The sequence below is a fragment of the Schistocerca americana genome, chromosome 6 (genome assembly GCF_021461395.2).
Source record: "Schistocerca americana isolate TAMUIC-IGC-003095 chromosome 6, iqSchAmer2.1, whole genome shotgun sequence".
In the NCBI taxonomy this organism is placed as follows: Eukaryota; Metazoa; Arthropoda; class Insecta; order Orthoptera; family Acrididae; genus Schistocerca; species Schistocerca americana.
The window spans coordinates 325,121,247-325,193,335 of record NC_060124.1 but is presented as its reverse complement, the minus strand read 5'-3'; positions in this window follow the sequence as shown (position 1 = coordinate 325,193,335).

The window sequence follows — 72,089 nt, the reverse complement described above, 5'->3', positions numbered from 1 at the left end:
TTCTTTGACCGTGACTGTCGCAGAAAATATGTAAAGGTTTTTCAAATTACCACTAACAAAAGAAAATGGCTCTGAGCACTATGGGACTTAACATCTATGGTCATCAGTCACCTAGAACATAGAACTACTTAAACCTAACTAACCTAAGGACATCACACAAAACCCAGCCATCACGTTACCGCTAACAGTCACAAACGTTGTTAACTGTTGTGTTATTTATTTATTTTGCTACATGTTTGGAGGGAGTACCTCATCTTCAGGCTAACTGGCATTACAAAAACAATTTCACGGTAATATTATACTGATGTTACATAGTCTTCTCATAAATTCTGTGGTTATCCTGTGGATAAAGAGAAAACTCAGTAAGAGGTGATGTCATTTTGGGAGCTGGACTGATGTTTGCATGAAAATGTTTTCTAACAGTCACTCACTTTGTTCTTCTGGCGTGGCAGTCTCGTTGTGATGAGCTGAGGTATTTCCATTTCTGTGGCCCTCTCGGCTTTCTTGATCACTGTTCACAAATTTTCACTAACGTAACAGTAACTTGGAAACAAGATCACAAAAAACAAATCTGTAGTGCAGTAGACAAGATGGCGTTCATAACACAGCTGGTTTCGACTTGGCTATCGATCCGTCGATCTGTGTGGTGTCATATGTTTACATGCATTGTGCATGTCTTGTTATCGTATTACAGACATAGGTTGACAAAACACATTACAAATTGAGCACCTGTTACAATATTATTGTACAAATCATGATATACACTATTTCTTTTACACATTTCTAAGCTATATATGGGGCTACATAACATGACAGTCGTTTGACTCCAGCCCCAGCAATAACTTAGAAACGTATAAAACAGGTAGTTTATATCACTATTTGTACAATAATATTGTAACAGGTGCTCAATTTGTAAAGTGTTTTGTCAACGTATGTCTGTAATACGATAATAAGACGTGCACAATGCATGTAAACATCTGACCCCACAAAGATCGACAGACGATAGTCAAATCGAAACCAGATGTATTTTGACCACCATCTTGTCTACTGCACTACAGATTTCTTTTTTGTGATCTTGTTTCCAAGTTACTGTTACGTTAGTGAAAATTTGTGAACAGTGATCAAGAAAGCCAAGAGGGCCAAGGAAATGGAAATACTTCAGCTCACCACAACGAGACTGCCACGCCAGAAGAACAAAGTAAGTGACTGTTAGAAAACATTTTCACGCAAACATCAGTCCAGCTCCCAAAATGACATCACCTCTTACTGAGTTTTCTCTTTATCCAAAGGATAACCACAGCATTTATGAGAAGACTATGTAACATCAGTATAATATTACCGTGAAATTGTTTTTGTAATGCCAGTTAGCCTCAAGATGAGGTATTCCCTCCAAACATGTAGCAATATAAATAAATAACATAATAGTTAACAAAGTTTGTGACTGTTAGCGGTAATTTAAAAAACCTTTACATATTTTCTGAGACAGCCACGGTCAAAAAATAGTAAAATTTATTTCGAAAACACCGAAAATCGTTTATTCCAGAAACCCGTTATATTGAGCTGTTTTAACTGTCAGGGTTAACTGGAAACGATAACCAGTTCTTTCAGTGATAACAGCCATTCGTAATTTATGGCCGTGTACGGATATTTCGTTATACAGGCGAACGGCTTGAGCAAACACGCACTGCATCTCCATTGCCCTTTGAAACTTCAGTTTTACCTTAGGGAAGAAGAAGAAGCCACATTGAGCTACGACTTGGTGGATATGGTATTTGGGGAACAACTTTAATCCTGTATTCAAAATGGTTCAAATGGCTCTGAGCACTATGGGACCTAACATCTGAGGTCATCAGTCCCCTAGAACTTAGAGCTACTTAAACCTAACTAACCTAAGGACATCACACACATCCATGCCTCAGGCAGGATTCGAACCTGCGCCCGTGGCGGTCGCTCTGTTCCAGACTGAAGCGCCCATAACCGCACGACCACTTCGATCGGCAATCTTGTATTGAGTCAGAAATTCATGATTAATGTGAACAGATCGTACACTGTCGTAGTGTCTACAGTCTTTTGTACGGAACTTCGTCAAAGTCTTGCTTTCTTTAATATTCTCCTTCGAATAACGTGGAGAAATTCATTGACAGTCTGACCAAGAGGGACGAATTCTTAAGCGACAATCCCTTTAGATAATAATAATAGTAATAATAATAATAATAGTAGTAATAATAATAATAATAATAGCAATATTGATAATGTACTATAACTTTTGGCCTGGCTCTTGTCGACAAAGAAATACCGTGAAATACCGGTTATTGAGAACCAAAGTACCGGTGTAGGTTTTGGCCAGGTGCAATAAGAGACGTGATTCGTCCTATCAGGTCGCACGTTTCCTTTGATCCACGGCTCGTTCTCGATGATCCCGTGTCCATTGCAGTCGTAATATTGACGGTATCGTTGGTTCAACTTGGGAAGACGTAGGAGTCTTCCGCTGTGGAGCAGTATGTTCAACCATGTGCGCCGAAGAGTCTCCAACGAAACACATGTGCATGCACCATCGTTATACTCTCTCTTGAGATCACTACCTATCCTGCTTCTCGGAGTTGGATAGCATCCGACCACCACGTTCCGTGATAAGGCCTGGATGTGAAACACGTCATCGCCTATGCGTCTTTCTATCTTTTCCATAGGTGGCCATGTCAGTTGCACGCGAACTGCCGACCAGATTTGTGTTTCTGTGATGTTATTTTGCATCGTCAGGGGCACAACTATCAGCTCTTTGTCGTATATCAGTGGATTTATCCATCTCCGGCCTATGTCGTTGATAGAATGATTGCCCATCTGTCTCTGTTCCGCTTATATACTTTCTTGTAATTGTGGAAGGAAGACAGGAAACATCAACCTCAGACGACAGTGTCCAGGCAACCGACGAACTGATTGACAGCAGTCCCAGATTTTCCGACAATGAAGACGTTCACACAGTGGTTCTCGAATGGTTCCGTGACCAAGAGGCGGATTTATGTCGTCGAGGAAATGAACTTTCCGACCGGTGTTTACAGAGAAATAGTGACCATGTTGAGAAACAGCGTCATATATCTGTCTGAGACTGAAGTGTAATGTAGCATTCAATAAAAATTATTTCATACGTATGTAGATGGTATTATATATATATATATATATATATATATATATATATATATATATATATAGTTAAGGATCACCGACCATTTGACCATTTTCTTCTGTGCGGATGCACAAACAGTGCCCGAAATCTTACGGGAATCGGCGGTAAAGCCGCGAGTAATGAGTAAGATGGGCAGGGGCACTATGAATATAGTGCGGGACAATAAGTTGCGAATGTGGGTCACAAAGGAGCGTGCCAGAGATGAGGCCGCGCAGTCGCACTATCCTCTATGTGCTCGATGGCTCAAATGGGTAGAGCGTCTGCCATGTAAGCAGGAGATCCCGGTTTCGAGTCCCGGTCGGGGCACACACTTTCAATTGTCGCCGTTGACTTATATTAACGCCTGTATGCAGCTAAGGGTATTCATTTCATTGTAAAAATTACTTCACCTACCATAACAGTGTGTAATTCGTCTCGTGAAGAAATATAAAAGAATGAAGAGGGACTAACGTGGCTTAGTAATTACTCTGTATACACGGAAGCAGTAATCATATGTATAAACTATCCATTCAGTTTGCAAATTGTATTAATATTTCGTTTTCGTATGTAGGACCAAAGCCTATTTAAAATTTTTCAACTCAGTATCTATACAGGTTTTTACCAAAATCGCACATTGAATAAATAACATTCTACCTTTCATCAGATGACGTGAAAAGTTTAGGCAGTGGTTTGCAAAGAAAAACGTCAGCAGCATGCTAAAATTATACAATTAACTGTGTTAATAATGGTCGTGATGATAATGAAAAGGTGACGTTTTTTTGATATATAAGACCTAAACAATTACAAGAAGTCCATTATAACGGCACTATTTGGTGGCAATGCGAATAAAGGGTGTAACGTCAATACTAAAATTAATCAAACTTTTCCCTTCGTCCAGAGACAGACTTTCACAATTGGAGGATATACGGTGTGATCAGAAACATCCTTAAAACTTTGCAAGGGTGTGCCAGCCGAAGTGGCCGTGCGGTTAAAGGCGCTGCAGTCTGGAACCGCAAGACCGCTACGGTCGCAGGTTCGAACCTTGCCTCGGGCATGGATGTGTGTGATGTCCTTAGGTTAGTTAGGTTTAAGTAGTTCTAAGTTCTAGGGGACTAATGACCTCAGCAGTTGAGTCCCATAGTGCTCAGAACCATTTGAACCATTTGCACCATTTGCAAGGGTGTTGCAGGGAAGATAGTTCTGAGTAACAACTGTTAAGAAAAAAATTCGAGACTGTGCATCGTTTGCGAGTTAATTAGCACTGAAGTTAGTTAATCAGGCCTGTTGCGATCACAATTTTAAGCGACTCGCAAATGCAGTTAGCATTAGTTGATCGCTTAGAGTAGATGACAACGGACGAAATTGCTCAGTCTTTGGCTGGGGTTCGATTCTTACTGCTGTCCCGTGTCCAGTTTCTTAATCGCTTTCTTTTCTGGTTTAGGAAACAAAACGAAGAACACCTTGAGGCACATGGTGTCTGGCGGGCTGCAAGGATTTTCGTGCGCAGCGGGCTGATACAGTAACTGCAATACCAGTCAACTCGGAAACGGGGCCACGTACCGATTCTTTCTGAACATTTATTTCACAGAACTACCTATCCTGCAACAGTCTTACAAGCTTTTCTCACTGTCTCTGATCACACTGTATAGACATGTTTCATGTAATCACTGTTCGAATTACAACGTTCTTCATTTCTTTACTCGATGTTCAGTTTTACCTGTCTCCTTCTTGGCATTCTTCTGGGTTAGGTATTCGAGCGAACTGCACGAGATCCGCCACTGCTGTTTATAACTATTTTACTGTGCATGAATTTAGACTGTTGCTATAGAACATGAGCAGGTGCATAGGCACTGATGATTCGAGCCACATGCCAGAAAGTAGTAAAAAATAAATTACTTTTCTTGAGTAATTCAATTGTAGGGTCTGAATGCACTCATTATACTTGTCTTCATAAATATTAAAGACGGAAATCGTACGTGAGTTCTGCGTATAGGTACTGCTATGAGAGAGAGACATCCAGAAAGCTAATAGAGTCGAAATGCAAACCTCGACGAAGTCAAGGGAGCCTTAATAGCAGTCTTCGCTAATATTTCTGTTAGAGATCATTACGCCATATTCAAATATTTTAAGCACTGTTTGAAATAATTTTAAGTTATTACATCGTTTACTATCATAATTATGTTCGGCCATGTGGCTACGTTTGTGAACCGTGACTGTGTGGGATAATTATTTATTTGTAATCTCTATTACCAGTTACCAAAAAAAATAAATATAAATGTCGTGTGACTAGAGCCTCCCGTCCAATAGACCGTTCGCCGGGTGCAAGTCTTTCGATTTGACGCCACTTCGGTGACATGCGCGTCGATGGGGATGGAACGATGGTTATTATGACAACACAACACTCAGTCCCTGAGCGGGGAGAATCTCCGACCCAGCCGGGAATCGAACCTGGGCCCTTAGGACTGACATTCTGTCGTGCTGATCACTCACATACCGGGGGAGCACACAAGTCACTTTTATTTGTTTTATGTTTATCTAACATTATACAACGCGTTTCGTACATATTCTGTTTATCATCAGGCATTTATACATACATACAGAGAAATGTTACTTAAAAACAAATTGTCTTAAACTAAATTAACTGTTGTGTACATTGTTCCGCGTAGTCAGCGCGTACACAACTTTCCCACTAGAGCGCGCACCGCTAAGCACAACAGCGCAGGCGCAGCGCTCGTCCGTCTCCGCACTACGAGATGGCGCTGTCATAGAGACGGACCAAATTCTGCTTCCGCCGCTCCGCGTATTAATATGTAATGCAGCCATTGAAATTGCTGCTAACGTAGAACCTTTTCTCCTCGCGGATCACACTCGCGCAGTGATACCTGAACGCGCGAGGTATTATAACGAGTGTACAGACCTCCAATGAGTCAGTCTGCTTTTGTCTGCAACATTCTGCATTGCTCTGCACCAGTCTGTACCAGTCTGCAATTGTATGTACCGGTCTATAGCCATGTTTCAGTCTGCACCTAATAAGATTATCATATTCCTGTACATAGCCATGAAGATAAATGTATAGACACTTTGTCAAGTATCAGAGATAGGTGAGAATAAGATTAAAGCACCAAGACCAAAGGGACTTGAGATTGTCAATTGTAAACAGCATCCAGAATCAAGTTACATAATATATATCTTTTTTATTATTTTAATAAATATGTGTGAAAATTAATCAACTTGTGTTTAAAGTTGGTCAATCTGCTACTCTAAGCGTGCAAGTGGCATTTCTATCGTCTGACCTAACGTCTGGCGGTAGCGTTCTCGCTTCCCACGCCCGGGTTCCCGGGTTCGATTCCCGGCGGGGTCAGGGATTTTCTCTGCCTCGTGATGGCTGGGTGTTGTGTGCTGTCCTTAGGTTAGTTAGGTTTAAGTAGTTCTAAGTTCTAGGGGACTGATGACCATAGATGTTAAGTCTCATAGTGCTCAGAGCCATTTGAACCATTTTGAACCTAACGTCTGAAGATAAACACGCCACAATAAATCCACGAGACATATTGCTGACACTCGCCTACTTCATTAGAGCGACAAGTAAAATAATCTGATGGTGTGTGTACCGAAGGTCTTACAGTACGCACACCACATTAACCTAGAGCTTTTTGTCCATTGTTCGTTATTGTAGTGGCTGATGTGGGAGGGAGACAGTGGATGGCCAGAAATCAGGTACTGCCTGATGCAAATGATGCAAAACTATTGGCATCCTGTACAGGCTGTGATGTCACACATAACCCATACCAAGAAAAACCAGCAGAAGGCATCACTGACTTCGATCTCTGGCCATCTACTGCCCACCTCCCTCCCCCCCACCCACCAAAATGCCACACCAGCCACTACAGTAACGCATAATGGACTAAAGCTCTAGGTCAATTTAGCTTAAGACTATTTTTTAAGTAATACTTCTCTGTATGTATGAGTTAACGCCTGATGAACAGAGCATGTTCGAAATGCGCAGTATTGTGTTAGATTAAACATAAAACAAAAGTGAGTGGTAGCAGAAATTACAAATAAGTAATTATTTATTATGCCATCGCCAACTGCAGCTCTTGTTGGCATGATTTATTTTTCATATTTTACCTTTACCTTTATTTTATTTGTTTTCACTATACACACAGTTAGTTAGAAGTAATAGTAATAATAATAACAATTACATTATCAATGATGGTAACAATAACTGATTAATTGTAAAAATAGATAACACTAATGGTAACAGGAAGGGGAAGGAAAGGACAATGAAAATTGACCTAATATTGTCTCCAAGGAAAGAAAGATGTAGATACGTTGTTTCAATAAGAAGGCTTTTGGGGCTATGGGGAACGTCTCGTTTTTAAAGGGGTAAAGGGTGCTTTCAAATTCATGGGATTATCAGCGCTACACATTTTCCTCATTTTGTTTTTCAAGCCGCCGTAAAATTCTAAGATATAAAAAATAATCATTTCCGTAAGCCTCTTGTCGCCTGCATTTACACTGCTCCTACATTTCCTTATAATTTGTTTCCTCATTAATATTTATATTCAAAGCGTTTTTTTTTTCCTTCTTATTGCGAAAAGGCACCGAATAATGCAACAGCTTGTGACTTTCCATAAAATGGCGCACTGCGGCTAGCTGACTGCGTCGCTCGGAGACTTGACCTTGGCCAGTGTTTGCGTGTGCGTGCGGCGGCGCTTGCGTGCGATTATGCGACGCCGCAGCTTTGCGGCCGTCGGTGGGGCGAGAGGCCCGCAGTTTCATTACCCTCCGTGGGCGGCGCTGAGGTGCCACCTTAATGAACGCTGCCGCGCAAACCGTTGTCGCCTGGTGTGTTCCCGAACACAAGCAGGTGAGCGATCGACTGCCACGTCGGTTCTAGGGTGCAGTGCACACAGAAGGGGAGTAGCATACAGCGGACACGTGGCGGAATCGTGGCACTGTTTCAGGTTACACCCATATTAGGAAATGGATTATCGCACACAGTGGTGGCGTGGCTGCAACACGAACGTCCGTCGTCTGGCCTTACATGGAAACCACCAATGTTCGTCATCACAGTTTCCGTCTAAATTTATGACGTGTGCAGGGGTTGGTCGGAAGCGAAACTGACGGACATTGGAGTCTCAGATGCTAAAGCGTTTAGAAAAAGAAAATAACAGACACTACTGGCCATTAAAATTGGTACACCAAGAAGAAATGCAGATGATACATGGGCATTCATTGGACAAATATATTATACTAGAACTGACATGTGGTTACGTTTTCAAGAAATTTGGGTGCATAGATCGTGAGAAATCAGTACCCTGAACAACCACGTCTGGCCGTAATAACGGCCTTGATACGTCTGGGCATTCAGTCAAACAGAGCTTGGCTGGCGTGTACACGTACAGCTGCCCATGCAGCTTCAACACGATATCACAGTTCAACTAGAGTAGTGACTTGCGTATTGTGACGAGCCAGTTGCTCGGCCACCATGGACCAGACGTTTTTAATTGGTGAGAGATCTGGAGAATGTGCTGGCCAGGGCAGTAGTCGAACATTCTCTGAATCCAGAAAGGCCCATACAGGACCTGCAACATGCAGTCGTGCATTATCCTGCTGAAATGTTGGGTTTCGCAGGGATCGAATGAAGGGTAGAGCCACTCATCTGAAGTGTAACGTCCACTGGTAAAAGTGCCGTCAATGCGAACAAGAGGTGACCGAGACGTGTAACCAATGGCACCCATACCATCACGCCGGGTGATACGCCAGTATGGCGATGACGGATACACGCTTGCAATGTGCGCTCACCGCGATGTCGCCAAACAATGATGCGACCAACATGATGCTGTAAACAGAACCTGGATTACTCCGAAAAAATGACGTTTTGCCATTCGTGCACCCAGGTTCGTCGTTGAGTAGACCATCGCAGGCGCTCCTGTCTGTGATGCAGCGTCAAGGGTAACCGCAGCCATGGTCTCCGATCTAATAGTCCATGCTGCTGCTAGCGACGTCGAACTGTTCGTGCAGATGGTTGTTGTCTTGCAAACGACCCCACCTATTGACTCAGGGATCGAGACATGGCTGCACGATCCTTTACAGCCATGCGGATAAGATGCTTGTCATCTCGACTGCTAGTTATACGAGGCCGTTGGGATCCAGCACGGCGTTCCGTATTACCCTCCTGAACGCACCGATTCCATATTTCCTAACAGTCATTGGATGTCGACCAACGCGAGCAGCAATGTCGGGATATGATAAACTGCAATCGCGATACGCTACAATCCACCATTTATCAAAGTCGGAAACGTGATAGTAAGCATTTCTCCTCCTTACACGAGGCATCACTACAACGTTTCACAGGGCAACGCCGGACTACTGCTGTTTGTGTATGAGAATTCAGTTGGAAACTTTCCTCATGTCAGCGCGTTGCGGGTGTCCCCACCGGCGCCAACATTGTGTAAATGCTCTGAAAAGCTAATCATTTGCATATAACAGCATCTTCTTTCTGTCGGTTAAATTTCGCGTCTGTAGCACGTCATCTTCGTGGTGTAGCAATTTTAATGGCCAGTAGTGTACTTAGTGTAGGTCAGCCCTGGCCATTCACGTCAGCGAAATTGACAGGCAGCGGGTGGCGATGGGGAAATAGTACAGAACGGTAATTCTAAGATCATAGGTTCGAGTCCCTTAGGGAAATTTTTTTAGTTTTCAATTTTCAGGCTGCACTGCAAATAAAAGATATAATGATGTATGTAATAATATTTTCATAAAATTCATGAAAAGGAAGTTAAAGGAAAATTTGGGGTACCAATATATTTCCCGGAAAGAATTATAAAGAGGGATGTTCAATAATAAAGCAATACAAAATTTTTCTGAAATCAGTTTGTTTTTATTCAGAATTCCAATTCACCACATTATTCCCCCCTGTTTTGGCTACAAAACCGTATTTCTCAACGTAATCTGCGGCCAATGAAATATTCTTTCGCCATTTTACTGGAAGGGCCTGTCTGCCCGCATGTCCCCACTCTACTTGGCGACGTCGGAGCCAACGTCTTGTTACACCATTTATCTCCCTATCATCCACGTACTTACTTCCTGAGAAATCATCATTCACTTGAACAGGCAGATGGGTGTGAAAAGTTCCAAGATGTGGGCTGTAGGGTTGATGAGGAAGAACAGTCCAAAGAAGTTTTGTTCCAATGGTTCAAATGGCTCTGAGCACTATGGGGCTTAACATCTGAGGTCATCATTCAACTAGAACTACTCAGGTTGGTTGGGTTGGTCAGATATTTTCGAGGGAAGACAACAAACAACGAGGTCATTGGTCTCATCGGACAAGGGAAGGACAGCGAAGGAAGTCGGCCGTGTCCTTTCAAAGGAATCATGACGTCATTTGCCCCGCGCGATTTAGCGAAATCACGGAAAACCTAAATCAGGATGGTCGGACGCGTGATTGAACTGTCGTCCTCCAGAATGCGAGTCCAGTATGTTAACGACTGCGCCACCTCGCTCGGTGGAACTGCTTAAACCTAACTAACCTAAGGACGTCACACACATCCATGCCCGAGGCAGGATTCGAACCTGCGACCTTAGCAGTCGCGCGGCTACGGACTGAAGAAAATGGCTCTGAGCACTATGGGGCTTAACATCTATGGTCATCAGTCCCCTAGAACGTAGAACTACTTAAACCTAACTAACCTAACGATATGACACAACACCCAGTCATCACGAGGCAGAGAAAATCCCTGACCCCGCCGGGAATCGAACCCGGGAACCCGGGCGCGGAAAGCGAGAACGCTACCACACGACCACGAGCTGCGGACCCGGACTGAAGAGCCTAGAACAGCTCGGCCATAGCGGCCGGCTATGAAGTTTTATGAGCTCCTCATAGATGCGCAGTCATGTGAGGCATTGCATTCTTACAGAGAATTTCTTTTGCATTTTTGTGGCGATGGATGCGCTGACGTCGTTTTCCCAGTTTCATGAGGATAGCAGAATACACTTCAGAGTTAAAAGTTGCTCCGTGAGGGACGACACGAAACAGTAAAGCCCCTTCAGAGGCCCATAGATTGTCATCATGTCTTTACAGGGGGAATTGTGGTTTTGAACTTTGTCTTTTGAGGAGAGGTGATGTGCCGCTACTCCATTGATTTGGCTTTTGTTTCTGGCTCGAAGTGATGAATCCACATTTCAACGCCTGTGACAGTGTTCGATAAAAGATTTTCATGATTAGCCGCGTATCGAGCAAGCTATTTCACATGTATAGTAAACAGATCATAGAGTTACTAATTATTTCGCGGAGGTAAATGATAGTAGTAGCGAAAAATTCTTTCTTTAGCTGACAACGCTGTCGAAAAATTCTCCAACTCATCGTTTACTTCTCAGGACGGTGTTCCAGTCCAAACGATCAAGCTTATTATAGACCTACTGCTGCTCATAATAACTACTGCTCCTTAGACCTTGAAACTCTTGTCTGGACAACACAACAGAAACACTCGTTCCCATCAGAATACAAGTACTTGAGATCCGACGGGTAAGAAGACAAGCTGGGTACATTCTATCTGACAGGAGCTTGAATGTAGACACCTTAAAGGAACTGAAAGCGAAAAACATAAATGAGCAGATTAAAAAATACAGAATCAACTGGAAGGATTATGTCACAAGAATGGAAGTCGATACATTACCAAAATTGTTGACAGTTATTTCCCAGCGGGCAGAAGATATCTAGGAAGACTGACGAAAATTTAACAGTTTCAACCAAGAGGGCGTAAAAGCCAAATGCCTAATGTATGCAGAGAGAAGAAGAGATATCATATTAAAAATATTATGATTTTTTAAGTACCATTTATTTTGATAAGTTTTGTAGTTACATATAGCTCTTGTCTGTTATCAGAAGACTCCTGAAGGCAATAAGCTATTGACGTTAAATGAATAAATAAAGAATTGAACATAATATACATGTTGTCCCAGGGTGAATGCTCAATGTTCAGGAGTATGACAAGAACGATCGTTTCAAGCCAAATACACTCATGCTCATAAATTAAGGATAATCCTGATACATGGTGAAACAACGCTCTGGTGGGCGGTTTGCGCCTTTAAATCACCTCGGGGTCTGACCATGCGGTGCATTTGACAGCGGTCGTCGCACTGTGGCGCTTGCAACAGTCCGCATACGCAGAGGTGTAGTGGAGCACGTCAGAGTACGGTGCAGCGAGTAAGTGTGCAGACGTTTTCAGACGAGCTAATGGTGAGTGTGTGTTAAAAATCACTCAAAGGACACATATTGATACGTTATGAGGGGTAGAATATTAGGGCGACTGGAGGCTGGTCAAACACAGCAGGTCGTAGCAAGGGCCCTCCAGTGCCACAAAGCGTGATCTCACGATCATGGCAACGATTCCAGCAGAGAGGAAACGTGTCCAGGCGCTACAGTACGGGACGTCCACAGTGTACAACACCACAAGAAGACCGATATCTCACCATCAGTTCCCGCAGACGGCCACGCAGTATTGCAGGTAGGCTTGCTCAGGACCTTAGCGCAGCCACTGGTACAGTTGTCTCCAGACACACAGTCTACAGACGACTGATCAGACATGGTTTATTCATCCGGAGACCTGCAAGGTGCATTCCACTTACCCCTGATCACAGGAGAGCCCGTAAAGCCTGCTGTCAAGAACACAGTACATGGTCATTGGAACAATAGTCCCAGGTTATGTTCACGGACGATTCCAGGTATAGTCTGAACAGTGTTTCTCTCCGGGTTTTCATCTGGCGCGAACCGGGAACGAGATACCAACCCCTTAATGTCCTTGAAAGGGACTTTTATGGAGGTATTGGTTTGATGCTGTGGGGTGGGATTATGATTGGTGCACGTAAGCCCCTGTATGTCTTTGACAGAAGAACTGTAACAGGTCAGGTGTATCGGAACGTCATTTTGCACCGGTGTGTCCGCCTTTACAGGGGTGGAGTGTGACCCCCTTCTTCCTGATGGATGATATGGCACCACCCCACCGAGCTGCCATCGTGGAAGAGTACCTTGATACAGAAGATATCAGGCGAATGGAGTGGCCCGCCTGTTCTCCAGACCTAAACTCCATCGAGTACGTCTGGGATGATCTCGGTCGACGTATCGCTGCGCGTCTTCAAACCCCTACGACACTTTAGGAGACCCGACAGGCACTGGGCAAGAATGGGAGGCTATACCTCAGCAGATACTCGACCACCTGATCCCGAGTATGCCAACCCGTTGTGCGGCCTGTGTACATGTGCATGGTGATCATATCCCATATTGATGTCGGGGTACTTGCGCAGGAAACAGTGGCGTTTTGTAGCACACGTGTTTCAGGACGGTTTTTCTCAACTTACCACCAATACCGTGGACTTATGGAACACACACGACACACATATCCATGTGCCTATGCTGTTAGGGCCAGTTCTGTGTAATTCCACGTTGTGTGGCACCACATTCTGCTATTATCCTTAATTTATGAGCATGAATGTACTTCATGTGGACATATGCACAATTCTGAATGGTTTCAAAGACAGAACATATTTAATGTACATTGTTACTTATTTTCTTAATTGTTCAGTACATTGTCAACGTAACATAGTACCATTGTTGTTTAGACGAAGTAGAGGCGAATAATTTGATGTAGGACACGTGGTCTGTCAGGTCGGGAAACTACCGCAAACTGGCTTGCCTACACCTCAATGCATGCATATTAAGCAAGGTTCTCCGTATTCTTCCGCTCTCTTCACGCAACCTGCAGGTATTTGAGAAAAATTAATTTGACTTTTTAAAGGAGAAGGCATAATAGAACACCTAACAAGAACACTCACTAAATAAGAAAACAGAAGAACAACAACACAAGAAGATGACGACTAGAACAAATCAAATAAGGATACAAAGAATAAAGAGTTGAATTCGGATGGAGTGGTGCTCAGTCAAGAAAGCGAATTGCAAGATGTACCATTATGCCAAGAGCGCAGAGAACGGACTGACGCCTCAGGTTGCCGTGTGGTCTGTTTCATGCGACCTCCTCCATGAGAGCTGGTTGACTTGGCGGGGAGCAGTGAGCTGGCTTGCAATCCGATCCGTAAGAGTGGTGGGGAATAGTGACCTATCTTGCAATCTGATTCCTGGGAGTGGTGGGAACCAGCGAGCTAGTGACAAGGCCAAGGGTCCGATCGGTGAGGGTGGTGGGGAGGGGACTGACGCCTGGATCACTTTGTGATATGCTCCGACAGCACGTTGGCAGAAGGCCGTAACTGTTATGATCGCTGTCTGGAACCGCGTGACCGCTACGGTCGCAGGTTCGAATCCTGCCTCGGGCATGGATGTGTGTGATGTCCTTAGGTTAGTTAAATTTAATTAGTTCTAAGTTCTAGGCGACTGATGACCTCAGAAGTTAAGTCGCATAGTGCTCAGAGCCATTTGAACCATTTGATAGTGATCCGTTGCTGACCTCGAATGAAAGCATCTGCACGTTGCAACACTGTAGGAGCTATAGCTGCGTGAGGCAGACCTGCACGCAAGAGATCAAAAGTGTGTGTGAAATCTTATTGGACTTAACTGCTAAGGTCATTAGTCCCTAACCGTACACACTGCTTAAGGGGCGTAGGACGTCAACCAGGCCGACTTGGAGCAGGAGAGGCATCACACGACATTTTAATTTCCAGTGCCTATAATATTACAAATAAATTCATAAAACTTTGTCAGCAACACCAGGAAGGATTTAGGATTCACACTCATTGCAGTGGAAGTTCGAATACATAACAAAATAATTTTTTACGTGCGAAATTTCATCATTTTTTACTTACCAATGGTTGCATTTGTTGCTATAGGTACACTTTTCTTCATAAGTTAGGGAGATTCTTCGATGAATTTTGCACAGCATACATACCATACCCACAGGTGTACGAACCTCTAGAATTTATTTAATTTATGAAAAAACGAATGAACTGTTATATTTTAAACTTCATGTTTAGAAAAACCATAAATTTTATAGTTAATTACCTCAATTTTTACCACAGTTTTTAATAGATTTGGAAAATTCTAGAGTTTCATACACCTTTAAGTATGGTTTGTATGCTGTGCAAAATTCATCGAAGAATCTCTCTTACTTATGAAGAAAAGTGTACCTATAGCAACAAATACTAACATTAGTAAGTGAAAAAAATGTAAACAAAACCATTTCGCCATGTTTTCAAACTTCCACTCCTATGAGTGTGAATTCTGAATCCTTCTTGGTCATGCTGACAAAGTTTTATGAATATATTTGTAAAAGTATAGACAGTGGAAATTAAAATGTTCTGTGGTGCCTCTCCTGCTCCAAGTCGGCCCGCTTGACGTCCTACCCCCCTTAACCTAAATTATTCTAAGGGCAAACACACACACGCATGCCCGAGGGAGGACTCGAACCTCCGCCGGGACAAGCCGCACAGTCCATGACTGCAGCGCCTGAGACCGCTCGGCTAATCCCGCGCGGCCGCAAGAGATCGGAAAGGTTTGAGCGACCTTGTTGCTGTCATGACAGACGCGTCACCTAACGTGATTTATTCAATTTTTCCTTCACAACGACTTGCAACAGTTTTCTTTAGAAAAGTACTCCGCCGTATTCTAGACAAGGCCTGGAGAAACAGGGATCCAGCCACGCTCCAGCCTAGCGCTCTGGACGCAGTGGCTAACGGGGCTGAGGGGCGAGGGGGAACAGGAGAAGACTGCAGCCGGACCCTGCTAGAGCAACGCAGTCGGCTTATCTCAGTTTTCTAACAATACTGATTCTGTTATATTAGATTTATGTTATTCATTAAGAATACTGTGGCGTCTTCATACACATCCAAAAACAAAGAAGTAGTTGAGACGCTACGTTATTCAGTGTTGAATTTTGAACTGCTTTACTTTTCGTATGGTTTGAAGGCCATACAGAATGCTTAATAAACCATGGCACCATTACGAGCTGCAAAAACATATATTGGAACACTGGTGGTACACCAGCAACAAAGACTACATGATGCACTTGTTTTCTTACAAACGAGAGTGAAGAGTGGCTGAAATTTAAGCGCACGTTACGAAAAAAAACAGAGTTAAGAAAAAGAGAGTAATTACAGCATCTTTGATGGCCAACATCACCAATTATTTGAATTCATTAAATCTTTGAATGCTAGGGGAGAATTGTCTGATAAGATATATGGCAGGCAGGAGTGATGTTATATACATATAATATACAAAATTCATGTAGAGGTTCACACCACGGAACATTTTCAGTACTCAAGGCAGTCATTTGTCGACCAGATATGACTGTAATTGAAACATTGTATCATGAGTTCCCAAAGAGATTCCAAGACTTTGCACGCTGATTCTGTCTTAGATATACCTCCTCATTACCTCCAACTTGAGGTGGTAGATGTACAGTATGCCACACGCCTCTATGATCTATTTGTCCAGTTCAGGAATTTTCAAAACTCTTATAAAATGTTACCCAAAGAGTAGTATCTACTGTAAGTAGGCTGTTTAGGTTCTTATATTGGTAACGCCACCGCCACCTAGCGCTCTGTATGGAAATCACTGGCTGTGCTGCGTGCAGTCTGTGGCTGGTTTGCATTGTTGTTGGCTATTGTAGTGTTGGTCAGTTGGCTGTTAACAGCGCGTAGCGTCCCGCAGTTGGAGGTCAGCCGCCAGCAGTGGTGGATGTGGGGAGAGAGATGGAGGAATTTTGAGAGCGGACGATCTGGACGTGTGTCCATCAGAAAGTGTAAATTTGTAATATTGGATATCACGGACTTATATATACACACTCCTGGAAATTGGAATAAGAACACCGTGAATTCATTGTCCCAGGAAGGGGAAACTTTATTAACACATTCCTGGGGTCAGATACATCACATGATCACACTGACAGAACCACAGGCACATAGACACAGGCAACAGAGCATGCACAATGTCGGCACTAGTACAGTGTATATCCACCTTTCGCAGCAATGCAGCCTGCTAGTCTCCCATGGAGACGATCGTAGAGATGCTGGATGTAGTCCTGTGGAACGGCTTGCCATGCCATTTCCACCTGGCGCCTCAGTTGGACCAGCGTTCGTGCTGGACGTGCAGACCGCGTGAGACGACGCTTCATCCAGTCCCAAACATGCTCAATGGGGGACAGATCCGGAGATCTTGCTGGCCAGGGTAGTTGACTTACACCTTCTAGAGCACGTTGGGTGGCACGGGATACATGCGGACGTGCATTGTCCTGTTGGAACAGCAAGTTCCCTTGCCGGTCTAGGAATGGTAGAACGATGGGTTCGATGACGGTTTGGATATACCGTGCACTATTCAGTGTCCCCTCGACGATCACCAGTGGTGTACGGCCATTGTAGGAGATCGCTCCCCACACCATGATGCCGGGTGTTGGCCCTGTGTGCCTCGGTCGTATGCAGTCCTGATTGTGGCGCTCACCTGCACGGCGCCAAACACGCATACGACCATCATTGGCACCAAGGCAGAAGCGACTCTCATCGCTGAAGACGACACGTCTCCATTCGTCCCTCCATTCACGCCTGTCGCGACACCACTGGAGGCGGGCTGCACGATGTTGGGGCGTGAGCGGAAGACGGCCTAACGGTGTGCGGGACCGTAGCCCAGCTTCATGGAGACGGTTGCGAAGGGTCCTCGCCGATACCCCAGGAGCAACAGTGTCCCTAATTTGCTGGGAAGTGGCGGTGCGGTCCCCTACGGCACTGCGTAGGATCCTACGGTCTTGGCGTGCATCCGTGCGTCGCTGTGGTCCGGTCCCAGGTCGACGGGCACGTGCACCTTCCGCCGACCACTGGCGACAACATCGATGTACTGTGGAGACCTCACGCCCCACGTGTTGAGCAATTCGGCGGTACGTCCACCCGGCCTCCCGCATGCCCACTATACGCCCTCGCTCAAAGTCCGTCAACTGCACATACGGTTCACGTCCACGCTGTCGCGGCATGCTACCAGTGTTAAAGACTGCGATGGAGCTCCGTATGCCACGGCAAACTGGCTGACACTGACGGCGGCGGTGCACAAATGCTGCGCAGCTAGCGCCATTCGACGGCCAACACCGCGGTTCCTGGTGTGTCCGCTGTGCCGTGCGTGTGATCATTGCTTGTACAGCCCTCTCACAGTGTCCGGAGCAAGTATGGTGGGTCTGACACACCGGTGTCAATGTGTTCTTTTTTCCATTTCCAGAAGTGTATATATATATATATATATATATATATATAATGACTTTCTAACACTTTTAAAGTAAATACATTGTTTGTTCTCTATCAAAATCTTTCATTTGCTAACTATGCCTATCAGTAGTTAGTGCCTTCAGTAGTTTGAATCTTTTATTTAGCTGGCAGTAGTGGCGCTCGCTGTATTGCAGTAGTTCGAGTAACGAAGATTTTTGTGAGGTAAGTGATTTGTGAAACGTATTGGTTAATTTATTCAGGGCCAGTCTCTTGTAGGGAGTATTGAAAGTCAGATTGCGTTGCGCTAAAAAAAATATTGTGTGTCAGTTTAAGTACAGTCATGTATAATTTTTCTAAGGGGACTTTTCACTACAACTGCACAGATAAACATTTGAAGTCATTTCAATGTTTGGTTGAACAATTATGTGCAAATAGTTTTCTCTCTGCTTTGAAACTGAGAAAGTCTCCCAAACATTTGGGTGTAACAGATTTTAATCTGCGAAACACCATGTGTTCCTAGTGTATTACATATTCCAAAATCGAAATGTGTGTTAATTTATAAATAGCACAACTTAGTGGTAAAAGCCTAAGCCCTTAGCTTTTCATATCCTCGGCTCACTGTATTAGCACTGACTAACATAACTGAATAAGTAGTAAAGTTATTGTTTTGGCAGAAAAATAAAAAGTTGAAGGTAAAACTAGCGATAAAATCTCCCTTATAAAAGTATGCTCCCACATTCACATCTTTGAATTAGTTGCATTGTCTTGCAAACACCTTCTCCTAAGTTTTCCTTGTGTGCAGCCTTCTGAATACAGCCGTCTCATTGGCACGCCGGGATCACTGACTTGCCTGGCTGCACTCGCGGGGTGCGAGCGTCCTCTGGCAGCGCAAATCTTGTGACGCCTTTTCTAGACTAAAAACAGAAATTTAAATTTTTATGAATTTTTATCAACATTTGGAATTATCGCCGACTGGAAACCCTGTATGCAGGTGTGGTGACATTGATTTGCACAGTGTCGTGACGACCAATATAGCAGACGCTGTTGCTCGGTGAGAGTGGTGCATTCAGTTGATGACTGGCCAAGAACGGGTGCCGCTAGAGTGCAGGGCTCCATATAATTTTTCCAGCTGGGCAAGAAGTATCTATACCCTCCATTAATTATTTTTTGGTGATACGAAGAATTGAAACTTCCTGGCAGATTAAAACTGTGTGCCGGACCGAGACTCGAACTCGGGACCTTTGCCTTTCCCGGACAAGTGCTCTACTAACAGAGCTACCAAAGCACGACTCACGCCCCGTCCTCACAGCTTTACTTCTGCCAGTACCTCGTCTCCTACTTTACAAACTTTACAGAAGCTCTCCTGCGAACCTTGCAGAAGTAGCACTCCTGAAAGAAAGGATATTGCGGAGACATGGCATAGCCACAGCCTGGGGGATTTTTCCAGAATGAGATTTTCACTCTGCAGCGGAGTATGCGCTGGTGTGAAACTTCCTGACGGATTAAAACTGTGTGCCGGACTGAGACTTGAACTCGGCCATTCTGGATACGAAGTTTTATCTGTCAGTGTAATTATAGAATATATTACAGAGAAAAAGTTAGGAAGATGCTAGTTGAAACTTCTAATTCCAAAGGAAGCAAGATTCATCTAATTGTATGGAGATCACTGTGTAGTTGTTGAGGCGTAAAGGCAAAAAATAGGTACCAATTTTTTTGAAACATTCTTAGAGCGAGTAAAAGTTATTGTGTTTTCCTGTCTGTAGGAGAAAGGTGTAGCCCATGCATACAACAATTGCCCAAACTTTTAAGGGTACTTTGTCCTTTTATTAAGTAAAACAACAAGAAACAGCATGTAGTACACGTGAAGCGCCTATTCCAAAGCAAATTAATGAAAAGATGTAATGAATGTGATGACTAATTAAATTTCGGAGAATATAGTCAATTCTCCTTCCGTTACATGTAAGTATCCCAGGGAATTCTCCAGAAGATGGAACCCAGTAGTACAGTTTTCATGGAACAGAAAGACAGTCTCTCCGTGATCTGTTCAAAGTATCACTACAGCACATTCAGCACCTCATCGTAGGATCGCATCGACTCTATGTGATATGCAAAACGAGCGAAATGGATTTTTAAGACCCATGGCAGCATGTGCTTCTGATACGACCTACTACATATACTTCCATGTCCTCGCTGAAAACTGCCTCTGTATTCTACAGCCTACCAGATATTTAATTTTGCTCAAAATCACTTGAAACAACACGGAGACATAACTGGCATACCAACTTTTCTTCCAGAACAGTCCCCCTTTCAAGCTGCTGTCTGGATGGTACGTGACCCAATAATGCTCGGAGAAAAAAATCGTGAAATGTGGCAGCGATGCGTCCAGTCGACTCTTCTTGTAGGAAGCCAATCGAGTTAAGGATAGGAGAAGCCGTGCGACGCAAGTTCAATTTGTTACCCTTTCCTGTCGACGCTCGTTAGATCTTCTCCTTGTCTGCTCCTTCCCGATAGAAATAAAGTTGCTTCCGCTCTCGTGATGATTCAATAAAAAGAACTGGCAAAGCTGACCGACTATACGAAATTTAGTTATGTCAAGACTTCCTTTGCGGTGACATAGTTTCGCTTCCACTCCTGGAACCGTTATGTGGTTTGAAACCTTAAAAATACGGGTCGAACAAGTGTAGTATCACCTTCGAAAATATGTCGCAGAATTATCGATGTCTCTTAACATGACTAGGAAATTCAGGGAAATAATCGCTTTATTTTGTGCTGCTACAAATTTTGGAACGTTAACACATCCTTGTCAGAAATGACTTGTATTTATTTTTCAATTTGTGCTTAACTGCCATAAATTTGTTACATGGAGGTTGTAATTTCATTTGGAGCTTTTGTTGTTGATGTCCTATGCACACAACAGCTATTTTCAATTGAAAACATGGTGAAGTTACAAAACTGCAATGCAGCTGTTACAGGAAACGTGAACGTCGTGCCTGAATAGAAACACTGGATATTATAAAACTGAAACGTTCCCTCTCCTATGTTTGTTGCAGTTTCTTGTTGTAAAGTGGGGGATTATTATAACAGAAGCCGTGGTGTTCGGTTTACTTAAGCAGCTAATCATACGTGTCACCACCCAATATTTTTCTCGCCCATAAATGGTTTGTTTAAAATACTGGATAAAAACAGTATCTGCGTAGTGCAAACAATAGAGCAGTGCCAAAATGAGATTATCACTCTGCAGAGGAGTGTGCACTGATATGAAACTTTCTAGCCGATTGAAAAGGTGTGCCGGACCGAGACTCGAACTCGGGACCTTTGCCTTTCGCGGGAAGGTGCTCTACCACTGAGCTACCCAAGCAAGACTCAAGCCCCGTCCTCACAGCTTTACTTCTGCCATAACCTCGTCTCCTACCTTCCAAACTTTACAGAAGCTCTCCTGCGAACCTTGCAGAACTAGCACTCCTGGAAACATCCCCCAGGCTGTGGCTAAGCCATGTCTCCGTAATATCCTTTCTTTCAGGAGTGCTAGTCCTGCAAGGTTCGCAGGAGAGCCTCTGTAAAGTATGGAAAGAAGGAGACGAGGTTCTGGCAGAAGTAAAGGTGTGAGGACGGGTCGTGAGTCGTGCTTGGGTAGCTCAGATGATGCAGGCACGGTAACAAAGCGTGTTTGGTCAGAGGGCTAGGTACCCTCTGAAATAAATAAAAAACTGAGTTAATGGATCAACAACGAACTGACATGGGTGGCTTTCGACGCCCGCCCCGAGCAGATACAACGAACGAAAACGAACAAAATGAGATTAAAAAAAAAAAAAAAAGATGGTAGAGCACTTTCCCGAGAAAGGCAAAGGTTCCGAGTTCGAGTCTCGGTCCGGCATACAGTTTTAATCTGCCAGGAAGTTTCAAAAGAGCAATCAATTTTTTCAGTAGATGTGCGTGTCTCTGAAGAGTAATACCCATGGTTACGAGAGTGAATACACTAGCACTACTCATAATTTGTTGTTACTGTACTAAGTAGACTGCAGTGGTTGCTTATTCCTGTTAACATATCGGTTGTTACTCATAAAACAATCGAAGTCAGCAAATTTCGAGGGGCTGTAGAGAGTGTCACGGTGCTCCATTTCAGGATATGGACCATTATCAGAAAACGTCACCCAACGACTCTATAGAGCGTCGAAATTTTAGGCATCGGTGCCTGCAGTTACTCCACCCACTGCAGAAAACTTGACATTGCACGCTGACAGATCGTAGTTGTAACATCTCGCGAATGATGGAGCACTCAGTGATCGCGACTGATCGTCGCGGCCTCCAGCGAAGATGGTGAACTAGCTGCTGCGTAAACAGAGCTTGTCTCGTATGAATGTGAGGCTCTGTTACCCCTGTGGATGACTATTTCGGACAAGGGTTTCCATGGGCGGTTTATTTCCCTCCTCTATGCCGTAAAACACTGGAGGTTTATATCTACATTTACATGACTACTTTGCAAATCGCATCTAAGTGTATGTCAGAGTGTTAATCGAATCATCTTCACAAGAATTCTTTGTCATTCCGTGCTCGAACAGCTTGCAGAAAAACGAATACCTACGTCTTTTCGTGCGAGCTCTGATTTCCATTATTTTATTACAATGCTCATTCTCCTTCATGTGGATCGGCGTCAACAAAACATTTCTTGATTCGGTAGAGTAAGTTGGCGATTGAAAATTCGTGAGAAGATCTCGCAGAAATGAGAAAGCCTGTGTTTTAATACTGTTCACCCCAAATACTTTATCATATCCGTGACACTTTCTCCTCTGTTTCACGATAGTAGAAAATGTGCTGCCCTTCTTGGAACTTTCACGATGTACTCCGTTAATCCCATCAGGTAAGGATACCACAACGCAGCAGTACTCCAAAAGAGGCCGGACTAGTGATGTGTAGGAGGTCACTCTAGTATATCTGTTGTGTCTTCTAAGGGTTCTACAAATGAAACGCAGTCTTTGATTCACCTTCCCCACAACATTTTCTATGTGTTCTTTCCACTTTAAGCTGTTTGCAAATGTATTTTGTCGAATTTGAATGTGATTGATCTATCGTGTAACCGGAATTAAAATGATTCCTTTTAACACTAATGTGGACGAGTTCACCCTTTTCATTATTTAGAGTCAATTTTCAGTTTCCGCACAATGCAGATATCTTATCTAAACGTTTTACAGTTAGTTTTGATCTTCTGATGACTTTACTAGACGATGAACAACATCATCGCCGGCCGGTGTGGCCGTGCGGTTAAAGGCGCTTCAGTCTGGAACCGCGTGACCGCTACGGTCGCAGGTTCGAATCCTGCCTCGGGCATGGATGTGTGTGATGTCCTTAGGTTAGTTAGGTTTAAGTAGTTCTAAGTTCTAGGGGACTGATGACCACAGCAGTTAAGTCCCATAGTGCTCAGAGCCATTTGAACCATTTGAACAACATCATCATCTTCCAAACAACCTAAGATGGCTGCTTAAATTGTCTCCTAAATCATTGATATACATAAGGGATAACACAGGGCCTCCAACACTAATTTTGGGAACGCATAAAATCACTTCTGTTTTACTCCATGACTTTCCGTCAGTTACTAAGAGACGTGACTTCTCTGACAGACAATCAAGAACCCAGTCGCGTAACTGAGGCAATATTCCATAATCACACAATTTTGTTACAAGGGCGCTTGTGAGGCACAGTGACAAAAGCCTCCTGGAAATATAGAAATACGGAATCAATTTGAAATCCTTTGTCGTCAGGGTCCCAGAAGAAAAATAAATTGTGGACGAAACATGTACCCGAAATCATCATCCACTGAGGCTACAGAGGATCGCATTCATAGGAGACAAGACATGTATACGCAATAACTACCTCCATCTTCTGCACTACGGCCCGTCAGCGTACAACGTCACAGAGACCAAACCTGACAACCAGGTCCGATGGAGCTACACGTTACAGAAGCACGCCAGGATCCCGTTTGACCATCAGGCGGTGGTACAGAAGGTTCAAGGAATCCGGATGTGTCATGGACCGGACGAGTTCTGGACGTCTGTAGACGTTAATGAGGACACACTAGGCCGGAGATTGGAAGAACTTCAATACCGCTTACATACCCTGCGTGTTAAAGATGGCGCGCACATTGAATTTTGTTAAACGGCAACTTAAACCTAAGTGTAGATGTACATTCTGCCGCAAACCGCACCTTTCTCCCTGTCCCTATTTCTGAAACATACGTGATTTAATTTGTAACGATGATTTTGGACACTTGCAATACCTAGGAGTTATAATATCAGATCAGATCGTTATAGCCACTGAAAGCCGACTAGAATCGGAGATAAGTTCACCTGATTTTTGCGAAGGACCTAACGGGGTTCAGAAAGGTTAGGCTAAATACAATTAGCCGTGGCGTATTTGTTGCTGATAGAAATAGTTTATCTCGTAGCGAAATTGAAGTAGATAGTTACTGTGAGTTAATATGGATAGAGGTCATTCTTGGGAACCGGAATAAAATAATAGTTGGATACTTTTATCGACTTCCCAACTCAAATGATGCAATTGCCGACAGGTTCAAAGAAAACGTAAGTCAAATTTCAAACACATACCCGTCTCATACAATTAATATTGGTTGTCACTTCAATTTACCATCGATATATTCGCTAAAATACATGTTTAAATACGGAGAAACGCATGTAACAACATCAGAAATTGTTCTAAATACATTGTGTGAAAACCATTTCGAGCAATTAGTTCCTGAGCCCAGTCGACTCGTTAACAGTTGTGAAAACGTACATGATCTCTTAGCAACAATTAATCTTGATCTAATGACGAGTATCAGAACGGATACAGGGATTAGTCAACACAGGGTTGTCGTAACGAAACGGAATACCGTAACTCCCAAATCCATTACAAATTAACGAAAAATGCGAGCTTCTGGTCGTACGTAAGGTATGCTATCGGTAAGAAACAATCAGTGGCGTCTCTGGCGACAACAATGGGAATAATGTCACTGATAGTGCTCTAAAGCAAGAGTTACTAAACACAGCCTTCCGAAATTCCTTCAGCCAAGAAGACGAAGTAAATATTCCAGAATTCGAAGCGAGAACAACGGCGAAAATGAGTAACTTAGTAGTAGATATCCTCATACTAGTGAAGCAACTTAAATCATTTAATAAAAGCAAGTCTGCTGGTTCATATTATACACCAATTACGTTCCTTTCCGAATATTCTGATGCAGTAACACCTTATTTAACAATCATATACAACGGCCCCCTCGACGAAAGATCCGTACCCAAAGACTAAAAAGTTGCACAGGTCGCACCAATACTCAAGAAAGGCAGTACGAGTAATCCACTAAATTACAGGCCCATTAACGTTGATATGCAGCAGGATTTTGGAACATATATCGTGTGCAAATATTATGAATAACTCGAAGAGAGTAGTCTATTGACACACAGTCAACACGGATTTAGAAAACATAGTATTTGGGAAACACAACCAGCTCTTTGCTCACAGAACGTTTTGAGGGCAATCGATAAAGGAATTCAGACTGATTCCGTATTTCTAGACTTCCAGAAGGCCTTTTGATACTGTACGTTACAAACAGCTTTTAATGAAATATGTGAAAATTGAATATTGTCTCTGTTATGCGACTGTATTCGTTATTTCCTGTCAGAGAGGCCATAGTACGTAGTCATTGACGGAAAGTGATCGAGTGAAACAGAAGTGATTTCTGGCGTTCCTGAAAGTAATATTATAGGTCCTCTGTTGTACCTTATCTAAATAAACAATTTAGAAGACAGTCTGAGCAACTGTCTTAGGTTGTCTGCAGATGATGCTATCGGTTATCGTGTAGTAAAGTCATCAGAAGATCAAGATCAATTTCAAAAGGGTTTAGATAAGATATCTGTATAGTGCGAAAATTGGCAACTTACCGCAGCTAATGAGAAGTGTGTGGTCATCCACATGAGTACCAAAACGAATCCGTTAAACTTCGGCTTTACCATAAATCAATCAAATTTAAAGGCCATAAATTCAACTAAATACCTTAGAATCACAATTAAGAACAACTTGAATAGGAGAGAACACATAGAAAATATTGTGGGGAAGGTGAACCAACGACTGCGTTTATTGGCAAAACAGAGGATGCTACAGATCTACTAAAGAGACGGCCTGCACGAGGCTTGTTCGTACTCTTTTGGAATACTGCTGCGCGGTGTGCGATCCTTACCAGGTAAGACTGACGGAGTACATCGAGAAAGTTCAAAGAAAAGCAGCACGTTTTGAAATAAGGGAGAGAGTGTCACTGGCACAATACAGGATTTGAGTTGGACATCATTAACGCAAACGCGTTTTTCGTTGCGGCGGAATCTTCTCATGAAATTTCAATCAGCAACTTTGTCCTCCGAATATGAAAATATTTTGTTGAGAGCTGACCTACATAGGGAGAAACGATCATCATAATTAAGGGAAATCAGAGCTCACACGGGAAGATATAGGATTTCGATTTTTTCCCCTTGCTGCTCGAGAGTGGAATAACAGACAAATATTGTGAAGGTTGTTGGATGAACCCTCTACTGGGAACTTATGTGTGAGTAGCAGAGTAACTATGTGGATGTAGATCAGTGGTCCCAGTAGGCAAGAAATAAGGCAGACAACATAAGTTAAACAAGCTGAATTCCATCCTTTGGTCGGATAAAATCAAGAAAAAAAGTTTATAAGAATAGAAAACACAGTGTATTCGTAAATGCCACGCGGAACCTTCACACAGGCACTTACGTGTGATTGCAGAGTAACAATGTGCACGTAGGTGTAGGGTTCCAGTAAACAACAAATAAGGCTGGTTGGATTGATTTGGGGGAGGAGACCAAACAGCGAGGTCATCGGTCTTATTAGATTAGGAAAGGATGGGAAAGGAAGTCGGCCGTGTCCTTTCAAAGGGACCGTCCTGGCATTTGCCTGAACGATTTAGGGAAATCACGGAAAACCTGAATCAGGATGGCAGGACGTGGGATTGAACCGTCGTCCTCCCGAATGCGAGTCCATTGTGCTAACCACTGCGCCACCCCTCTCGGTAATAAACAAGGCACGCGACCTAAGTTAAACGAGCTAAATTCCAGTCTTTGGTCGGATAAAATTAGGAAAAAGACTAAAAAGTTTATAAGAATAGAAGACGAAGCAGTGAAAAGAATTTATTTTAGGAGAAGTGTAGAGTTTAAAAGTGAGGGAAGGTTACAAATAAAGAAATCAGGAAGCAAATTAAAAGTCTCACGTACAGCTCCGAAAAGTTGGAGAAACGATGTTTAAAATGGTATGGGCATATAATAAGACTGTGGGAAGAACGAAGGCCGAAAAAAGAATTATGTTTACAAAATCTACACAAGGGAAAAAGAGGAAGACGCTGACCGGAATGCCAAAATCAAGTAGAGGAGGAATGCGACACACCTCCTCTCCCAGAGGTAGTCACCACCAGTAATTTTTTTCTGATTTGTACAATAATTTTGTAATTTCAGCGAGTGACAACCGAAGTTACTAACGACTGAGTTGCTACATTTATTTGTTTAATCGTGCTAGAAAACACACATCGTATAATCAAAACAAAACATAGGTAATTTCAGTCTGTTACTATAAGCATTCGCAGATTTCTGCAAACGTGTTACATAACAACATCCGTTTGTATGCTGTGAGACCAATAGTTAGCCACCTCGCAGGCTTCGTGGATAACTGCCATCAGTCGTTTTAGGATACTTGATTAGCAAATGAGGAAATGAGAAATGGTTACCTCCCTTCCGCACTCGCAGAGGGTGGAGTCCGATGTAAAACCCCACTTCTTCAAGTCAGTCTTATACTGCCGATTCTAGAGTGTAGCCTGTTGAGCATTTTCCATATCGGCCACCTTTCTTCGTAGCTAGAATGTAAGTTCTCACACGGCTCCATCAATTCTCGTATGTTGCAGTCTTGCACACGACAGGAATTTAATCTGAATGCCGAAGGTTGTTCAGTGAGGGTTTCTGTAGTATGGAGAATATTTCTTCTTGATTTGAATGGGACAGTTTCAGGCGAGAACCCACTCAGGGAATTTGCCTCTATATTTATTGCTTTATATGTAAACTGAAGGCGGTGAGGTGGAGAGGGGAGTAAAGGAAAGGGAAGAGACTAGTGATATTAGCTGTATCGGGACATTACGGGGAATCAGCAGCAACGAGTGAAAACATGTGTAAGACCGGGATTCGAACCCGGGATCTCACGATTGCTAGGCAGTTGCGTTAACCATTGCGCCACCTGGACACAGTGTTTATCCAACTGCTCGGATTATCTCGGCACATCGCTCTGCCGGATCACCTATCCAAAGTCCTTGTCCATATCGTCCATGCTCGCTGCTTAGAGATTCCGGCAGAAGGTCAGACGCAAACGTTCATCCGCACTGAAGAAAGTGGATTCGTTGCCCATCGAGGCGAGTCAATTATGTGAATGCGCGGAATCCGCAGCTATGATACATTACATGTGTGTTGAAGGTGGAGTAAGCAGGAGATCCTCGGTGCTAAACCCAGTCTCGCACACAGTTCCACTCGTCGACGCTGATTCCGCGTTACGTCACAGTATAGCTGCCAGCAGGTATTCCCTTCCCTTTCCTTTCTCCCTCCTCCACCTTCAGATTAAATTCAATGTATCATAGCTGCGGATTCCGTGTGTTGTCTGTCCGACAACACGCACGCATATAATTTATTGTTTTATGTTGGGTTGTTTGGGGAAGGAGACCAGGCAGCAAGGTCATCGGTCTCATCGAATTGGGGAAGGATGGGGAAGGAAGTCGGCCGTGCCCTTTCAAAGGAACCATCCCGGCATTTGCCTGGAGCGATTTAGGGAAATCACGGAAAACCTAAATCATGATGGCCGGACGCGGGATTGAACCGTCGTCCTCCCGAATGCGAGTCCAGTGTCTAACCACTGCGCCACCTCGCTCGGTATATTGTTTTATGTCTTTCTAGTCGGGCCGTAGATTCGCGGCGGATTTCCGAGTGGGTGGGATACCTGCTAGACAGTAGACCTTTCGGAGTGGTGTTGATCTCAGCCTGCCTGTGATGATTCTGCTGGTCTCGTTTACGGCAACGTCAACTTGTCTGGCATTACTGGAGCTGTACCAGATAGGAGTGGCTAATTCTGCTGCAGAGAATCAGAGGACGAAGCTGTGTCCAAGTTGTTCCAGCAAGTTTCCAGAGGATGTTAATTCTTTCTTTTGATCTTCAAGCGGTGGCTTCCGTAAGTAGTCTTCAGTCAAGGGTGACTCCTAAATAAATGAGTGTAGTACTGTGTTCTGCTTCTCTTCCCAGGTTACCTGCAGTTTTCTTCTTGCTTGTCTATTTTTTACTTGGAAGGCGCCTACTTGTATTTATAATGGATTCGGTTTTCACGGGTTGTCTTGGTAGTAACTATTGAGGTCTTTTAGAGATTGGGACAGCCTCCTTTCAACATGTTTCGAACCTGTCTCTTGTGCGTCTATTACACGGTCGTCTGCATAGACAAAGCTTTTAGTTCTTCTGGGGAGGGATGGTCACTGGTTAACCTGCTAAGCAGCATAAGAAATAGGACGCTTCCTTGTGAGAGGTCATTTTTCTGGTTCTTGCATCTACTTCTATGGCCTTAGCATTCAACGACAAATATTCGATTCTGTAGCAGACATTGCAATATCTTCGTGTATAATTCTTCGTTATTTCACCGAGATTCTTTAGCATTAGGCTGCGCTTCACTGTGTCAGATGCCGCCGTCACATCGATGGAAACTACACCCGTGATTTCATTGTTTCAGAACCGTATTCAGTATTCTGCGTTAGGCGTAATACCTGAGAGGTGCTGCCCTTCCCTGGTAGGAAACCTTCTTGTTCTGGTATAACTACTGGTTCTATTATTGTGGATAGTGTATCTAATGTCATTCGCACGAGAACGTTTTAGTTGTTCTATACAGATGTCATCTATGTAGGTAACATACATTTATTATTTTTAGTTTTAAACAACACAATTTTTAACAAGATCTTTTTTACGTGTGGGGCTCATGGAAAATAGGATCTCCATCTATATCTTTAGGAAACCTTTCACCATTGTGTATGCCGTACATTCTACCTCCAACCATCCGAAGCGCTATATGCTTAGTTATTATCGAGCTGCTGTTGTAAGAATTGGAGGGACAGAAGATTAATCTGAAACCTGTATAAAAGGCAGGAAGCAGAGACAGAAGGGGATGGTGTGAAGAAGAAAGCAAAAATAAGGAGGGAAGTAAGGCAAGGATGCCCATTGTCACCACATTTATTCAACTTATTCATTGAAAAAAAAACTATTGAAAAATTGAAAATAATAACCAAAGTAATTAAAATTAACGGGGAACGAATACATTGTATCCGTTTTGCAGATGATATAGTCGTACTTGCTGTCTCAGTAAAGGAAATGGAGTTTATGTTGCTAAAATTTGCCAAAATCTTAAGAGAATTTAATCTAAAAATAAATAAGAAGAAAACAAAAACTATGGTGGTAGGGAAGACAAAAGAAAGTACTAAAATTAATATTAAACTAGAAGATGAAGTTCTATAGCAGGTTGAGAACTTCTGTTATTTGGGGAGCACAATCACTGACGACAATAAATGTATTACAGATATAAAGAGAAGAATAGCCTTGGAAAAGCAAGCTTTCCAAAATAAAAGTAGTTTACTAGCAGACAATCATATAAGACTAGAAAGTAGGAAAAGTTTGGCAAAACTTTTGTCTGCAGTGTCTTAACATAGGGATGTGAAGCGTGGACTCTGGGAAAGACAGAGAAAAGGAGACTGGAAGCAATAGAAATGTGGATATGGAAGAACATGACGAAAACAAGCTGGGTAGACAGAAAAATTAATGAACAGCTCTTAAGAGGAGTGGATGAGAACAGAACGCTGTTAAATTATATAGGAAGAAGAAACTCAAAAATGTGATAGGGCACATAATGAGACACAACCAGTTCCCAAAGAATGTATTTGAAGGAAAAGTTTTAGGGAAAAAACCAAATGGCTCTGAGCACTATGGGACTCAACTGCTGAGGTCATTAGTCCCCTAGAACTTAGAACTAGTTAAACCTAACTAACCTAAGGACATCACAAACATCCATGCCCGAGGCAGGATTCGAACCTGCGACCGTAGCGGTCTCGCGGTTTCAGACTGCAGCGCCTTTAACCGCACGGCCACTTCGGCCGGCGAAAAAACCAAGAGGCAGGCCAAGAGCAACGTATTTTAATAACATCAAAGAAGATATTGGGATAAAATCGTATGAAGAATTGAAGAGGATGACAATGGAGAGAGGGAAGTGGCTGAATCGACAAGGCATATCCTTTAGTTTATGATGATGATGATGATGATGATGATTATGTAAGAATTTGACAGCTCCCCCTCTCCGACAATGTTATCGAAAGAATTGAACAATGTGTTACGCAGCACAGAAAAATGGATACAGCCCTCATTGGTGCACCGCTTACATTCCGTACGCAAAAATGCCTTGCAAACCCGGGCCACTCCTCTTCCCCTCACATCTGGATTATGTGAAGTTACACGAGCTGCAATTCCATTTTAGTCACTTTTTCCTATAATTTATTAAAGTTATCTAAACAGACGAATGTCCCTCGAATTATCACGATTCAGTATGCTCTCTCCCATAATGAGTAGCCCACTAATCATTTACTTTTGAAATCGGGGTTTATAAAATTATTTGCCCAGTATGTGCGGCCGAATATATCGGAGAGACGGGGAGGTCATTTACTGCTGGATTCAACGAACACTTGCTAATGGAAAAAGGGCACATTAAGAAATATTTACCATTCATGGTTGCGTGTATATGATAGATGTAAATAGGCCCTGTGTTTAAGGGGCATCGTCTCCGGATGGTAAGTCAAATGATGTCCGTGTATGTCCTGTATTTTTAAAACATTCACATTTTAACTTACAGTGTGTGAGTTCTCTTTTGTTACCATTACTGATTTGTGGTGTGTTACCACATTACTGTAAACCTACACAAATTAGGCTTTTGCCTGTTTCTTTTTCATGGCTATTGCTAATAATCCTGTACACGACCTAATGTCGTTCTCGTCTTAGGTACAAATTGCGGCATTGTTCCGTATTTTAGCGTTGTACACGCACATGGCCCTTTATTTCCTGGGTGTAATTTTGTGCGTTTGACTCTTCATTTCATGAGATGATTATTCACCCATAGTACGGTAAGTGTTAAATATTATATTTCGTACTATCAGAGCTAATACCTTCCTAAACGCAATGTAGGACCTGTAACTTTTATGTTATAGCATTAAAGAATTTTACGTTGCTTTAGAAGTTTTGTGTATGGCTATTATATTTGTACTGGGTTTTGTAACTTTCCTAGATTGTCTGAAGATGGTTTTCAATACGGCCGAAATGGGTGGCACATGAACACCTAATAAACCCATCTTTATTGCAATCACGACTAAATTCCTTCTGTAAAATTAGCGAGGATAATGTACCACATTTTGGGAATGGAGTGGAATGATTTTTGTATGAGATTTGAAAGGAATGAAGATTTGATTTTAACCTCTCGTCCACATATATGTATTAGGGACGGATATGAGATTTGTAAATACTTTAAGGTGGGGTATATAATACTCAGAGGCGAATACGTTACGTATTAACCTTGTAGTAAATCTTCTATTCAGGGATACAATGAAATATATACCTGGACAAGAAGGTGCATAGCTACGAAAAGATTTTAAAAACGTGTGCCATCCGTCATTTCCAGCAAGGAGAGCAGCAGCGAAGAACGAAATAGTTTTGACACATCACGACAATCTCCATTACGAGTCCTGGCTTTCTCAAACACAAGCTGGCGTCTGTTTGAGGAGCGAGACGTGATGGCCCCTCATATGCTCCAGTCTTATTTCAGTTGCCACGCAACAGTCGACGTCACTATACACGGAAAGCTATTGAACAGTGGATGCCAATGGCTGCCTGTCGAGGGGTGGCTGTCCCACCCATGCAGGTGACTGGCAGGAAAAAGCGAGTAAGCAGCTTCATGCAGGCAATGTCGGCTTGTTTGGATCGCTGGTAGCTGACTGTCGGCAACATGTAATCACGTTCCTTGCCATGTTGTTGTGGCCTTTAATAATTTCGGTAGCCTCTCTGTAAGTGGACTGTTTATTGATAATGTTATTGGATGTATTAATATTTGTAAAGAAAATGATATACTTGAAGGACTGTGGCTAGAGGAACAGTTGTTAGGCAAGAGTATGTGTGTCTGCTATGGTAGCACTGTGGAGTCGTAGAATCTTTATCAAGCGAGGTGGCGCAGTGGTTAGCACTCTGGACTCGCATTCGGGAGGACAACGGTTCAAACGAGCGTCCAGCCATCCTGATTTAGGTTTTCTGTGATTTTTCTAAATCTGATCAGCAAATGCCGGAATGTTTCCTGTGAAAGGCCACGGCCGACTTCCTTCCCCATCCTTCCCTAATCCGATAGCAGCGGTGACCTCCCTATTTGGTCCCCTCCCACCGAATCAGCCAGCCAGTCAGCCAGCCAGTCGTAGAATCTTTGACAGTCAGTAGCGGATACCTGCTGTGTGCAGCAGGCGGGGATTCGTTGAGTGTACAGTGTAATGCATGAATGCACTTTTGGAACTACGTGAGATGCAGATTTAGTACGAGGAGGAATGCAGACTCAGTGCAACGGCTGCATGGCATACGGACATAAAAAAGGTTTTGAAATGAAGAACAAGGTGTTATTTGATGAGGTAAAAAGTTTTTTTGTAGATTTGTTGGTCCACTTCATCCTCGTCACAGTCGAGTTTTTGATCATTATTCTATTTATTGATCTTCTTAGTTAATTTACTGTACCATGGAAGTTATCAGATTAAATGGATTTTCATATTAGAGTCAATAATTATTTTCTTCGATAAGATCCTTCCTAGCTGAAATTTCAGAACTTAAAGTTGAGACAAAAATGGCTTTGAGCACTATGGGACGTAACATCTGAGGTCATCAGTCCCCTAGAACTTCGAACTACTTAAACCTAACTAATCTAAGGACATCACACACATCCATGCCCGAGGCAGGAGTCGAACCTGCGACCGTAGCGGTTGCGTGATTCCAGACTGAAGCGCCTAGAACCACTCGGCCACACCGGCCGGCAAAGTTGAGTCATGAGTTTCATTGGCATTCTGTGTTAGGATTATTAACACAATTTCCACGGACCAACTGATTTTTTTAGCTGGTTCGGAGTCTTGCCGTGTTGCTGTTTCTGCCAGTACTTCATTTTGCAGTTGAGATTCATAATATATGATGGTTTTGTTTCCTTTCTGCAGTGTAGGTTCTGTCAATTTCTTCATATGACCAGGGCCATATGACAGTCCAGAAATTTTCGCGTAAGTCAGGTTACACTCTTATACAGGTCGACATTACAGCTTTTTTTTTTTCCTGAGCACTTACATTTTATTCAAACGGTTCACAATGGCCAAGTCTAGTGATCGTAAGATTATTGGTTTGCTTATTTAATTGCTTATGAATGCTTTAATTTTCATATAGAGGATTCTCTTCAGTATCAATAAGTGATGTGGCTTCGAGCTCAATACGGCGCTTACGTAGCCAGTTCACATTCCCAGGTTTGTATTTACGATATCACAGACACAAGTAAAGACCACTCACTTACATCTCTTATGGTCGAAACATCAGTTTTAATGGTTCGTTAGTTTCAAACATAGTTTCGTAACATAAAAAATGGCCAGATGCGAGTAAGACTCGCTCACTGCGTGTTCAATACAAACTTAATTACGTATGTAGACAGTTCATCCATTCTGAAATCGAGGATCTCGACGATTTCTGCATGTTGTCGACATTGTTACTGGCAAGATATCGATCCCTTGGATTCCAAGACTTGGGAGACATCCTAATTTCAGGACGGGTAACAGATTAAATACTTTTCTCGTGTGACATAATTACAAATTAACAATTTCCTAATTCCGTTCCATGTACTGTGAAACCTTTCTTATTGCCAAATTTCATGATTCTACGTCAAGGGAAAGTACCTTACTGGTTCTAGTGAGTGAGTTTGCGAGTATGAAAATATGTGACATAAATTGTCGTATCTTTTATTGAATTTATTTAAATGCTTCATTTTTCTTATATCACCAATAGACGCTATACCTTAATAATTGATGTAAATTACCACCTGATTCGTCCACCCATTCCTGAGAAAAAAGGTTTTGAACAGCTGAACAGACAGACGGAAATGCAGGCAGAGAGATAAACTGACGACCAAGTGATCTATAAGGGTTCAATTTTAACCGAGTGAGGTACGGAATCCTAAAAAAGTGTTTTATTATTGCGAACAAGTTTGACAGTGAGGATCGCCTGCTGAAATGTTTTACGCGCTAAAGTACAAAAGGTAATGAAGGTTTATAAAGCATGGAAGTATCCTCCGTTGCAGTGTTTTGTCAGCATTGCGACGCAGTGGGTCAACCGCGCTATAAACGTTACGCCCTAGACCGCTACGGAGTCGCCCACACGACCGGCTCGTAAATTTGTCTCCAACCTACAAAACCCGGACGGAGAAATAAAATGTTGCACAGCAACCTGTAACGAGATTACCGCGGGACCGGTGCACTCTAAACGTCCGATTGCCAACCATCTTCCTAGACTGCCACATTTGGACCTCCAATTAACCTACCTTGTGCTCATTAACCTAGCTTACGACCTCCCTCTAACTGCTACTCCCCGTGCACTGTTCGAATAATGTAATGATTTGGGACAGGTACTAAATCTATTGGAGATTTTGGAAGTAGAATGTAATTTCATTTGGTATGAGTGATCTATGATACAGGTGAATTACATTCACATTGCCAGAAAGACGTAGTCATTAAATTGCAAAATTGGGCACTAGCGCATAGATGTGAGTATTGGACGACTGATCTGACTTGTCACGCTTGTAAAATGCTGACGAGAATAATGAGCAGAATACAGAGCAAAACTGGAGACTAATTACATGAAGAATATTTTCGTGTCAGGAAAGGTGGAAGCATCAGAGAATCAGTTCTGACACTGCCATTAATAAATGAATGTAGATTAAAGAAAATTACCATTTGTGGACCCAGAGCCAAGCTTCGACAATATCAGATAGAACAAGACCGGTAACCCCGAACCACCTGATTCTTTTGAAGGACCGAGATACCACGTAAGAAAAGGTTTCACACTTCTGATTAATTCTAAAAAGAGTTAATTCGTTAAATATTTGAGGGAAACCACGTAAAACACTCATTAGGTTAGTTTTGTTACTTTCGTGTTATTCGCCCACTGCTTAATGCATATGCAAATGAGCGTTTGGCGTCATTGGTCGGGAGGCCCTTTACTGGGCAGGTCCAGCCGCCTTGGTGCAGGTTTTATTACATTCGACGCCACGTTGGGAGATCTGCGCGCCGGATGGGGATGAAATGATGATGAGGACAACACGACAGCCAGTCCCCGACCCAGTCGGGAATCGAACGCGGGCCCATAGGACGGCAATCTGTCACTCTGACCACTCAGCTATCGGGGCGGACACTACTTAATGAAATTATGAAAACTGAAAGTGATGTGGAAAATGTCTGGAATTATGTTTGACGCCTGTTGGAAGTCATGAAGCGCACTTATTATCAAACTCTGGACAACTATAGTCTAATTTTCTCTCAGGTTTTAGAAAAGCTAGATTTCCACCCACCTCAATATTTATGACGTCATGTCTTCTGAGTCATAAGGGGCAGTCAAATGAAAACGACACGGATGAAAAAACAGTAAGCTTTATATTATTTCAACGGTAACCGCAATAATTATTAATACATCTATCCCGCTATGAGACACAGTCAGCGCCTTCACGGAAAAACATTGCGATTTCCCACGGAACCATTACCCAAGCGTGAACCTCTCCTCGACGGCAAAGAGTGTCTGTCTTGATGGCTCCAAAAATATGGAAACCGCATGGGGGAGATCTGGACTGTGTAGAAGATATGTGAGGGCTTCCCAGCGAAACTTCCACAGTGTGGTCAAAACGAAAGGCACACTGTCTCTGAGAAAGTCGTGATTACCTACTTCTTTGACTGCCAAGGCCGGTGACTGACTTTCTGGAACAGAGCGCCACATACAAACGACGGAGGTAAGGTGACAATTTGCAAAAATTGAAGAGCGGACGGCATCGTTATGTTGCAGCATAATACCCACGTACGTGTTGCCAAGGTTATTTCGACTACACTACAGATGTTTCACATGGACCCTAAACACATTCTCCACACAGTCGCGACTCCTCCCGATGCGAATTCCGTAGTTCTTGAGTCCTGAAGGAAGACAATGGCAGTCATCGATTTCTTTCGGACGGCGAGGTGCACGCCTGGGTGTAATCATGGTTTCGTAGGCAACCGCAATCGTTTCTTCCAGAGGTCACTGACCGTCTTGTCTCACAGTGGGGTAGATGTACTAACAGTTATGGCGATTACTTTTTGGATAATAATCAGTTTACTTACATTCTTTTCGTCACTGGTCGTTCCTTCATAAGAACGCTGGTTATTAAAAATAGGAAAAAGGACCAATCAGCATTTCAAACAAAGGTCATAGGATACAAACAGAATCTCACTACCACTGGACGTAGGAATGTGCGACAGTATCTGACTCCTGCGTGTGCAGAATGGATTGCGTGAAACAGCAACAAGAAAGAGCGAAACGTGTGGCCAGTAACCAACTGCCTTAATTAACATTTCACTATCTGTAACCGTATAATGTAGGTCAGCGGTGAAGCGAACGCTCTGACGTTTAATTACCGTCTCACGGAAAAGTAGTGATAGAAAACTGAAACGCAAGATTGGCCCCTTGAGGCGTTGGGTTGCGTTCTGATGCATATACAGGGTGTTATAAAAAGGTACTTTCAGGTAACATTCCTCACAAACAAACAAAGAAAATATGTTATGTGGACATGTGTCCGGAAACGCTTACTTTCCATGTTAGAGCTCATTTTATTACTTCTCTTCAAATCACATTAATCATGGAATGGAAACACACAGGAACAGAACCTACCAGTGTGACTTCAAACACTTTGTTACAGGAAATGTTCAAAATGTCCTCCGTTAGCGAGGATATCTGCATCCACCCTCCGTCGCATGGAATCCCTGATGCGCTGATGCAGCCCTGGAGAATGGCGTATTGTATCACAGCCGTCCACAATTCGAGCACGAAGTCTCTACATTTGGTACCGGGGTTGCGTAGACAAGAGCTTTCAAATACCCCCATAAATCAAAATCAAGAGGGTTGAGGTCAGGGGAGCGTGGAGGCCATGGAATTGGTCCACCTCTACCAATCCATCGGTCACCGAACCTGTTGTTGAGAAGCGTACGAACACTTCGACTGAAATGTGCAGGAGCTCCATCGTGCATGAACCACATGTTGTGTCGTACTTGTAAAGGCACATGTTCTAGCAGCACAGGTAGAGTATCCCGTATGAAATCATGGAGGTGAATCGAGGAAGTACAGTACATACTGACGAAACTAAAATGAGCTCTAACATGGAAATTAAGCATTTCCGGTCACATGTCCTCATAACATCTTTTCTTTATTTGTGTGTGAGGAATGTTTCCTGAAAGTTTGGGCGTACCTTTTTGTAACACCCTGTATATGCCGTTATTTTTAATTCATTAAGGGGAGCCGGAGGTGCTCAAATCCAAAAATTACGATTTTTTTTACTACCGAAAATTAATTGGATTATTCCTCTTTAATGTAAACTTTGAATTACTTTCTACTCGCCCTAGAAGTGGAGTTATTACCATTTTCCCCCACGCCTGCAGAGTAAATGGGCGGCCGCTGAATGCATCTAACACCCTCTCGTGACTTCCTGGCGAACTGCTTGGGATTTTCTCGGCCTGTTACGCATACAGCGCCTTATGTTACGCATACAGCGAGTGTGCAAGGGCTGGCTACATTGTTTTCTGTGACAAATATTACCCTTATTTCCATACATCTTACTCCTATTTTCCTCAGAATTTCGAACATCTTGCTCCATTTAATATTGTCTGGTTACGATGCCATATTTTAGTAACCGTGTCTATAAGAAGAGGAAGAACGTAGGGAAAAGAAAATTAACACTAATACCAAGTTGCGATACTACAATGAATAAGAGCGCGGAACATCGTCTCTTTGCTGTTTACCGTTTCAGTGTTACGCCTGTTGTTGGTAGTATCATACTTCTTGTGTAAAGCGGGTAATATGCAGTATGTACAAGAATCAGGAGGGAACAATAAAACCAATTTTTCATGACTTAGCACAGCCAGAATTGTTACACAAATGTCTACACGGAAAGACGCAGAATCCTAATGAGAGCGTAAACAATTTGATGTGGAAAGTGATTCCTAAAAGAGTGTTTGTAAGCATAAAAACACTGCACTTTGGCATTTATGATGCAATATCAACCTACAACCAAGGGAACAGTTTGAAATGTGAAGTTCTGAAGGCATTAGGATTTACAGCTGGGGTGAACACTGTACGAGCCCTAAGAAATATTGACAGAGAAAGGATAAGAGGAGCAGAAAGAAGAGAAAGGCATATGAAGTATGATGGAACAACAGGCCAGAAAAGAAGACAGAAGAGGAAGCTTTTGGAGGATGAAGAAGAAGACCCTGATAATCCATCCTATAGGGCAGGAATGTATTGAGAAACTTTGATAGCCATTTCCCGTAGATTAGAATTTTTCGAATATAAGGAACATTTTCTCAAAATCCACTCAAGCTAGAGAGATGAAATTTTTATACAGCACTCCTAGTGATCAAACTTACATTGCAGCACAGCCATTTGGAAATATGTTCAGTAGTTTCATTTCAATTTAATTATAAAGCAATTATTTGTAAAAAAATTTGGGTCATTAATAAAAAAAAATAATTGTAAGGAAACTAGAAAAGGTACTCCAAAATCCCTCTGTCATAACTGCAATACTAAACCATTCTATATGTAAAAAAAAGTTCAAATTTTTCTATTTGGTAGTTTATTCATAAATGTTCCTCAAACTTAGTGATTTTAACATGGGCAGCATAGGCACCTCCGGCTCCCCTTAACATATCAGAAAAGGTTTTGTATCACCTCGGTTCGATAGCTCCGAAATCTTTACAGAAAATTGGAGTAAAGATCAACATAAACATTATTTCCGCCCTTTTTATTGCACATGAAAACCACACATTGCGTGTTGTACCACCATACAGTGAGAAAATAAGACGTGGTGGTCCAGATTGCTGTACACATTGCTACCTCTAATACGCAGTAGCACGTCCTCTTGCATTTATGCATGCGTGTATTCGTCGTGGCATTCTATCTACAAGTTCATTAAGGCACTGTTGATCCATCCAGATTGTCCCACTCCTCAGCGGCGATTCGGCGTGGATCCCTCAGTGGTTGGGGGGTCACGTCGTCGATAAACAGCCCTTTTCAATCTATCCCAGGCATTTTGGATAGGGTTCATGTCTGGATAACACGCTGGCCACTCTAGTCGAGCGATGTCGTCATTCGGAAGGAAGTCATTCACAAGATGTGCACGATAGGGGCGCGCATATGCGGTCGATATGGTTGCACTATCGGTTGGAGGATGGCATTCACGATCGTACAGCCGTTACGGCGACTTACATGAAAACCAGGGGCGTAAGTCGGCCCCACATAATGCCAACCAACAGCTGCAGGGAACCACAACCTTGCTGCACTCGCTGGGCAGTATGGCTAAGGCGTTCAGCCTGACCGGGTTGCCTCCAAACGCGTCTCCGACGATTGTCTGGTTGAAGACAAATGCGACACTCATCGATGAAGAGAACGTGATGCCAATCCTGAGCGGTCGATTCGGCATGTTGTTGCCATCTGTACCGTGCTGCATGGTGTCGTGGTTACAAAGATGGACCTCGCCATGGGCGTCGGGAGTGAAGTTGCGCATTATGCAGCCTGTTGTGCACAGTTTGAGTCGTAACACGACGACCTGTGGCCGCACGAAAAGCATTATTCAACATGGTGGCGTTGCTGTCAGGGTTCTTCCGAGCCATAATCCGTAGGTAGTGGCCACCGTGGACGGCCTGAGCGAGGCATGTCATCGACATGTCCTGTCTCTCTGTATCTCTTCCATGTCAGAACAACGTCACTTTAGTTCACTCCGAGATGCCTGAACATTTCACTTGTTGAGAGCTTTTCCTGGCACAATGTAAGAATGCGGACGCGATCGAACCGCGGTATTGACCGTCCAGGCGTGGTCGAACTACGGACACACGAGAAGTGTACCTCTTCCCTGGTGGAATGACTGGAACTGATCCGCTGTCGGATCCCCTCTTTCCAATAGGTGCTACACATGCATGATTGTTTACATCTTTAGGTGGGTTTTTTGACATCTCTGAACAGTGAAGGGACTGTCTCTATGGTACAATATCGGCAGTCAACCTCTATTTTCTGGAGTTCTGGAAACCGGGGTGATGCGAAACTTTTTTTATATATATACTTTAACGGCATTCGAAGGATACTGAAGGGATTAATGTTGTGATACAACGACTTTTCATGGTGACTTTGCAGCTTTCCATAAAAATATCATAAAACGAACTAAGATTGAAACACAAGGCGGCAAAATGGGTGGTTGTGGTGGAAATACCTCCGTGTGGATGAGTCATGCTATGATCCGTCCTTGGCTGGCCGCGGTTCTAGGCGCTTTAGTCCGGAACCGCGAGACTGCTACAGTCGCAGGTTCGAATCCTGCCTCGGGAATGGATGTGTGTGATGTCCTTAGGTTAGTTAGGTTTAAGTAGTTCTAAGTTATAGGGAACTGATGACCCCAGATGTTAAGTCCCATATTGCTGAGAGCCATTTGAACCATTTGATCCGTCCTTGTTTCAAGCCCTTAGACTCTCTACTTGTTTCCACGTAAGCTGTTCGCTTCAGTCGGAGTAACTACACTTATATGATAGTTCTTTTAGCGTTCTAAAAATTAAATGTCCTGCGGCATTATTTCGTGACATATCGCATGGAATGGGTTCAGCCGTCTAGTTGGAAAGGGTGTTCTCAATTCGCTTACATAGACCCCTGCCTTGTGGATACGTGAGGGTTGCGTAGCATGTATATTTGCAGTGTACGTGAGTGTAATGGATGCGTGTACACTGAGGTGACAAAAGTCCTAGGATACCTCCTAATATCGTGTCGCATCTCCTACTGCCCTGCGCAGTGTAGTAACTCGAAGTGGGCCACAATTGTCATGGAATTATGATATCCATGAAGGCTGCAAATGGTCTTCAAGTAGCCGAATATAATCATTTACAGACATTGATAGATTCTTATATAAGAACGTAGGCTTCCGCGGGCGATGTCATAGTGATTAAAATTCTTCTGGGTATTATGCCTCGTATTTGCTAAAAAACTAACAACAATAATAAACTAAAACCGACGTTTCGGCCGAATTACAACGACCTTCCTCAGTCGTGCCCGAAGGAAGGCCGTTGCAGTTCGGCCGAAACGTCGGTTTTAGTTTATTATTGTTGTTAGTTTTTTAGCATTGACGCGGCTTAATACCCAGAAGAATTTTAATCACAATGATCGATTCTGTTGGATCAGAGGACCCAGTACATTCCATGTATGGACAGCCCACACCATTACGTAGCGACTACCAGCTTGCGTAGTACCTTGTCGACAACTAGGATCCTTTGCTTTGTGAGGTCTGCGCCATGTCGAACCCTACCGTCAGCTCTTACAAACTGAAATCGGCACTCATGTGACCAGCCCACGATTTTCCAGTCATCTAGGATCCTACCGATATGGCCAGGAGACCAGGAGAGGCGTTGTTATTAGCAAATGTAATTGCTTCAGTCATCTTCCAGATTTCGCCCCACTGTCCTAACAGATAGGTTCGTCGTACGTCCCACATTTATTTCTGCAGTTATTTCACGCAGTGTTGCCTGTCTGTTATCACTGACAACTCTACGCAAATGTCGCTGCTCTTGGTCGTTAAGTGAAGGCCGTCAGCCACTGCGTTGCCCGTGAGGTACGCAGTACTACCGCCATTTGTATGGGTGCATACCGCTATCCCATGACTTTTGACAACTCAGTGTATATTGTAATGATTGTATTGTGTGATAATAATGATCATGAGAGAAGGGAGTGGGTGACATACAGCCTGCTCTTTTCGAATTTACCAAGGAGGCCGCCCAGCTTAATGTCCCCATCCGACGCACGGATCACCGTGAATAGTGCCAAACGTCCTCACTTCGTGAGACACTGTGGAGAGTTTGAAATTTAATCCAGGACCATTACGCAAGGACTGCACATCACCATTTCTTCTCCTCCTCCCGGTGTATACTGGAGATATTTCGTCGACCCTCAGCGATCGAACCAGCGTACCTCCGAGTCAAGCGCCAGCACATAGGCACGCGTTAGCGACGTCGGCTACGAAGGTGGGTTTAAGCCCCTTATGATAGCATATAGAAGACCCTTTGTGTATGCCGTATAAAGTGGGGCCAAGGTGAAATACGTTTTATCTCAGTAAAGTACACGTATCTGTCTTCTTGCTACATATAAGGACGGTGTCTGCGATTATCAACCCACGTGGCGGATATTACACCACAATGACCTATTCTAGCCTCGTTATCTTTAAACTTCAGTACACCTCTCAGCTTCTTTTAGAATCCGACATTAATGAGTGTTTTATCACTGTACCAGTGTCTCCAAACATTTTTGATAACTGGTGTTAAAGTGTATCGTTCCTTTTAAAGAAACATACATGCTTCCAGTATCTCGATTGGTGCTAGAATTAACAGGATTTAGCTTGATTTGCCGGAAACCTCGTTTCAACATTTTCAGTTTCACGAAATAAAAAGTAAGTTACGTCTGACGCTGTTCACCATGTATGAGGTGAACTCGGTGGTTTTTTGATATGAGATTCCACTTAATAACGCTGGCCGCAGAAAAATTTGAATTCTGTTACTTTCACTATCTCTTGAGTGAATATTATGATGTAATGTGGAAACAGGGATTCTCTGATTGCAATATCAGTTGTTTTATTTGCGAGACTGATTTAGAATGAGAGATCGAGTACATTTTCGTAAAGCCTAGTTGCATGTGGGGGAGGATCTGTTAGAACTACAACCAGTGGAGTACCCAAAATACCGAAAGCTGATGGTTACATTTGTGATGAGGACACATTTTTCATCTTTGTTACTAAATCCAAATGCCGAAGGAAAAATGAGTACGACAAAAGTTCTGCGTTCCCCAACTTTGTTTAACATTTACAGGCATGAAATAATGCTTATACGGAAAACAGAATTTTAAAAAGGTATATATCTAGACAGGAGGATTTGTTTGAACAACTTACTATATACTGACGATGCAGCGATCCTAGCAGATAAAGGAGGGGAGCTTCAAAAAGTAATTTTCTTACTGAAACAAATAGGTGCGGAATTTGACAAGGAGATCTTAACAGAGAAAACTACGACAGTGGCCTTCATTGGGAAAGAACACGATCGAACCGAAATAGTGGTAGACCAAAATATTTCAGAGTAAGTAAACCACTTCATTTACCTAGAGTGTGAGGTGACGTATGGCTACAGCAAATGTATAGGAATGAAGCTTACTGATTTTAGCAGGGTATTTGGAACAGTTAAGAGGAGGCTTAAAAATAAAACTAGGAAATATACTCAAATTAAATTCTACAAAACAGTTGCTGTCACCTCGCTGCTCTACAGAAACGAGACATGTGTGATACGCTAAAAGCAAGAATGCCGTAATCAGGCCTGACAAATGAAGTTTCTGAGATGAGTTAAAAGTTGCACAATAGAGGACGACTAAATAATCAAAATATTACAGAAGAACTAAAAATGTTGAGTCCATAGAATAAAGTTGTGGGGTATCGTAAAAAATGGAACGAACGCCTAGAAAGAATTGAGAGTTACAGACTACACTTAAAGCCTAGTAAGTGCAAAGGAAGAAGATAGAGAGGAAGATGCCGGCCACGATGGGTACGGTAACGGGTACAGGAAGGAGAAGAAGAAGAAGAAGAAGAAGAAGAAGAAGAAGCAACAACCAAGTAACTGTAGCAACGTAAACAGAGGGTCAGATGTTTAGAGAGGCTAAAGGGAATGATTAAGCTCTCTTTAACAAACATTTTATTTCTTCATCTAACAGTCGTGAAGCGCAGAGGTGAGCAGACTTTAAACCTTGAAGTTACGCATTTTTATGGCAGACCAACTACGTTTTACAGACTGACTATGTTCCAGAGTGACACAGACACATGACATTATTTTTCAACACCGTCGCCTAATGTTTGTAAACAATGGTTGGAGCCCTGTACCAGTTGATCAATCTCTCGGGGATAGGAATCCGCTCCGTGGTCACAGAGCCACTGAAGAACCGTTTTTTGACCGTCCACTTCGCTGGAAAATCTGTGAATGCTATGAATCAGTTGCTTGACTGTCTCGATATCGTTTTCTGCGATCGATGTCTATGCCCTTGCTTCGCAATCGGCTTTTCCCAAGTCTGTGCGTCCTTGGCCAAAGTGTTAGCATCATTTCGTTACGGTTGGACACTACATTCCATTTGATCCATACGTTACAGAAAACTCACTGAAAATTTGTGTGCATTTTAGACATTTTGCCCACATAAGTCATACTGTCCCAGATACTTCAGCTCTGAAGTATGTTTTCAGCTGCCACGCCCTTTCACGCCCTCATTGTGGTGCCCCTGTTAGCTGCACCGCGACAAAACTTGTCGGCATGAAGGCACAAACATTAACTCACTGGTGACAATGTGCCATTGACTATGATTTTCGCAGCACACGATATGTGTAACTTACTTTCTCAATTCTCTACGCAAAACATCCTATTATTGTATAACAATGGACGTGTTCGCGCCATCTTGCTATTCGTTTAACAGCAGACTTTATTTGCTGACACGTCCTGATTCATAAGTGTATACGAAAACTGTGAGGGATGTTCGTCCGATCGGGCTACCGCGTGCATGATTTGTCAGGGACTACGCAAAATGAAGAAGTATCAGCGGGTGAGGGTGGGCCAGTTTGGACCAGTCTTGGTACACATATTGAGTAGTGCTAGGACACATCTACCGTCATGGTAAAGACACCACAGGGACCCCTAGTTGTTGGGATGATGATGCAAGGAAGTACCCTGAAAAATTAATCCAAAACGACCGATATTAGAATCGATTCCGACGGTTTAGTTGTTGCTAGACTTAACTGGTAACAAGTCCCAGGCGAGTTGGGCTGCTCGTAGTAGCTCCGGCTCACCGCGGGATCGAGTGACGTCAGGTGGTGCGAGGAGCAGGCGCCACTGCCGCTCCCGCCTCCCTACATGCGTTAAGCATCCGCCGTTGCTCCCTTTCGACACATAGATGGAAACCGCTGGGCCAGAAGTTCCAGCGTGTCTCTACTGGCATTCTCGTAGGAAGTGTTACCACGTCCAGGTTGGACGTGAAATCACTTTTTACGAGGTAATCATAGGCATATATATGCGAGAAATAGTGCCAGCCCGCCAGTCAATAGTTTTACTCCTGACGACGATATCGGAGGTACCCATCGAAAACTTGAGAATTTTATCGGGATTGATGTAGCTTGGAAACCGAGAAGATTTTATCCAGTATCAGATCTGTCGTGCCGTGTGGGAAGTTATAGTGTCTCAATACATTCCTTAGATATTGGTGACTTATTTTGTCCAGGCATTTTCGAGGTCGATGTCCAACAATCCTTTTGTTCCGGTCGGGAACGATACACGTTTGGCCAGGCTTGATTATCTATGGAAGAGTCTCCTTTCCTCTTGCGTCCATATTTCGCGCCATTATTTATTCGTTGGTACAAAAAATAGTTGCGGTTTCGAAGTTTCAGGTACAAGGGCCACAATCTGTGGTTCATTTTCTGAATATACCGGGTGATCAAAAAGTCAGTATAAATTTAAAAACTTAGTAAACCACGGAATAATGTAGATAGAGAGGTAAAAATTGACACACATGCTTGGAAGGACATGGGGTTTTATTAGATCCACACCATATTGCTAGACTCGTTAAAGACCTCTTGCGCTCGTCGTTTGGTGATGATCGTGTGCTCAGCCGCCACTTTCGTCATGCTTGACCTCCCAGGTCCCCAGACCTCAGTCTGTGTGATTATTGGCTTTTGGGGTTACCTGAAGTCGCAAGTGCTTCGTGATCAACCGACATCTCTAGGGATACTGAAAGACAACATCCGGCGCTAATGCATCACCATAACTCCGGACATGCTTTACAGTGCTGTTCACAACATTATTCCTCGACTACAGTTATTGTTGAGGAATGATGGTGGGCATATTAAGCATTTCCTGTAAAGAACATCATCTTTGCTTTGTCTTACTTTGTCATGCTAATTATTGAAACTTCCTGGCAGATTAAAACTGTGTGCCCGACCGAGACTCGAACTCGGGACCTTTGCCTTTCGCGGGCAAGTGCTCTACCATCTGAGCTACCGAAGCACGACTCACGCCCGGTACTCACAGCTTTACTTCTGCCAGTACCTCGTCTCCTACCTTCCAAACTTTACAGAAGCTCTCCTGCGAACCTTGCAGAACTAGCACTCCTGAAAGAAAGGATATTGCGGAGACATGGCTTAGCCACAGCCTGGGGGATGTTTCCAGAATGAGATTTTCACTCTGCAGCGGAGTGTGCGCTGATATGAAACTTCCTGGCAGATTAAAACTGTGTGCCCGACCGAGACTCGAACTCGGGACCTTTGCCTTTCGCGGGCAAGTGCTCTACCATCTGAGCTACCGAAGCACGACTCACGCCCGGTACTCACAGCTTTACTTCTGCCAGTACCTCGTCTCCTACCTTCCAAACTTTACAGAAGCTCTCCTGCGAACCTTGCAGAACTAGCACTCCTGAAAGAAAGGATATTGCGGAGACATGGCTTAGCCACAGCCTGGGGGATGTTTCCAGAATGAGATTTTCACTCTGCAGCGGAGTGTGCGCTGATATGAAACTTCCTGGCAGATTAAAACTGTGTGCCCGACCGAGACTCGAACTCGGGACCTTTGCCTTTCGCGGGCAAGTGCTCTACCATCTGAGCTACCGAAGCACGACTCACGCCCGGTACTCACAGCTTTACTTCTGCCAGTACCTCGTCTCCTACCTTCCAAACTTTACAGAAGCTCTCCTGCGAACCTTGCAGAACTAGCACTCCTGAAAGAAAGGATATTGCGGAGACATGGCTTAGCCACAGCCTGGGGGATGTTTCCAGAATGAGATTTTCACTCTGCAGCGGAGTGTGCGCTGATATGAAACTTCCTGGCAGATTAAAACTGTGTGCCCGACCGAGACTCGAACTCGGGACCTTTGCCTTTCGCGGGCAAGTGCTCTACCATCTGAGCTACCGAAGCACGACTCACGCCCGGTACTCACAGCTTTACTTCTGCCAGTACCTCGTCTCCTACCTTCCAAACTTTACAGAAGCTCTCCTGCGAACCTTGCAGAACTAGCACTCCTGAAAGAAAGGATATTGCGGAGACATGGCTTAGCCACAGCCTGGGGGATGTTTCCAGAATGAGATTTTCACTCTGCAGCGGAGTGTGCGCTGATATGAAACTTCCTGGCAGATTAAAACTGTGTGCCCGACCGAGACTCGAACTCGGGACCTTTGCCTTTCGCGGGCAAGTGCTCTACCATCTGAGCTACCGAAGCACGACTCACGCCCGGTACTCACAGCTTTACTTCTGCCAGTACCTCGTCTCCTACCTTCCAAACTTTACAGAAGCTCTCCTGCGAACCTTGCAGAACTAGCACTCCTGAAAGAAAGGATATTGCGGAGACATGGCTTAGCCACAGCCTGGGGGATGTTTCCAGAATGAGATTTTCACTCTGCAGCGGAGTGTGCGCTGATATGAAACTTCCTGGCAGATTAAAACTGTGTGCCCGACCGAGACTCGAACTCGGGACCTTTGCCTTTCGCGGGCAAGTGCTCTACCATCTGAGCTACCGAAGCACGACTCACGCCCGGTACTCACAGCTTTACTTCTGCCAGTACCTCGTCTCCTACCTTCCAAACTTTACAGAAGCTCTCCTGCGAACCTTGCAGAACTAGCACTCCTGAAAGAAAGGATATTGCGGAGACATGGCTTAGCCACAGCCTGGGGGATGTTTCCAGAATGAGATTTTCACTCTGCAGCGGAGTGTGCGCTGATATGAAACTTCCTGGCAGATTAAAACTGTGTGCCCGACCGAGACTCGAACTCGGGACCTTTGCCTTTCGCGGGCAAGTGCTCTACCATCTGAGCTACCGAAGCACGACTCACGCCCGGTACTCACAGCTTTACTTCTGCCAGTACCTCGTCTCCTACCTTCCAAACTTTACAGAAGCTCTCCTGCGAACCTTGCAGAACTAGCACTCCTGAAAGAAAGGATATTGCGGAGACATGGCTTAGCCACAGCCTGGGGGATGTTTCCAGAATGAGATTTTCACTCTGCAGCGGAGTGTGCGCTGATATGAAACTTCCTGGCAGATTAAAACTGTGTGCCCGACCGAGACTCTTTCAGGAGTGCTAGTTCTGCAAGGTTCGCAGGAGAGCTTCTGTAAAGTTTGGAAGGTAGGAGACGAGGTACTGGCAGAAGTAAAGCTGTGAGTACCGGGCGTGAGTCGTGCTTCGGTAGCTCAGATGGTAGAGCACTTGCCCGCGAAAGGCAAAGGTCCCGAGTTCGAGTCTCGGTCGGGCACACAGTTTTAATCTGCCAGGAAGTTTCATATCAGCGCACACTCCGCTGCAGAGTGAAAATCTCATTCTGGAAACATCCCCCAGGCTGTGGCTAAGCCATGTCTCCGCAATATCCTTTCTTTCAGGAGTGCTAGTTCTGCAAGGTTCGCAGGAGAGCTTCTGTAAAGTTTGGAAGGTAGGAGACGAGGTACTGGCAGAAGTAAAGCTGTGAGTACCGGGCGTGAGTCGTGCTTCGGTAGCTCAGATGGTAGAGCACTTGCCCGCGAAAGGCAAAGGTCCCGAGTTCGAGTCTCGGTCGGGCACACAGTTTTAATCTGCCAGGAAGTTTCATATCAGCGCACACTCCGCTGCAGAGTGAAAATCTCATTCTGGAAACATCCCCCAGGCTGTGGCTAAGCCATGTCTCCGCAATATCCTTTCTTTCAGGAGTGCTAGTTCTGCAAGGTTCGCAGGAGAGCTTCTGTAAAGTTTGGAAGGTAGGAGACGAGGTACTGGCAGAAGTAAAGCTGTGAGTACCGGGCGTGAGTCGTGCTTCGGTAGCTCAGATGGTAGAGCACTTGCCCGCGAAAGGCAAAGGTCCCGAGTTCGAGTCTCGGTCGGGCACACAGTTTTAATCTGCCAGGAAGTTTCATATCAGCGCACACTCCGCTGCAGAGTGAAAATCTCATTCTGGAAACATCCCCCAGGCTGTGGCTAAGCCATGTCTCCGCAATATCCTTTCTTTCAGGAGTGCTAGTTCTGCAAGGTTCGCAGGAGAGCTTCTGTAAAGTTTGGAAGGTAGGAGACGAGGTACTGGCAGAAGTAAAGCTGTGAGTACCGGGCGTGAGTCGTGCTTCGGTAGCTCAGATGGTAGAGCACTTGCCCGCGAAAGGCAAAGGTCCCGAGTTCGAGTCTCGGTCGGGCACACAGTTTTAATCTGCCAGGAAGTTTCATATCAGCGCACACTCCGCTGCAGAGTGAAAATCTCATTCTGGAAACATCCCCCAGGCTGTGGCTAAGCCATGTCTCCGCAATATCCTTTCTTTCAGGAGTGCTAGTTCTGCAAGGTTCGCAGGAGAGCTTCTGTAAAGTTTGGAAGGTAGGAGACGAGGTACTGGCAGAAGTAAAGCTGTGAGTACCGGGCGTGAGTCGTGCTTCGGTAGCTCAGATGGTAGAGCACTTGCCCGCGAAAGGCAAAGGTCCCGAGTTCGAGTCTCGGTCGGGCACACAGTTTTAATCTGCCAGGAAGTTTCATATCAGCGCACACTCCGCTGCAGAGTGAAAATCTCATTCTGGAAACATCCCCCAGGCTGTGGCTAAGCCATGTCTCCGCAATATCCTTTCTTTCAGGAGTGCTAGTTCTGCAAGGTTCGCAGGAGAGCTTCTGTAAAGTTTGGAAGGTAGGAGACGAGGTACTGGCAGAAGTAAAGCTGTGAGTACCGGGCGTGAGTCGTGCTTCGGTAGCTCAGATGGTAGAGCACTTGCCCGCGAAAGGCAAAGGTCCCGAGTTCGAGTCTCGGTCGGGCACACAGTTTTAATCTGCCAGGAAGTTTCATATCAGCGCACACTCCGCTGCAGAGTGAAAATCTCATTATGCTAATTATTGCTATTCTGATCAGATGAAGCGCCATCTGTCGGACATTTTTTTTCTTCTAATAAAACCCCGTCATTCCAAGCATGTGTGTCAATTTGTACCTCTCTATGTACATTATTCTGTGATTTATTCAGTTTTCAAATTTATACTGACTTTTTGATTACCTGGTACATATACATCTACATGGATACTCTGCAAATCACTTTTAAATGCCCAGCAGAGGGTTCATCGAAATACCTTCACAATTCATTATTATTCCAATATCGTATAGCGCGCGGAGAGAACGAACACCTATATATTTCCGTACGAGCTTTGATTTCCCGTATTCTATCATGGTGGTCATTTCTCCTTACTCATGTATGTAACTCATTCTTTGTTTCTTTTTCATCAGCTCCATGAGTTCCGCTACCAGAAATTCATTCGGTATGCCGTCAACGCGCAGAACCCTATTCAGAGGTAAATGCTTAACAATGTCTTCAGTGACTCTTTTTGGATATTGGCTCTATAAACATTGCGACATTTTCAATGGTGAGGAAAGTCTTGCAGTGGTGTAGCAAACTAACGGCCTTGCTAGGATATGATGGTCGTTCTCCGATCAGTTTCCGGAAATGGTCCGTAATATCTTCCATTTCGGCGGTGTCGTACCTGTGCAACGATGTTAATTTCCGATAATTCTCTGTCTGTAGCATTTATGATTTCTGTTGAGGTGAAAGATGTTCTACTGTTCGTCTGGAATCTATCCCTTGCTTCTGAAAGTGAGTATTTAGCCTTCGAGTTCTCTCTCTTGTAGTTCTAAGATCTTGTTTTTGAATTTCTTCAATTAACGAACTCGGTCTTCTACGTTATCCGCCTTTTTTTGGATCCTATACGTTACTTTCTGAACGGTTCACGAAGTCCAGGTTTCATCAGTTTATCCCATCATTCAAGAATGTTACTGAGGAACTGCATCCAATGAACCCATCTTCGATAACATTTGCAGAATTCTGTTTTTGCCCACTCGACGTTGAGCACGTTCCAGTTTAACTACCAGTATCGCTTTCCCATTACAGTGTGTAGGGATTAATTTGATGACAACTGCGTTTTGGTCCGGGAGCCTGACGCGGATTACTCCATATTTCTGTAAATCTATTCCTGTTATGTTACAAAATCTGTCCAGTCTCCAGCCTAACAGTGGAGATACTACATATGGTGGGATCGCGTGATGATGCCTATCAGTTTCGGTACTCCAATCATATTATTTAAGGGGCCGCAATGAGGGGTCGTTCGTGTTGTCTCTGCCGATCCTACAACACAATTAAAATCTCCGCCCGTTATTCTGTCACCCTCTGCGTATCTCTAAAGTACAGGATAGTTCCACTAAAAAACTTTTGTCTACCCGTCCTATAATTTGTTCGTAATAAAGCCTAAAGGATTAGTATTATTATTTAATTTAGTTTGGCTTTGATAACATGTCCAACCCGCTGCCTGTCTAAATTCTCTGATTCCAGTTCCATTCCGGTTACAAAGCACCAACCCCTGCTGCTAGAGCCGACAGTGCTGTACACATTGAATTGCTGTTGTAAATTCATCTCTTCGCAAGATATATCCTGATGGAGGGCAATGTCCACATCATTGGTTTTAAGAAATTTCCTAGAATCCTAATCTTTTTCTTCACTTTTTATTCCGCATTTATTTAGAGTGGGAAGAGTAAGCAACATCCTATTGTCGATTGCAAGCTATTTGTTCATCCATATTCTCCCATTTAATGGTCTTGTCCGGATTAATTTCTGTGACGTTCACTTTACATTTCTCCTTTCTCGTCGTTTTAGCACTCCCTTTCTGTATCTTTCTTATTTTGCCGACATCTGCTTTTGATTTGATTTGGCTGTGCCTTCTCAACACCTTGAGATCTTAGAGCCTTCTGGTTGCAGTTACTTCCCTCTGCTGCCTTGACTGTGTGCTCTGCAGATCGTGTTCTGGCGATGAAAGCTGTTTCCACACAATATTCTATTTTGCTTTGCTGTTTACATGCTCCAGTCACAACTGCTGCGGTTACTTGCAGCTGTTTCTGTGTTTTTGCTTGACGAGTTGTTTACTGCAGTGTTCGGTGTTTACTTTCGTGCTGTGGACAGCTCAAAAGGCAACACCACGTATTGTTGCCGGGATTAAAGAATACGCTTGAGTCTCCACCTCAATCTCGGGTCCACTCTGTATTGCTGAAACTTTAACGGGCTTCTTTTTCCTGGTTATCTATGTCGATTTTTCTTGAAGTTCTTCTTCCGAGCTCGTTCTGCCCTCTTCTAATGGCCGTTTCTTGCTGGTCAGATTTGATGAGAACAAAGACTTTCTTTTTTCCATGTCTGTTTCGTTTTATTGATACTGACTTGAAATCTCACAGACTCCGTAACTGTTTACCTGAACAACGGCTGCTGACTTGTCGTTATCGATTTCATACTTTTGATCTTCATATGCGTTCTTGTGTACTTCATTTGTTGCTGGTCTCTTTTTGAATGGTAGAAGTTCCTCTTCAGCTAAAGTAGGGGATTGGCTAGTGGATTCCACGTGAATATTCTCGGTGTTGCCCGTTGCAGTACTTGAAGGAATTAGTTCTTGTGCCTCTGAACATGTCCTCTGTAGCAGATTTATTTCGGAGAATAAACATGCATCGTGGCCAGTTTTCTCGAAGATGGCCTGGTTCACTGCACACGTGATATGCGGGGTTTCCACAACATATATTACGTGTGTCTTGCAACCGACTAGAAAAATGTTGGATGATATATCGGATATAAGAATCGTTCGTAGAGATCTGATCCTGTTGTAGCACTGAAACTTGTAGCAAATACATTACTTTTCGAATCAGATGCTTTTTTACCTGTTCGTAATTAGAAATTCCTTGTTGTCTAGTTCTGATGGAATATTTAGCATCCAGACTGTTTTCAGGCCACTGTTACCGTTACTTATATCAACGGTACCAACACAATCATCACGATGACGAATCTCAGATTTACCCTGGGTTTTCAGTAATATTCTGTCTAACACAACAGAAATATCAATTTAGCAAAACCACAGTATACCTCATAATCCATTGGAGTGAACTCTCCATTATCACCAGAAATACCGAAAATTACATGTAGCCAGTCATGAACGTTGAAAGCCGTAGACTGCACATGTTTTTTTATTCTTGTCAGAGGTAAACCTCCAAGTAATTTTCCTGACAGAATCCATGGACATTATTTACAGGTACGAATCGTAAGTTCCGCATCACGAACGGTACACAAAGACGATGAACAAGATGTATTACCGCTTACCATTTCGGTTGGGGCACGAGGGACCCAATGTACACCTACCGTAATACTTGTTTACGTAACTAGCCAAGTAAACACGGATAGCTGCACCGCACGTCCACACAGGCTGAGTACTAGGCAGCGACTGCCATCCGATATATAGTATTTGTTCTTTCGGAAATTTTAATCCTGCACCCACTTGAATAAAGCCACAGAGGAAGTAATGACGCAGCTGCCAGTGAGCATTGATTTAAATCAATCATGGTCCTGCACAAATTTTCAACTTTCCGTATTGATTTAATTCAATGTCCACACGTACCCAGTGTCTGTAATTCCTTCGTGTCTGGAATTGATGTAGATGTGTTTGGTTTCCGTGACACATGATAAATTGACTATTCTGAAATCGATAATGTACATTGTCAGAATAATCGACATCAAAAAATTTCAGCCTATGTCTGTAACAAGGAATAGGTCCCAATGTTTTGGCTGGCTCTGAGCACTATGCGACTTAACTTCTGAGGTCATCAGTCGCCTAGAACTTAGAATTAATTAAACCTAACTAGCCTAAGGACATCACACACATCCATGCCCGAGGCAGGATTCGAACCTACGACCGTAGCGGTCGCTCGGCTCCAGACTGTAGCGCCCAGAACCGCACGGCCACTCCGGCCGGCACCCAATGCTTTACAAGCCTGACTTTCCTCTTCCAAATTCCATCCAACAGCGGCGTTTCCTGTTGCTGTGAGACCTACGCCAGAGTGGCCGCTCGTTTAATCCGGGCCGTAGCAGGCTGGTTTCGCAGAAACGCCACGCACGTGAAACCTGGGCTATTAATCCGAGTCCCCCGCGGCTCCACCGTGTAGCGCGCGCTAACATAACCGGCAGGGGCAGCGCGGTCACCAGTGTAGTGGAGCCCTGGAGGCCGAGCCACGTAAATCAAGAGATAATAGCGGCGCAGCAGCCACGTGTGGTGCGGAACTGGGCTGCGCTGTATGTGAGTGGGCGAGGGCACGGGGGTGTCTACTATAGCCTGCCGTCGCCCATGATGAAATTCCACCCTGCAGAGGACAGACACTTGCACAGACTGCATTGCCGGTATGCAGTCTCCCTTCCAACACCTGCGGACATACTCAGCAAGTCAGTCCACAGGCTGTGATGAAGATACAGGGTGACTGCTAATTATCTTTACAAATTAAGACTTTAATGTCTTTAATACTATACTAGATACTAACAAGCGGTTTTAAACATATGATAACTTATAAAGTTCTATTTCCTCATTCATACATATGAAAGTGTGCGAGGTCAGGGGTTCGTGGTGGACATCGAACTGGATCATCTCGTCAAATCTAGTTATCCAAAACTTTTCATATAGAAACTGATAGACTTTCGCCGGCCGCGGTGGTCTAGCGGTTCTAGGCGCTCAATCAGGAGCCGCGCGACTGCTACGGTCGCAGGTTCGAATCCTGCCTCGGGCATGGATGTGTGTTATGTCCTTAGGTTAGTTAGGTTTAATTAGTTCTAAGTTCTAGGGGACTGATGACCATAGATGTGAAGTCCCATAGTGCTCAGAGCCATTTGAACCATTTTTGATAGACTTTCAGGGGCGAATGGAAAGTGCGCCATCCTGCTAGAATATGACACCAGGTTGCAGATGTTCCAAATGCAGCATAGCAAACTCCTTTCACACGTCCATTTAAACACCACCATTGGCGGTAGACTCGACGAAAACGTGTGAACCAATAACGCAATTCTGCATCGGTCCACACCAAACATTCACCTTAAGACGGTCTCCATTCCACGTGTAACATGAGGGTGCTGTGAACCCCATATACGAATGTTACAACGATTCAGTTTTCCGGATAAATGAAACGTTTCCTCTTCAGATAAATATTTTCCAAACATGTATTGTTTGCGTCAGTCTTGTCTAGCATATACTCTGCAGACGGTTTCCACTGAGGTTTGTTCGTAGGCTTTAAAGCCTCAAACAGCTGCTTCTTGTATGGTTATAGCCATAAACTCTAGTGCAACACAATGCGCACAGTTGAGGGTCTCATTTCCAACTCTCTGGCGGCCATACGTACTGATTTTGAAGGAATCCTTGCAGGCACCTGTCGCACCCTGTCCACATACTATTGAATGTCAATATATCGTATTTCCGATATTTTTAAAAATACCAACTTTCCTAGTCGCAATATGTTCCATCGGGTGCAGATCAGGCGAATCTGATGACCAGTAAGTTCTCTGCCATCCTCTTCAGATCACTGTATCACGATTTACCACACGGTTTTTATTTAGAAAGATACCATTACCGTCGGCGAAGAAGTAATGCTTCAAAGGATGCAGGCGATCCGCAACAATGTTCACCTAATCATACTGTGTAGGCTTTCGCTGCTGGTATTAGCGATATTGCTGATATATGGTTTACGGTGATAAAGTCGTGGTGCACACAGTAGTTATCCGCTTTAAAGTGTTGTCTTCCACGGCTGGAGACTTATCTAGCGAGATCTAATAATTACCATGCTATGATTTACAATGACGCTAAATAAATTTGAAAGTACAAAAACAATTTCAACAGAAAAGAAAAATGGTAGAAAATAAATTGGTGGTCCGCACTAGTGAAAAACACGAGCGAAACGAACAGCGCGAACTATATCCATCTACAAGCTCCATATCATACTACGGTGCAGCTCACAGACAGTCAGTTGCTTGGGTTCACATAGACAGTTTACATTGCTAACCTTGTTTTGAGACTGTAACAGATTTCTGCGTCGTTAAAGATGCTGATGAAGTCTCCAGGAGTGGACGACGAAACGGTGAGCAGAGAATTAAGCCTTGGATTAGGGTGCTATTCCCATGAATCAAATATCATCAGTGTCCACGTGCTTCAGCTGTCATGGTGCCGCCGTATACCACCATATATCCCTTGGCAGCTCTTGTCAGCGTGCCTCGTATCATAACAGAAATTTATGAGAATGTAAGTTTGGATCACAGCATTTTATGGCAGCGATTCATCTACATTTGGAAAAACGTAACAGAGGAGAATCGAAGGCTTTGACATGTGGTGTTGCAGAAGGATGTTGAAAATTAGGTGGACTGATAAGGTACGGAATAATGAGGTTCTCCACAGAATCAGTGAAGAAAGGAACACCTGCAAAAGCTCGACAAGAAGGGGGGATCAGATGACACCACATGAGTTACGACGTCAGCTAATAACTTCTGTGTTAGTAGAGGGAGCTGTACAGAAAGATAAAAATTGAAATATATCCAGCAAATAATTTAGGGTGTAGAGTGCAAGTGCTGCTCTGAGATGAAGAGGTTGGCTAAGGAGAGGATTCAGTGGCGAACTGCGTCAACTAAGTCAGGAGGCTGATGCATAAAAAATCTCATGATATTCCCCACACCACCCTTCGTCCGAGCCACGGCACACTCATTCGATCGGATGGCGGGATATCCAAGTTTCACAAAACTTGTGTTCGTTAGACTACCGCTTTCAACCAGCGATGACCATCTTCAGGTATGTTTTATAGCGTGTTCCAAAGTAATAAAGAGATATAGGCACCGACACAAAATACACACAAAACCAGATCTGAAGATGGTCATTGCTGACTGAAATTAGTAATCTAAGAACCACAAGTTTTGTGACGATTGGCGGAAATAAAAGAAATCATTCTACGCTTCGGGAAACACTGTTTTAATCGGCGACCATTTCATTTATTCTACACCGAAAGACCCGCAAACTAATATTTCAAAACAGGCCGTACATTACACGGTTCTTTTCACGCAATAATATACATTTTTCCCATATTGCATCTAAATATTAATTTCAGCAAAGATATATCAAAGGCATAACAATGTGCAACCGAAGAAGACGATCGATCTAGTGTAGTAACAAACGCCGTTCACCTGACCATGTGAAATTTTTCCATTGATCCATGATCCAGTCTCGATAATGCCGTGTCCATTGTATTGGTACCTGGCGATATCGTCGTGATAACATGGGGACATTTAGCGCATCGTTTGCTGCGAGGCCCCTCCTTCAACAGTGGGCTCCGAACGGTGTGGTTCGCAGCACTTGTGCCTTTACTAGCATTGCTCTCTGATGTCATAGCTTCTTTTGGTTTCAGTGTGTCAAAAACTCTTGCCGAGACGAAGTACAAAAATACGGTCCCACATAAAATCGCTGAGCGGGGCTAAAGCCTTCCTCTCACGGGACATGAAACTGCACGCCACAGCGTGGATTTCCACGTTCCAATACATTTATGAGAGTGGAATGAAGGATCTGGCAAGTCATATTTCTTCGTCGTGGAGAAGATCGTGGCCATTGAGATGCGATATCATTTTACGTTACAAGTAGAACTTAGGATCCGCTATATATAATGGCGTTAAACATCGTATTATTTCGATTTTCGGTCTCGATTTGTTATAATAAAATGACGGGACGCTACATATCGGTAGGTAAAGGCATCCTGCAGTTGATGTTCTTAGCGTTTTGACTTGTATGTTTCAGTGCTACGGCACAATGATTATCTATCAAACACGCGTCTCTTTGGTACAATTTGCGTTTAATTATCAAATAATGACGTTTGTAGGTACAGTTTTTCAGATAATGTATACCATATAGCGAGGCCCTGTTGTAATTCCGAAGGTGGAGTGCGGTTAGTAGTGTAGTGAACGATGAGAATGGGAGAAAAGAATGGCAGGTTCGCGTCTACCTCCATTTAATTGTTTCATAATTCGTTTTACAAAACATTCTGGGTCTTTCTTATTCATTTTACAGTGTATTATCTCAAAATTAGTTGATGTGGTGTATTTATTGCAATTCTTATTGGAAATGGCAACGACTGGAATGTTTCGCCAGCGGCCAGTAACCTAAACATGAGTGCCAGTCTGTGTCTGAAAGTAAACACCAGCTGCACGCTGCAAGATTGTGCTATTATGAAACATAATACGAAATATATACACCTATCGCCTCATATTTGTATCTTTCTGGTAAATACTTTTTTCAGTGATGATACGCAGCTTCGAAAAATATCTCCGCCTCAAGTGGAATGAAATTATACAACGAATAGGGTCTTGAAATCTGTGTGATGAAGTACATTATTTCAGTGTTGATGATCAATTCAAGATCAAGAATATGGATACTACACGAGCGCGAACTGATTAGACACTATACCTTAGCTACATTCAGTTCAAAACCAAAAATGGGATGTACATTCAACTGAGATTGCAAATAACTTCTACTAGTCTATATTTCAGATCGTTGTAGAGCATTATACCGTGTAATGCTCCTCTGCCATCTGTTCACTTTTCTAACTTTCGACGAGTCCAGAATCTTCTTCGATATTTTCTCCAGTCTTCTTCTACAATTGCTAACGTAGTTATTTTACGCGTGTCCAATTTCGTAAAGAGCAGTGTGGTTTGCGAGCCAAATAAAGGCGATATCGGCCGCTGGGCAGTGCTGGGAGCGCATATCACGTTAACTAGTTAGTCCCATGTGCCTAAGGCGATCTCTCGTGAGGTCGAATGTCCCGCTCGCGTCCACGTGAACGTTAGTTGCCTCCTCCTGTGAGAGGACGGCTTAAGACTTGTGTCGACTCACTCGTTGACCAGTCTGGCGTGGCTGTAGGAGACAGCAAAAGAAAGCCAAAGTTTTAAATTTCACCTTTAAGAAAACGATCACACAGGAGAATCGTACAAACACACCGTCGTTTGACCATACCACAGACTCACTTATGGAGGGCGCAGTAATTAGTACACGAACAACAGAAAGAGTTGGAAACAAATAAGTCGGTAGGTCCCACCTCGGTTTTACAAAGAATGCTCTACGGTAAAGGCCGCTTACTTAGCTTGCATTTATCACGAAAGTCTCGCTCAGCGCAAAATCCCAAGCGACTTGAAAAAAGTGCAGGTGACCCTTGGATATAAGAAGGGCAAAGGAACGGAAACACAAAATTACAGGCCAATACCCTTAAAATTGGTCTGCTGCAGAATCCTTGAACATATTCTCGGTTCGAATATAATACATTTCCTTGAGACGTTCATGCGAACATCGGCTTGCTCTTTTCTCACGTGGCATCCTGCGAGGGCAACACGGAGATTCCATATTCCTACATTTCCCAAAGGTATCTGACGTGGCCATCCACTACAGACTTTTAAGGGGAGGTTCAAAAACTCGAATTCTTTTTCATTGCATATTAGGATCCATAAAAGTGTTTAGAATTTACCCCTTGAAACGGTTTTTCCGAATACGGAATAGAACTGTTTGTTGTTCGCGGTTGAACAGTAAAATGTACCTGCCTGAAATCGGCCTTTTCACGCACCAGTTTTTTTTTTTTTTTATTTCGGAGGACGAGTTATTGTACCGATGCTTGGGAGGAAACACACAAAATTGAAATGAAAATTTGAACGCGTGTATTTGGAAGTTAGCCCCCAAACATTTGCATTCTGGTGTGAAGACTGTGGAGACTGCGACTTTCCTGGCAATGAGCAGCTTCAACGAAGGGTATTCTGCAATTCTGAATACCATGACAACGATGGACATCACCCAGGGACTCTGTTCGACGCAGTCCGCCAAGCATTCGGACTATCACCGGATTCAAGCGGCCGAAAACCGCTTGTCACCGGTTCTCGAGCAGCGCAGGACTGCCCAGATAGAGCAGAATGCCCTCTGTGAGGAAGAGGGAGGACTAGTTTATGGACCCGGAATAGCAGATTGAACGTAAGTTGTATGATATTGCATTTATATGTAGTCAAAACTTCAAACGTGTTTTTATTGAAATGACTCTTTCTTTTTTATCGCCCGATATGGTAACTTCAAATCTACAGAACCGATTGGCATGATTCTTTGTTTCCAACGAAGCTAACTAAATTGCCTAGGAGTTGTACCACTTTTATTCCGATCCATCAAGTATAGATATTATTACTTGGCCGATGAAGTCAAAAACCCAATGAAAGAAAACCTATTTTTTTTCAAATGGCCGCCAATTTGTTTCCTATGGTCCCAATAACTTAAGCGAGGTACAACTCCTAAAGAATCTTATATACATCGCTAACGTCAACTCAATTTTGATTTCAGACGAGCCGGCTGACCTATGACATACCGTACGTGGAGGTCTACATCGAAATTTTGTTTCGTTCCGATGGCACTTCCACCTTTTCTCTTCGACATTTCCAGTCGAAAAATTTCCAGTTTGTAGAGGAAATATCAATACAAATTATGACCAAATTTGACGTTGATATCTATAACGCATCCCGAGAAAGAAATTCTCAAAGAACATGGTTCAAATGGCTCTGAGAACTATGGGACTTAACATCTGTGGTCATCAGTCCCCTAGAACTTAGAACTAATTAAACCTAACTAACCTAAGGACATCACACACATCCATGCCTGAGGCAGGATTGGAACCTGCGACCGTAGCAGTCTCAAAGAACATGCTTTTTTTCTGGACAAAGATAGTGAACTTCCCCTTAACGAAGATACGAGCATACGGTACAGGTTCCGAGTTGTGTGAGTGGATCGAAGTCTTCTTGAGTAATACAACCCACTAACTTGTTCTCGACGGCGAGACAAGGGAATTGTCAGGAGTGCCTCAGGGAAGTGCAATGTCACCACTATTATCTTCTATAGACATACATGATCTGGCGGACAGGGCGGGCAGCAATGTGTGGTTGTTTGCTTACGATGCTGTGGTGTACGGGAATGTGTCGCCGTTGAGTGCCTGTAGGAAGATACAGCATGACTTAGACAAAATTTCCAGTTGATGTGGTGAATAGCAGCTAGATCTAAATGTAGGAAAGTGTAAGTTAATGCAAATGAACCCATAATATTCTGATATAGCATCAGTAGTGTCCTGCTTGGCACAGTCACGCCGTTTAAATATACATGTGTCACGTTGTAAAGCAATATGAAATGGAATGAACATGTAATGATTGTAGTACGCAAGGCGAATAGTCGACTTAGGTCAGTGAGGAAAATTTTAGGAAAGTGTGTTTCATCTATAAAGCAGACCCCAAATACGGCGCTACAACAGATTCTTGGGTACATCTCGAGCGTATGGGATCCGGAAAAAGTCGGACTTAAGGAAGACGTCGTGGCAGTTCAGAGGAGTGCTGGTAGTTTTGTTACCGGTAGATTCGAACAACATGCGAGTATTAGAGAGATGCTTTGGGAACTCAAATGGGAAACTCCGGAAGCAAAGTGACGTTGTTTTAGTGGAACGACAGTGATAAAATTTAGAGAACTTACATTTGAAGCTGATTGTAGAGCGAATTTACTGCCGCGAACATACATTTCACGTAAGGACCACGAAGGTAAGAGAAATTTGTGCTCGTATGAAGGTGAGTGGAACGGGAAAGGAAATGACTAGTAGTGGTACCGCCCACCATGCACCGTACGGTGGCTTGTAGAGTATGTATGTAGATGTAGATCCTCCTTTACAAAGCTGGCAATTCTCCGACCTAAATGTTTTGTCTTAAGGGATAGACGTGCAACACCTTGTCCCCTAGTCATCACAAATGGTTCAAAATGGCTCTAAGCATTATGGGAATTAACATCTAATGTCATCAGTCGCCTAGACCTAGAACTACTAAATCTGACCAACTTAAGGACATCACACACATCTATGCCCGAGGCAGGATTCGAACCTGCGACCCTAGCAGCAGCGCGGTTCCGGACTAAAGCCCCTAGAACCGCTCAGCCACAGCGGCAGGCAGTCATCACAGATTCTTATATTATGGACTTCAGTACCTTGGTTCGATGCGATTATTAATAGCCAAACCAGTTAAATTCAGAACAACCAAAAGAATGTGAGTTTCGACGCTTACTTTCAATTTAAAAAAATCTAGATATTACAATAACTTATCTTACTTTACTCGCATGATACTTCAAAATTACTCTTCTTCACTACTTAGTTTAGCCTTTGAGGCGTTCCCAGTTAATCATTTCGCCAACACTGCTTCTAAAGTGCGACTAATGAGCAATATGAACCAACCACCTCAGTACAACACTGACCAAATTTCATTCGGATGAAGAACGAAGTGTCTTTATTTCGCTTTTCTGTGTGGAACAAGGGAAAAAATTGCTGTTCGCGATCTTGATTTCATTATACAGGAATTAAAGTATCCGAGAGGCTAGGGAACGAGGCGGGAAAGAAACGGAGTTTCCCAGCCGTAGAGAAGTTGTCGGTGGCTGCTCGTTAACTTGAGGGTTCTCCTTCTCTTCGCACTTGGGGGCACGCTGTTGCGAATAAAGTCCCGAGTTCTGAAACACTACGTCGATCCCAACTGTTGAGAATTATTTGCTTTCCCAGTGGTAATTAGACAGGTCTAAAACTTTTACTGTGCTTTTTTTAAATAAATCGCATTGTGCTCGCAAAGTACTCACGAAAGAACCTTCGTAATTTATTAGCAGATCTGCACTGTATCACATTTGCAGGAACGTTCCAGTTGCCATTAGTTACTCAGAGTGCCGTCCAAGACCGTACCCAGGATCCGAGATCGTGGTGGGAAAGGATGGTAGGGGGGAGCGGGGATGCGGTTGTTGGCGGAGCTTATATTATATTCGTTAAAAGGAAGGATGAAAAAAACGAAGCACAGTTTCTCACAAAATTAAATTGAGAAATTTTGTTGATGAATAGTCGTACATACTACTGCTACCACAGTATGATGGGTAGTACTGTCTGCAATCTCAAAAATATCTGAATCAGTTCTGAAAATTGGATTTCTGAGTTCCTTGGATATATAAAATTTCATGAAGCACAGTTTGGTTTCTGAAGTGTGAGAGATACAATAACAACCAATACAGAGTTTAAGAATAAGTTACGTGAAGCCCTTGACAGGGATGACATTTTTACAGGCGTAATCTTAGACTTGTCCGAGGCTTTTGACAGTCTTGACCATAAAATTCTTTTAAGCAGGCAAGAAGCAGTAGGCGTAAGGGGAACAGCAAACGAATGATTACACTCTTACCAATAAACAGAGTGTAAAAGGCACAAATAATTCACAGGTATGCTGGTGATAATTTATTAGAAAAACAATAATCAGACAAGAAACGTATGAACGTAAATGTTCCCCAGAATAGTGAATTGCATTCAGTTATATTCTTAATACATATCATTTACTTTCCAGACAGTATAACATATGGAGAGAAAGGATCATTTGGTGAGAACTTACGAACCCCTTAAGTCCTATTAGAGATAGCAAATGAAACATTCAAGGATTTTTATGTTTGAGTAGTATGTAGTAAATGAACATTTAACTTAAGAAAAACAATGGATATGGACATCAGCATTAAAATGAAAAGCAACTATGTCTCATTAAATATAGATTATTAATCTGTATTAACATATATAAACTTTATAGGTATGAATACCGATTGAAAATTGACATGGAATGAACACACAACGATAACGAAAAAATAAAATTTACCGACCTGTTATGTCCTTAGGATCGAAAGGATAAAAACTAGTAGTTGAACTCATTCTAAGGAACCATTAAAAATCAAGTTATACTCACTGCGCAAAGTCTGTACGTCTACCAATGAGCTGTGCATATCACAGAAGACATTACTAAATATTTCACTAATAGTTCTATGCATAATCATAGAACAAGAACCAGTTTGGGCTTAAATTTACCGAAACGGAAAACTCAGATTATTATTTACTGTTGTCCAAGGAGACGAAAAGTTTACTGAAAAGCTTGCATATAAATTGGCAGCTACAACATTCTTCATAAGTAATGCACGTTTACTAACTGATAAGAGGAACAGAGTAGTGGTTATCAACGAAATGGATAGCTGCAACACTCTGGTCACAATGTGATGTTTTTGCAAGAAAATCGGTTGTCCAGATTTTTGGTACACGGTCTCGTGATGCCCCAGAGCTCAAAACTAAACTCATCATGGGGGGATGCGGAGCCAGGTTTTCAAGCGAATTGAGGGGAGGACATGAAGAAGTACATGGCGTACAGTTGCATATTTACGGACATGGAGTCAGATTTCTGTAAATAATATAGTCAGTGCATGGGGCATAGCAGCATATTCTCAGTCTAGGTCTTACAAGCCTTTCTTTTCTTTTCTTTTCTTTCTTTTGCTACCGCCTTTATAAAGAGTGTGAATGTGTTTCAAATGTCTGCGTGTCGTGTAACTGAGGGGGGACGGGGGAACCAGCCCGGTATTCACCTAGGAGGATGTGGAAAACCGGCTAAAAACCACCTCCAGGCTGGCCGGCACACCGACTGTCGTCTTGAATCCGCCGGGCGGATTCGATCCAGGGCCGGCGCGCCTACCCGTCCAGGAAGCAGCGCGTTAGTGCTCTCGAATGCCCTGGCGGGTAGCAGCAATGCAGGCGCTATCTCTGCCATCCAGTCGATTTCACAGACAGCGAATAATGTTCTGGGATACAATATGCCACGTCTGTTCGACGTGTTCCAGTAATTCTGTAAGAGTTTTTGGTTGACAAGCACGAGTCACTTCTCATCCCATAATATTCCACACATACTCGATTGGAGACAATTCCGTAGATCGTGCGGGCCAGGGACGTTGCTACACGTCTTGCAGTGCACATTGCGTTTTACAGGTGGTATGTGGGTGAGTGTTATCCTGTTGGAACAGCACTTTCCTTCCTGTTGTAAGAACGGCAAAAGAACGGGTCTGTCAACATTCTGCAAGTACCAAGCCCTGTTTAGCGTCCCCTCCAGAAACGTCAAAGGTGAACGGAAGTTGTAGCTAATCGCAACCAAGGCCATAAGGCCTGGGGTGGAGCCAGTGTATCATGGATGAATGCACTCTACGAGGCAGCGCTAACCAGGCCTGCATTGTACCCGCAAACGAGCATCACTTGCGTGCAGAGAGAATTTGCTTTCATCGCTGAAGACTACGGCTCCCCATTCCACCTTGCATGTTTGACGGCACCAGTCGTGCCGTGCACGTCGATGCTGTGGCGTGAATATGTGTGTGAATTTCTAAGGGACCAAACTGCTCAGGTCATCGGTCCCCAGACATAAACAATACTTAAACTAACTTATGCGAAGAACAACACAGACACCCATGTCCAGGAGAGGACTCGAACCTCCGGTGGGAGGAGCCGTGCAATCCATGACATGGCGCCTCAAACCACGCGGACACTTCGCGCGGAGTGGCGTGACTGGAAGACAGGCTAGGGGTGTGAGTGCCTGTAGTCCCAGTGTTAATCACCGGTTTGCAACAGTTCATGTTGATGCGTCTGGGCTCACAAACTCTTGTGTCTGTGCTGTGGTAGCTGTATGATCCGCTCCTACTGCTCTTACAATATGACGATTCTGGTGAGCGTATGTGCTATATGTACGTCCAGAACCTTGTCTACATATGTGAGAATGTTCACGTGACCACTCTTACCAGCATAGTTGGACAACTAACGAAGATCGTGCAACTTGAGTGGCAGTTCTCCGAAAGGAACATCCGGCCACTCGGAAGGTCACAATCTGACCCCTTTCAAACTCACTCCCTTGACTGCATGAAATGTCCTCTTAGAAAAATTATAAATGACTGTGCTGAAACTGACACACAATATTTTTAGCGCAATGCAATCTGACTTTCAAAAATCTCTACAAAAGAATGGCCCTGACTAACAATAACCTATACCTTTCATGAATCACTTACCTCACAAAAATCTTCGTTACTCAAACTACTGCAATACAGTGTGCGCCAATACTGCCAGCTGAGTAAAAGATTGTAACTACTTAGGCACTAACTACTGATAGGCATAGTTAGCAAACGACAGATTTTGATAGAGAACAAACAATGTATTTACCTAGATAAAGTTCCAAAGTCATAATATATATATATATATATATATATATATATATATATCAGTTCATGGTATCCAGTATTACAAATTTACTCTTTCTGATGGACACACGTCCAGATCGCCCGCGCTCAAAATTCTGCCATTTCTCTCCCCACATCCACCACTGCTGGCGGCTCACCTCTAACTGCGCAACGCTACGTGCTGTTAACCGCCAACTGCCCAACACTACAATAGCGAATATTCCAACAATACCAACCAGCCACAGACTGCACACAGCACAGCCAGCGATATTCATACAGAGCGCTACGTGGTGTTACCAACATAAAAACCTAAACAGCCTACTTACAACTGAAGGAAGCACGAGTGCATCTTCGTGGTATGGTTGCTGCTTGCTTGACGCGTTTGAATGACAATGAGCCTCCTGGCTGTGGGCTTTCTCTATTACTGGGTAGACACAGATGGCACCCTGGTAACTATGCCCCTATGCTGGCGTTAGCGATCAACACTGAAACCATTATAGGTACATCTACTACCTCCTAGGTGACACATACCGTCACTGGATCAAAATCGACACCGTCTTTTCAAGTGTACTCATTTTTCCGGTAATATATCGTGTTATGTGGAGCAAAATGTGTGTAAATAGAGGAAAATTCTGTATCAGACATTGAATAACAGAGACAATACAGTTGTTAGGACACTGACACCGGGGGAATGAAATTTTTTCTGTCCAGCCATCCTCATTTTGGTGTTTCGTGATGTACACTATTCATTTCAGGTAGTTGCTGGAATGGCATTGCGCTACCTTCTTTTCATAAATTATCGAAAATCTCGAAAGAAACCGTCTAATCAATTCGGACTAAATCAATCTCCACTGTAAAATAAGAATCAGTACAATGATTGCCAATACTTAACTACTAACGTTACCATTTCCTATGGTGAACTTCATGTGCACCTAAATAAGAAGTTACTGTGAAAGAAGGTTGCACTCTCTGTGTACTAGGAGACGCGTTCTAAGGTAATAAAAGTGGTAGAGAACAAGCCCTCAGCAGTAACCACTAAAGAGCCGACCACACACGTGTGTATGACCACACAGACGGTCCGCAAGACAGTGCTTTGAAGGAAAGCTACATTGGCAGTGGCTGACCAGTGTTACAGTGCGGATTATATCTCCAGGATTTGCAGAGACAACAGAGACTGTTTCTAGCGAGCTGAGTGTGATCAGGAGATGCGTTTCATTTTTGGCAGAGTCCCGGTGGAACTGTTATTGTGAAAAGAACTGCAGGCAGGCAAAAGTTATCAAAAACCACCGGCTGTTAATACCAGGGTTAGATAAAAAGTTATGTCACAACTGCTCTAAACTACCTATCATCCATGTTTCACTTCCATACATGGCTACACTCCATACAAATACTTTCAGAAAAGACTTTCTGACACTTAAATCTATACTCGAAGTTAACAAACTTCTCTTCTTCAGAAACGCTTTCCTTGCCATTGCCACTCTACATTTCCTATCGTCTCTACTTCGACCATCATCAGTTATTTTGCAGCCCAAATAGCAAAACTCATCTACTACTTTAAGTGTCTCATTTCCTAATCTAAATCACTAAGCATCACCTGTTTTAATTTAACTACATTACATTTTCCTGGTTTTTGTTTTGTTGGTGTTCTTCTTATAACCTCCTGCCAAGACACTGTACATTCCGTTCAACTAATCTTCCAGATCATTTGCTGTCTCTGACAGAATTAAATCTTGCCGTTGTGGCCGAGTGGTTCTAGGCGCTTCAGTCCGGAACCGCGCTGCCGCTACGGTCGCAGTTTCGAATCCTGCCTCGGGCATAGACGTGTGTGTTGACTTCTGGTTAGTTAGGTTTAAGTAGTTCTAAGTCTAGGGGACTGATGACCTCAGATGTTAAGTCCCATAGTGCTTAGAGCCATTTGAACCATTTCTAAACAGAATTAAAATATCATCGGCACATTGCGAAGTTTTTACTTCTTCTCCATGGATATTAATTCCTACTCCAAATTTTTCTTTTGTTTCCTTTACTGCTTGCTCAATATACGTACTGAATAACATCGAGGATAGGCTACAACCCTGTCTCACGCCCTTCCCAACCACTGCTTCCCTTTCATGCCCCTCGACTCTTATAACTGACATCTCGTTTCTGTACAATATGTAAATAGCCGTTCATGCCCTGTATTTGTTCCCTGCCGCCTTCAGAATTTGAAAGAGAGTATTCCAGTCAACATTGTCAAAAGCCTTCTCTAGGTCTACAAATGCCAGAAACGTAGGTTTGCCTTTCCTTAATCATCTTCTGAGTCGTAGGTTCAGTATTGCCTCGGGTGTTCCATCATTTATACGGAAACCAAACTGAATCTTCGCGAGGTCTGCCTCTACCAGTTTTTCCATTCGTCTGTAAAGAATTCGTGTTAGTATTTTGCAAGTATGACTTATTAAACTGATAGTTCGGTAATTTTCACACCTGTCAACACCTGCTTTCTTTGGGATTGGAATTGTTATATTCTTCTTGACGTCTGAGGGTATTTCGCCTGTCTCATACATCGTGCTCACCAGATGGTAGAGTTTTGTCATGACTGGCTCTCCCGAGGCCATCAGTAGTTCTAATGGAATGTTGTCTACTCCTGGGGCCTTGTTTAGACTTACGTCTTTCAGTACTCTGTCGAATTCTTCACGCAGTATCATATCTCCCATTTCCTCTTCGTTTACGTCCTCTTCCATTTCCATAATATCGCCCTCGAATACATCGCCCTTTTATAGACCCTCTATATACTCCTTCCCCTTTTCTGCTTTCCCTTCTTTACTGGTTTTTCATCTGAGCTCTTGATATTCATACATTTAATTGTGCTGTATATTAAAAATTAAAAAAGCCCACCACAAGCTTCCCTTTTAACCAGCTTACGATGGTTCCTTCGGCAAGACACGGACGACAACCCGTTCTCAAGAAAGCAAAGATGTATGTATATTTTGAACTATTTATTTTCCTTGTATTATGACGACAAATCCTCTATTAATGTGAAATAACTTCGGCGCGAATAAATAAACAAATAAAATAAAAATGCGATTCATAGCAGCCTCTCTATTATTCAGTTGTAGTTTATCCATATTAATTCGGCGATTTTTGAAGAAAATGGCAATGGAAGCCTGAAGTATACTGCTACAATTAAAAGTGTTATTTTGGTTTACAACTTACGTGGCATGTCCGCGCGGTTTGAGGCACCATGTCATGGATTGCGCGGTCACTGTGGCCGGAGGTTCGAGTACTCCTTCGGGCATGGGTGTGTGTGTTGTTCTTAGTATAAGTTAAGTTAGTTTAAGTAGCGTGTAAGTCTAGGGACCGAAGACCTAAGCAGTTTGGTCCCTTAGGAATCCACACACATCTTTTTAGTTTACAAGGTGGGTGTTATGGCAGCGAAGGCGTAGATAATTAATTCGTCTGCGAGTACTGAATTAGTGATGCCTGTGAACCGTGATTTAATCAGAAAATTGAGATAAATATAGTGATGAATATGTCTGCGGTAGAGGAGAACGCGGAGCCAATGCGATCGAAGAATCCGTCATCACTCACGCCGAGGGATTGAAATGCGTCGATCTGTTGTTCGAATATGCAGAAGAAAGTTCCAATTTTTCGATGCTCCGGGAAACGAAAACTGTCACCAGGAAACTCAAGTAAATGAGAAACGCAAACACGAAAAACTAAACGATTATTCCCGAAAACGACCTGAAAGCAGGTGACGCGATACGCAATGCGTGTAAAGTGTAATTCTCTAAAAATTTGAAACTGTTGTCTGTTTCCGGTGAGTAATGCGTAAGGTATGCAGTGGGCTTTTCCTTGTGACACGTAGCATGTTTTGTAAGCGCTGTAAATAGCTGTTTCCGGACAAAGACCTTTTATCTGGAATTACCCGTGGTTTTCGGTTATCTGCGCGGTCTCGGGTCTGCATTAACGTGGATAATCGGGGGAGCTCGTAGCCCTTAATTGAGAGAGTACAGTTTGTACGAGATATGTAAATATGATTTTTCTGTCAGGTAGGTTACGTTTACGTACACGCGAACGCTTTCTGTGTTGACATTTTTGAACTTTTTCACGTTGGCTGGTAATGCGAGAAAGAACATACAAAACTGACATTTTCATAACGGCTAATGTAAACGTCTTGTGACTAGGGCCTCCCGTCGGGTAGACCGTTCTCCGGGTGCTAGTCTTTGTATTTGACGCCACTTCGGCGACTTGCGCGTCGATGGGGATGAACTGATGATTATTAGGACAATGCAACACCCAGTCCCTGAGCGGAGAAAATCTCCGACCCAGCTTGCAATCGAACCCGAGCCCTTAGGATTGACAATCTGTCGTGCAGACCACTCAGCTAACGTGGGCGGACATTT